General features: G+C 38.6%; 3 protein-coding genes across 7 annotated transcripts; 1 reads left to right on the top strand and 2 right to left on the bottom strand.

Moving 5' to 3' along the window:
* Positions 1–30,929: 30,929 nt before the first annotated feature.
* Positions 30,930–57,580, top strand: LOC107804022 (separase-like). Of its 3 annotated transcripts, none has more exons than XM_075217491.1 (28): positions 30,930–31,730; positions 31,895–32,072; positions 32,148–32,255; positions 34,009–34,170; positions 34,284–34,669; positions 35,009–35,114; positions 35,282–35,407; positions 36,881–37,174; positions 37,294–37,404; positions 37,538–37,759; positions 37,865–37,990; positions 38,692–38,823; positions 39,637–39,999; positions 40,090–40,179; positions 40,559–40,786; positions 40,909–41,032; positions 41,135–41,668; positions 41,756–41,890; positions 43,496–43,730; positions 45,436–45,550; positions 48,715–48,909; positions 53,901–53,956; positions 54,043–54,272; positions 54,355–54,589; positions 54,881–55,277; positions 55,649–55,927; positions 56,728–56,815; positions 56,928–57,580. In XM_075217491.1, exons 1-28 carry the CDS (start codon positions 31,060–31,062, stop codon positions 57,443–57,445), a joined length of 6,444 nt encoding a protein of 2,147 aa, XP_075073592.1. In that variant the 5' UTR covers positions 30,930–31,059; the 3' UTR covers positions 57,446–57,580. The 3 variants fall into 3 exon arrangements, with proteins under 3 accessions (XP_075073592.1, XP_075073591.1, XP_016483314.2); XM_075217490.1 differs by having other exon boundaries at positions 54,352–54,589; XM_016627828.2 differs by lacking the exons at positions 30,930–31,730; positions 31,895–32,072; positions 32,148–32,255 and having other exon boundaries at positions 34,033–34,170; positions 34,267–34,669; positions 54,352–54,589.
* A 737-nt stretch (positions 57,581–58,317) lies between these two features.
* Positions 58,318–62,476, bottom strand: LOC107804024 (uncharacterized). 3 transcript variants are annotated; one of them, XM_016627831.2, is made up of 2 exons: positions 62,260–62,476; positions 58,318–59,690 (listed from the first exon to the last, which is right to left on the bottom strand). In XM_016627831.2, the coding sequence occupies exon 2, from the start codon at positions 59,673–59,675 to the stop codon at positions 58,584–58,586; it is 1,092 nt and encodes a 363-aa protein (XP_016483317.1). In that variant the 5' UTR covers positions 59,676–59,690; positions 62,260–62,476; the 3' UTR covers positions 58,318–58,583. The 3 variants fall into 3 exon arrangements, with proteins under 3 accessions (XP_016483317.1, XP_016483319.1, XP_016483318.1); XM_016627833.2 differs by having other exon boundaries at positions 62,133–62,264; XM_016627832.2 differs by lacking the exon at positions 62,260–62,476 and adding an exon at positions 61,835–62,087.
* A 2,974-nt stretch (positions 62,477–65,450) lies between these two features.
* On the bottom strand, positions 65,451–70,759 carry LOC107804023 (histone-binding protein MSI1). The gene is made up of 6 exons (XM_016627830.2): positions 70,253–70,759; positions 68,858–69,184; positions 68,247–68,399; positions 67,146–67,270; positions 66,866–66,961; positions 65,451–65,922 (listed from the first exon to the last, which is right to left on the bottom strand). Exons 1-6 carry the CDS (start codon positions 70,595–70,597, stop codon positions 65,694–65,696), a joined length of 1,275 nt encoding a protein of 424 aa, XP_016483316.1. The 5' UTR covers positions 70,598–70,759; the 3' UTR covers positions 65,451–65,693.
* Between the last annotated feature and the right edge of the window lie 1,330 nt (positions 70,760–72,089).

Below are 72,089 nucleotides of genomic sequence, written 5' to 3'. Positions count from 1 at the left end.
CATCCTCTTCTGCTTCTTCGGAGATGGCAACGCGTAAGTTGGCCTCAAGATTTTGATTAGCTTCATCTTGTATAACCATCCACAATGGTTCATGCCTCTTCAGTATCTTTGTATTACTTGGTTCCTGTCTGTTTGTCACTGAAAAATTCAACTTCAGTCCGGTCATTTTTTAGTATGATGAGTATGCACTTTTGTGTGGTTTTGGACTGCCCAAAGCATCCAGCAACTTTCTGTCCTCCAACGAAATAGCAGGTATATCAGTTACCATTACTTTGGCTCCAGTCATGTTTGCATTATACTGTTGCTGCCCAGTCGTGTTTGTATTGGACTGCTTCTGCCCAGTCTTGTTTGCATTGGACTGCTGCTGCCCAGGATTAGTATTAACATCAGCTATAGTTGGTGTATGTTGTTGATGCTGCCTAGTCGTGTATGTTGCTGATGTTGTAGTTGAGTATGATCGATCAGCAGAAGAATTCAATGCAACAGTATCAAATTGAACTCCTGGTTGCATAGCTGATTGAATAGCTGCTCTGTCAGCATATATTTCTATTGCTAGGCCTGCATCAGAAGTAACCTTATGCTCCTGTTGTTTCTCAGATTGTCCTTGTGCATCAGAAGTTTGGTCGACCCCTGCACCATCTTATGCAATATTCACAGCAAACTCAAGGGGAGTTGCTTGTGTAACTGCTTTAGCATTGTGAGATGTACCAACTAGTGTAGCTGGTAGTTCTGCATTATTTCGAATTGCAGTACTTAATGTACTAGCAGCCATCATCTGCTGATCGTCAGATTTCCCATTTGCATTCAACGCGACAGTTTTTGCTAGACCATCCTGTTCCTTACCCAGTTGTGCAGATGTATCAGCTCGATTACACCTTGAGTTAGAACCTGTAGCACCTTTGACATTTGCACCTTTAGAAACACCATCAGTAGTTGTAGGTTTGACAAATCGTGCACCAATTTCTAATGAAACAGTACCAATTTTTGACTTAGCAGGAGCATCCCTTTTGACCATATTTTCCTTTTTTCCATCAAACACTGATGCAATTCGACCAAACTCCTCACCATCCTGCACATCAATAATCCCAGTGGCCTCAACTGAACCTCCAACACCAGCTCGACCACTTGTAACATCCGGTGGAACAGTAGCTTCCAAATTTGACACCACCATAGCTGACTATTTTCCAGTTACTACATTACCACCTAGAACTGGTAAAATCTGCTCAACATCAGCTGAGCCTCGATTACCATCTTCCACACCATTCACTACATTACCAATTTCTGCAACATCTTCAGCTCAATCATCAATTGTGTTCTTTTGTAAAACAACCAGTTGAAGCTTTAGACAAATTCTGCTTATCATAGGCTTCCACAACTGGATTCACCACATTAAAAATCCTTGCTAATGTTGTCTTAGCAGGGACATCACGTGAAGGTTTAGGTGGACCTTTATCAATCATTGAAACTTCACCTACAGTTGTACCATTACCTGGACGATTCACAAGATTTCCTCCATCTGTTTGCGATACCTGCTGCATTGCAGAGTTTTCTTTTGGTGCTTCAACTTCCAGTTGACTACTATTGGAATCCGGTAATTCGTTAACTTTTTGTCCTGCTCTTTTGGCATTCAAATAAGCCCTTGCATCTCCTTGCAGCTTTTCAACTTCAGTTGTCTCAACAACAGGCAGCTCTTGCAAACCCATGTTTTTTGTCCCAACTCCATCGCCTTCCTTATCCTTTTCAGTCATCAAACGACATGTTCTTTCCTCATGCCCCTGATGCTTACAAAAAGTGCAAAATTTGGGGAGATTATCATACACTACCTCTTGATAATGCTCGACAAATTTTCCAATCGACTTATCAACAATGTGCAACTTTACTCGCTTAGGGTGCTTGTCTAACAGATCTAACAAAATCTTTACCCTAGCAGCACTTGGCCTTGTTCGATCTTGTGTTGCCTTATCCACTGCAAGAGGTTTTCCTACAGCTGAAGCGATTGACAGTAATGACTTCTTTGCGAAAAAATTCGGAGGCAAATCAGGCAACGAAATCCACACCACAGATTTTGATGTTTCCTCCTTGGGATTAAATCCTATCGTCCATGGAAACGTTCTAAAAAAGAATTCGTCACCTTTATCTTTTATGTAACCAACTGACCTCGACAAGAACTGGACATAATCTTCAAACAAATCGAACCTCACCAGAATATGTCGAAATTCAAGCTGTCCAATATTACACATACCTTTAATGTCGTACTGTTTCGGGATGAGTTTACGCAGGTCATGTACATCTGGTTTCCCATATGAGAATTTCATAATAACTGCTTGCCGTAATCCCTCTTCAATGGTAAATTGATTTACCTCCTCCATAGTGAATTCTATAATTGGCTCGCCATGAACAAACTTCACAGGATTCAAATCAATTTTTGTCGAAGTAGCAGCTGTTTTTAAGGTTTGTAAACGAGCAACATATGATTGTGACATAACATGGGTAGGATTTGGATTATTATATTTTTGGTTTGGCTCTCCCACAGCCAAAAGCTGCGGAGAGACGACAGCATCCATGGCTGCTCAAAACGTCACCATATTGACGTGAAGAGTAGAATTCAAGACAAAAATCTGGAAAAAAGTTGTTGCTACAGTAACTCGCGAGATATAATTTAAGATCTGGAAAAATTGGTTACGAATTTGAGGATGAAACCAATTGGGAATTGTGCGCAAAGAGTAGATGTTTCTTTTGACACCAAGATTGTGACAATCCACCGCCGAATGCCGGAGTTATGGCCGGATGAATAGTGACGGAATTACTATTTACCTTCTTCCTAGGGAGGAATTGAATTTAACCTGACTCTCTCGTACGTAGGCAATTGGATAATTATTAGTTCCCATTTATTTGATTTGTTGTGGATCGTATCAAGTTATTATTTCCAGAAAAATAACCTGCCCTATTCCTAACTGATGAATTGTGTTTTAATAGTCCGGTTCGAGCACAAGTTTACTCACTTGACGGGTGTACAAAATCCTATATCGATCCATTAAAAAAAATTAACCTAAAAAGCTAGATAGGTTGAACAATATCTGGTGACTGAATATTAGGATGTAAGATTAATGTTATTTCACTTTACGAATTAGAAGATATTATACTCTCCAACTTGATAGGATTCTCTTAAATAATTTATATTCTATTAAAAAGTAAAGCATAATAGACTGTTAAATTTTATATAAGTAATAAATCTCATAATTAAGATGATACTGATAAGATATCATAACTAAGAATATATTAGTTAAAAGCATCATATTATACTAAAAGTGGGAAACTACAAATGTCTTGAATTACCAAAATAATCATGTAACATTGATGGACTCATTTACCCTTCAAAATCAAACGACTTTTCTGCATTAAAGTACAAATATGTAATTTTAGATAGCGGTTGGATTTTAAAGTCTTGACTTGACATGATCAGAAAATTTACTGTAATTACTTCAACATTAAAACTGTTCTTTGTGACCGTTACTATCTTTTTATATTGAAATTTATAACTTGAGATAATAAAATATTAATGTGATGACCTTTCTTGTTTCTAAATTGAATTCTGCGCTCTGAGGCCTTAAAAATCTCTTTTAGCATCACTTTGATTTATGTGCGCAGTCTGGGCGCGCAGCCAGAAAGTTTATATGTGAAAATCTATGAAAAATGATAAATTTTGACTATAAAACGAATAAATTTGACTTCGATCAACGTTTTGGGTAAACAGACCCGGACCCGTGATTTGACAGTCCCGGAGGGTCCGTAGGAAAATATCGGACTTTGGCGTATGCCCGGAATCGAATTCCGAGGTCCCAAGCCCGAGAAATAAATTTTTAAAGAAAATTGTTTTATGAAATTGTTTAAAGGATTTGGAAACGAATTTTAATTAGAACATGCTGGTATCGAGCCCATATTTTGGTTCCGGCGCCCGGTACAGGTCTTATATGTGATTTAAGATAATTCTGTGAAGTTTGGTAAGAAACGGAATCCGTTTGACGTGATTCGGACCGTAAATGCAAAGTTTGATGTTTTTAGAAGTTTTGAAATATTTCATTGATTTTGAGGTTTAATTCGTTGTTATTGAGGTTATTTTGGCGATTTGATCATACGGATAAGTTCGTAGGATGTTATTGAGTTAGTACGTATGTTTGGTTTTGAGCCCCGAGGGTTCAGGTGTGTTTCAGAACGTTTTTGGAACTCAAAAAGTTGCAGGTTTTTGCTGTTCACTGCCCAGAGATTTTACTCTTCGCGTTCGCGTGGTCCCTCTCGTGAACGCGTAAGGCAAATTTTCTAGGTGCCAGAATTTTTCTTCGCGAACGTGAAGCTTGAGACGCGAACGCGAGGCTGAGGGGGGAATACCCTTCGCAAACGCATCCATGCACTCGCGAACGCGTAAGGTTAAGGCCTGGGGAGGGGTCACCATTTTGCCATCGTGAACGCGACCACCTGCACGCGAACGCGAAGGCTCGAGGAGTTACTTCTCCGCGAACGCAAGCCATCTTCCGCGAACGCGAAGGTCTGTCAGACCTAACTCATCACGAACGTGATGACCAAATCCGCCCAGTTATTTTAAAAGTCTAGAAACAGTAGCCATTACAGGATTTTTACCAAAACTCTTTAACTTCTTCATCTAAACTCCAAATTGGGCGATTTTTGAAAGGGGATTTCACCACCAATTCATAGGTATGTAATCTTAGACTTGTTTTCTTCAATTTTCATTAACACCCATTAGATTTCTAGGCTTAAATCATGTTCTTAAGGGTAGAAAATTAGGGATTTGGGTAGAGTTAGGGCTTTTTGATTATTTGTGATTTGGACCTCGTTTTGGTGTCGAATTTTGGAATTAATTATATATTCGGGCTCGTGGGTGAATGGGTAATCGGGTTTTGGTTCGAACTCGTGTTTTGACCAAGCGGGCCCGGTGTAAATTTTTGGCTTTTTGGAAAAAATGATTAGAAAGCTATAATTAAGCATTGGAATTGGATTGTTTAGCGTTTATTGATGTTATTAAGTCGATTATGTCTAGGTACAACTGATTTGGAGCCGAATTCGAAAGGAAAAGCGGTGTTTGAGGCTTGAGTTGGTCGTGGAAGTTCGAGGTAAGTGTTTGGTCTAACCTTAGCTTGAGGGATTAGGAGTTGTGTCTATTTGCTACGTGTTAATTGTGGAGTACGACGTATAGGCATGGTGACGAGTATCTATACGTCGGTGTCAAGCATGCCCGTGGGTCTTGTATTATAAATTGTTATGACTCTGTTGTGGTTTATTGTGCCTCACATGTTATTATCATTATTGTTCCCTTGCCAGGATGTTTGCCTGATATTATTAATCCCTTGCCGGGATATTATTGAGATATTATTGTTCCCTTGCTGGGATATTGTTGAGATACTATTGTTCCCTTGTCGGGATAGTGTTGAGATATCATTGTTCTCTTGCCAGGATGTTTGTTTGATATTACTGTTCCCTTGCCGGAATTCTTTGTGATTATTGTTGGCTTGTAAATAGGAGCGGGTGGTACGCCTACCACAAGATATAATTAAATGAGAGCGGGTGGTACGCCTACCACAAGATAAATGGAATGGGAGCGGGTAGTACGCCTACCACGAGATACATGAAATGGGAGCAGATGGCACGCCTGCCACGAGATAAATGAAAAGGGAGCGGGTGGTACGCCTACCATAAGATAAATGGAATGGGAACGGGTGGTACGCCTACCACGAGATACAGGAAATGGGATCGGGTTGCACGCCTGCAACAAGATGTGAAAATAAAGTGAAATCTGCCTTTGCTTTCCTTATTCTTATTAGTGGTTGGATTTTGATTCCTTTATAATCCTCTTGATATTCTGTTTTACCTGCTATTCCCCAAAGCATGTTTCCCCCTCCCATCTATACTTGTCTATTTCTGTATTTCTTTCCCGCTGTATATATTTGAACTGCACAGGTTTATCTGGAGTCTAGTCCTAGCCTCGTCACTACCTCACCAGGGTTAGGACAGGCATTTACCAGCACATGGGGTCGGTTATGCTGATGCTACACTCTGCACGTTGTGCAAATACCGGAGCAGCCTTGGGATAGTAGCACTTAGGGAGCCAGCCTTCAGTCCATCCAGAGATCTCGAGGTAGTCATGCAGGCGTCCGCGGGCCCGACGTTCTCTTCTATCCAATTATATGTTCTGTTTTCACTTGTTTTCGAGACAGACTGTATTTCCTTTTTCAAACATTTGTATATAGTACTCATAGACAATCCGTGAATATTGTGACACCAGATTTCGGGTAGAGGAGTATATTGGCATTGTAGTATGGATTTTGATCATTTGTAGCTGCTTAAGTCTTCCGCTTATTCTGTTATCTTTAATCTTTAAATTGTTGATTACTTGTTAATTCAATTTGATAAAAGGAATCAAATGAAAGAGTTAAAATTTCTATATTTCGTGCCTTCCCTAGCTTCTACGAGTAGGCGCCATCACGACTTCCGAGGGTTGGAAATCCAGGTCGTGACAAGTTGGTATCAGAGCTCTAGGTTACATAGGTCTCACAATTCACTGACAAGATTAGTAGAGTCTGAGGGATCGATACAGAGACGTCTGTATTTATCCCCGGAGGCTACAGAGCTAGGAAAAACTTCACATTTCTTCTTTCTTGTCGTACGGTTTGGTTTCTCAATGCTAATTGAATTTCTACTGTTCTTTCGCAGATGGCGAGAACACGCGCTTCCTCATCCACCGACCAGCAGCCCGAGCTCCCAGCAGCAGCTCCCACGAGGGGTAGGGGGCAAGGCTGAGGGCGAGGTCGGGGTAGAGCTCAGCCCAAAGCAGCAGCACCACCAGCGGAGCCTCAGGTTGACTTTGATGATGAGGTTCCGGCCCCAACAGTTCTGGTGGGCCCAGCTCAGGTCCCAGAGGGGTTTATTGCTACCCCAATTCTTTAGAATGCTCTGGTCCGTCTAGTGGGCCTTATGGAGAGTGTCATTCGGGCAGGCTTGCTTCCTGTAGCACCAACCGTCTCTCAGGCTGGAGGAGGAGCCCAGACTCCTACTACTCGCACTCCGAAGCAGGTATCTCCCTAGATTCAAACTCCAACTGTTTAGCCCATTGAAGCAGTTCAGCCGGGTGTGGTAGCTCAGACCGATGATGGAGCAGCTATGTCTGCCGATGCTTTGTGAAGGCTGGATAGGTTCACCAAGCTCGTTACTACCAATTTTAGCGGTGCATCTACTGAGGATCCCCAGGATTATCTAGACAGCTGTTATGAGGTTCTCAGGAATATGGGGATAGTTGAGACCAATAGGGTCGATTTTGCCACTTTTCGCTTGTCTGGATCCGCTAAAACTTGGTGGAGGGATTTTTATTTGGCTAGACCAGTCGGATCGCCAGCTTTGACTTGGGGGCAATTTACACATCTATTTATGTAGAAGTTTCTCCCCATCACTCAGAGAGAGGCCTATTGGAGGCAGCTTGAGCGTCTCTAGCAGGGTTCTAGGACTGTTACCCCGTATGAGACCAGATTCATTGACTTGGCTCGTCATGCTCTTGTCATACTTCCCACCGAGAGAGAGGGGGGAGGAGGTTTATTGATAGTCTTATTTAGCCGATTCGTCTTCAGATGGCTAGGGAGACTGGTAGTGAGATATCTTTCCAGGAGGTGGCCAATATGGCCAGGAGAGTGGAGATGGTTTTGTCACAAGGAGGTGGTCATGGGTTAGACAAAAGGCCCCGTCATTCAGGCAGATTCAATGGTACCTCGTCTGGAGGTAGGGATTCATATGGTAGAGGCCATCCTCCTAGGCCTTTTCAATTGGCACTTCAGGTTTCTCACGGTGTTTCAGGTGGCTATGGTCCTCAGATGCAGTATTCTTATCAGCAGTCCTACAGTGCACCACCAGCTCCTATCAGTGCACGCCCCGCTTTAGAGTTTCCAGGGTCGTCAGCCCCAACAGCCGAGGGCTTGTTTTACTTGTGGCGACATGAGGCACATTGCTAGGTATTGCCCTCAAACTTCGAGCAGTTCTCTACATTAGGGTTCCCGTGCTATGGTTCAGGCACCAGGTGTTCTACAGGTTGCTCAGCCAGCTAGAGGTGGGGTAGAGGTGCTAGAGGTGGAGGTAGAGGTGCTAGAAGTGGAGCTCAGACCGTTAGAGGTGGAGGCCAACCAGCAATAGGCCATCCCAGATATGTAGTTCAGGGTGGTGGGCCCCAGCCCCAATATTATGCTCTCCCAGCCAGGACCGAGGTTGAGGCTTCAGATGCAGTTATTACAGGTACGGTTCTGGTTTGTGATAGAGATGCTTTAGTGTTATTCAATCCAGGGTCTACGTACTCATATGTGTCATCCTATTTTGCACAGTATCTGGTTATGCCTAGTGATTCCTTGAGTGATCCTATTTATGTGTCTACATCGGTGGGTGATTCTATTATGGTAGATCGAGTCCATCGTTCATGTATAGTTATGATTGGGGGTCTTGAGACTCGTGTAGATTTGTTGCTTCTGGACATGGTTGATTTCGATAGTATATTGGGGATGGACTGGTTATCACCTTACCACGCTATCTTGGACTGTCATGCCAAGACTGTGACCTTAGCTTTACCGGATTTGCCTCGTTTAGAGTGGAGAGGGACTCCTGGTCATTCTACCCGTAGTGTTATCTCTTATGTGAAGGCTCGGCGCATGGTCGAGAAAGTGTGTTTGGGCTATTTGGCATATGTTCGTGATTCTAGCGCTGAGGTTCCTTCTATTGATTCTTTGCTCATTGTTCGTGAGTTTCCTGAGGTATTCCCTTCAGACCTGGTGGGTATGCCGCCCGATAGGGATATTGATTTTTGCATTGATTTGGCTCCAGGCACTCAGCCCATTTCCATCCCGCTGTATCGTATGGCCCCACCTGAGTTGAAAAAGTTGAAGGAGCAGTTGCAAGACTTGCTTGAGAAGGGTTTCATTAGGCCGAGTGTTTCGCCTTAGGGTGCGACGGTGTTGTTTGTTAAGAAGAAGGACGGATCAATGAGAATGTGTATTGATTACCGGCAATTGAACAAGGTTACAATCAAGAATAAGTATCTATTCCCGAGGATTGATGATTTGTTTGATCAACTTCAGGGTGCCAAGGTATTTTCGAAGATCAACTTGAGATCTGGCTACCATCAGTTGAGGATTAGGGCATCCGATGTCCCTAAGATAGCTTTCTACACTAGGTATGGGCACTATGAGTTCTTGGTGATGACATTCGGGTTGACAAATGCCCCAGCAGCTTTTATGGATTTGATGAACCGAGTATTCCGGCCTTACTTGGATTCATTCATGATAGTCTTCATTGATGATATTTTGATATATTGTCGCAGCCGGGAGGAGCACGAGCAGCATCTTAGAGTGGTTCTTCAGATCTTGAGGGATAGTCAATTATTGCTAAGTTCTCGAAGTGTGAGTTCTAGTTGAGTTCAGTTGCATTCCTGGGTTATATTGTATCAACAGAGGGTATTCAGGTTGATCCGAAGAAGATTGAGACAATCAAGAACTGGCCTAGACCAGCATCAGCTATAGAGATTCAGAGTTTCTTGGGATTGGCAGGCTACTATCGTCGGTTCGTGGAGGGACTCTCATTTATCACATCCTCGATGACCAAGTTGACCCAGAAGGGTGCCTAGTTCATATGGTCGGATGAGTGTGAGGCGAGCTTTTAGAAGCTCAAGACAGCTCTGACTACGGCATCGGTGTTGGTTTTGCACACAGGTTCAGGGCCTTATACAGTTTATTGTGATGCATCTCGTATTGGAATTGGTGCAGTATTGATGCAGGATGACAAGGTCATTGCCTATGCTTCACGGTAGTTGAAGATTCACGAGAAGAACTATCCAGTTCATGATTATAGTTGGCAGCCATTGTTCACGTATTGAAGGTTTGGAGGCATTATCTATATGGCGTGGCATGTGAGGTGTTCACGGATCACAAGAGTCTTCAGTATCTGTTCAAGCAAAAGGAGTTGAATTTGAGGCAGAGGAGGTGGTTGGAGTTGTTGAAAGATTATGATATCACTATCTTATATCATCCGGGAAAGGCCAATGTGGTGGCCGATGCTTTGAGTAGGAAGTCAGCCAGTATGGGCATTCTTGCTTATATTTCGGTCGGTGAGAGACCGCTTGCTTTGGATGTCCAGGCTTTGGAAATCAGTACATGAGGTTGGATGTTTCTGAGCCCAGTCGTGTGTTAGCTTGCACAGTCGCTCGTTCTTCATTATTTGAGCGTATCCGAGATCGGCAGTATGATGATCCCCATTTGTGTGTCCTTAGAGACACGGTGCAGCGCAAAGGTGGAAAGCAGGTTACCTTAGATGATGATGGAGTTTTTAGATTGTAGGGTCGAGTTTGTGTGCCTAATATGGATGGGCTCTAAGAGTTGATTTTAGAGGAGGCCCATAGCTCCTAGTACTCTATTCATCTGGGCACCGCGAAGATGTATCATATATACGGTAGCATTATTGGTGGCAAAAAATGAAGAAGGATATCGTTGCATATGTGGCTCGGTGTTTGAATTGTTAGCAGGTTAAGTATGAGCATCAGCGGCCCGGTGGGTTATTTCAGAGGATTGAGCTTCCCGAGTGAAAGTGGGAGCGGGTCACTATGGATTTCATTGTTGGACTCCCACAGACTCGGAGGAAGTTCGACGCAGTGTGGGTCATTGTTGATAGGCTGACTAAGTCAGCACATTTCATTCCTGTGGCAGTCTCCTATTCATCCGAGAGGTTAGCTAAGAACTACATCCGGGAGATTGTTTGCCTTCATGGTGTGCCCGTGTCTATCATTTCGGATTGAGGTACGTAGTTTACCTCACGCTTCTAGAGAGCAGTTCAACGAGAGTTGGTCACTTGGGTTGAGTTGAGCACAGTGTTTTATCCTTAGACGGACGGGCAGTCTGAGCGGACTATTCAGATTTTGGAAGATATGCTCCGAGCTTGTGTCATTGACTTTAGAGGCTCGTGGGATCAATTTCTGCCTTTAGCAGAGTTTTCCTACAACAATAGCTACCAGTCGAGTATTCAGATGGCTCCTTATGAGGCTTTGTATGGTAGGCAGTGTCGGTCTCCGGTTGGATGGTTTGAGCCGGGAGAGGCTCGGTTGTTGGGTACGGATCTGGTTCAGGAGGCCTTGGACAAGGTCAGGATTATTCATGATAGGCTTCATACAAATCAGTCCAGGCAAAATAGTTATGCCGACTGCAAGGTTCGAGATTTGGCTTTCATGATCGGTGAGCGGGTATTGCTTCGCGTGTCGCCTATAAAGGGCGTGATGAGATTTGGGAAGAAGGGCAATCTTTGCTCTAGGTTCATTGGCCCGTTTGAGATTCTTGATCGAGTGGGAGAGGTTGTTTATAGACTTGCATTGCCGCCGAGCTTATTAGCCATGCGTCCAGTGTTTCATGTATACATGCTTTGGAAGTATCACGGCGATCCATCCTACGTATTAGATTTTAGCACTGTCCACTTGGACAAGGACTTGTCTTATGAGGAGGAGCCGGTAGCTATCCTAGACCGGTAGGTTCGTCGGTTGAGATCGAACAGTTTTCCTTCTGTTCGTGTTCAGTGGAGAGGTCAGCCTACTTAGGCATCGACCTGGGAGTCCGAGTCTGACATACGAAGCCGTTATCCCCATCTTTTCCTTGGCTCAGGTACTTCCTTCTTATGTCCGTTCGAGGATGAACGGTTGTTTTAGAGGTGGAGAATGTGATAACCCAAAAGGTCATCACTTGTTTCTAAATTGAATTCTACACTCTGAGGCCTTAAAAACCTCTTTTAGCATCACCTCGATTTACGTGCGCAGTCCGGGCGCATAGCTAGGAAGCTTATATGTGAAAATCTGTGAAAAATGATAAATTTTGACTATAAAATGAATAAATTTGACTTCGATCAACGTTTTTGGGTAAACGGACCCGGACACGTGATTTGATGGTCCCAAAGGGTCCATAGGAAAATATGGGATATGGGCGTATACTCGGAATCGAATTCCGAGGTCCCAAGCCCGAGAAATAAATTTTTAAATAAAATTGTTTTCTAAAATTGTTTAAAGGATTTGGAAACGAATTTTGATTAGAACATGTTGGTATCGGGCCTGTATTTTGGTTCCGGCACCCGGTATAGGTCTTATATGTGGTTTAAGATAATTTTGTGAAGTTTGGTAAGAAACAAAATCCGTTTGTCGTGATTCGGACCGTAAATGCAAAGTTTGATGTTTTAAGAAGTTTTGAAATATTTCATTGGTTTTGAGGTTTAATTCGTTGTTATTGAAGTTATTTTGGCGATTTGATCGCACGGATAAGTTTATAGGATATTATTGAGTTAGTACGTATGTTTGGTTTTGAGCTCGAGGGTTCGGGTGTGTTTCGGAACGTTTTTGGAACTCAAAAAGTTGCAGGTTTTTGCTGTTCAGTGCCCAGGGATTTTACTCTTCACGTTCGCGTGGTCCCTCTCGCGAACGCGTAAAGCAAACTTCACATGTGCCAGATTTCTTCTTCGCGAATGCGAAGCTTGAGACGCGAACGCGAGGCTGAGGGGGGAATATCCTTCGCGAACGCGTCCATGCACTTGCGAACGTGTAAGGTTAGGCAGGGGTCACCATTTTGTGCATCGCGAACGTGACCACCTGGACGCGAACGCGAAGGCTCGAGGAGTTACTTCTCCGCGAACGCGAGCCATCTTCCTTGAACGCGAAGGTATGTCAGACCTAACTCATCGCGAACGCGATGACCAAATCCGACCAGTTATTTTAAAAGTCAGAAACAGTAGCCATTACGGGATTTTTACCAAAACTCATAACTTCTTCATCTAAACTCCAAATTGGGCGATTTATGAAAGGGGATTTCACCACCAATTCATAGGTATGTAATCTTAGATTCATTTTCTTCAATTTCCATTAACACCCATTAGATTTCTAGGCTTAAATCATGTTCTTAGGGGTAGAAAATTAGGGATTTGGGTAAAGTTATGGCTTTTTGATTATTTGTGTTTTGGACCTCGTTTTGGGGTCGAATTTTGGAACTAATTATATATTCGGGCTCATAGGTGAATGTGTGATCGGGTTTTGGTTCGAACCTCGTGCTTTGACCCAGCAGGCCCGGGGTTAATTTTTGGCTTTTTGGGAAGAATGATTAGAAAACTGTAATTAAGCATTGGAATTGGATTGTTTAGCGTTTATTGATATTATTAAGTCGATTATGTCTAGATACAATTGATTTGGAGCAGAATTCGTAAGGAAAAGTGGTGTTTGAGGCTTGAGTTGGCCGTGGAAGTTCAAGGTAAGTGTTTGGTCTAACCTTAGTTTGAGGAATTAGGAGTTGTGTCTATTTGCTACGTATTAATTGTGGAGTACGACGTATAGGCATGGTGACGAGTATCTATACATCGGTGTCAAGCATGCCCATGGGTCTTGTATTATAAATTGTTATGACTCTATTGTGGTTTATTGTGCCTCACATGTTATTATCATCATTGTTCCCTTGCCAGAATGTTTGTCTGGTATTATTAATCCCTTGCCAGGATATTGTTGAGATATTATTGTTCCCTTGCGGGGGTATTGTTGAGAAACTATTGTTCCCTTGCCGGGATAGTATTGAGATATCATTGTTCCCTTGCGGGGATGTTTGTTTGATATTACTGTTCCCTTGCCAGAATTCCTTGTGATTATTGTTGGCTTGTAAATGGGAGCGGGTGGTACGCCTACCACAAGATATAATGAAATGAGAGCGGGTGGTATGCCTACCACAAGATATAATGAAATGGGAGCGGGGTGGCATGCCTGTCACAAGATAAATGAAATGGGAGCGGATGACACGCCTGCCACGAGATAAATGAAATGGGAGCGGGTGGTACGCCTACCACAAGATAAATGGAATGGGAGCGGGTGGTACGCCTACCACGAGACACAGGAAATGGGATCGGGTGGTACGCCTACCACGAGACACAGGAAATGGGATCGGGTTGTACGCCTGCAACAAGATGTGAAAATAAAGTGAAATCTGCCTTTGCTTTCCTTATTCTTGTTAGTGGTTGGATTTTGATTCCTTTATAATCCTCTTGATATTCTGTTTTACCTGCTATTCCCCAAAACATGTTGTCACACCTCCTTTTTACACACCCGAAGGTAGTACAAGGAAGTTTTTCCACTTTAAGTGACATTATTCGAAATGGGATTAATTATTCATTTTTATTCAGAGTCGCCACTTGGGATGGTTTTTTTTGGTGTCCCAAGTCATCGGTTTATTTTAAAAATCCCAAATCGAGGAAAATTCGACTTTCCTTTTGAAGTCTGCGAAGCAGAAATTCTGAGTAAGGAATTCTGTTAATCCGAGGGAAAGTGTTAGGCACCCCCGGATTCTGTGGTTCTAGCACGGTTGCTTAAACTATTACAATTGGCCTATTATATGATTTTAATAGCCTATGGTATAATTTTAAATTATTAGCCGCTTTTTAATTATTTTTTAGGAAGATTCAACGTTATTTAAAATACGTCTTTGAACCACGCCACATGAAATGCACCCGCGGTCCACGACACATTTTATTTAACGTTGTTGAGATTTGGATTTGGGTTACATGAAATGCACACCTGAGTTTAAGGAAGTTAAATTATTTTAACGCGCTTAAAACAACTACGAACTTTCAAGTTTGCGAGGGTCATGGAAAATTCAACTAAATGGCGCACCTCGATTTCTAAAGGATTAAAATTAATTAAGTGAGGGCCATGAATTTAGGGGTTTTATTTGGCATGGCACGCCTCAAATTATTTCAAAAGGTTTTATTATTCGAAATTGTTATATTCGGGTCACACGAAATGCACCCCCGAATTGGATTCGTATCATGACCATGTTACGGAAACCGTACCCATAACCACGATGATTTATTATAAAACGTACCTGAAGCAAGCTACGGATGTTTGAACTATTTTCTAAACTATTTTGAGATTATTGTAAAAGGTGTAAGAGTTATGGAATTATTGTGGAGGAAATATATCACTTAGCTTATTGCAGTTGACATGATTATCTACCTTACAAGCAATTAACATACCAGAATTAAGGGAATCGTGGAGTTGGACCAACTCTTTTACCTAAATCCCACATGCCCTCTTCCCCAAAAATTAAAATCAAACCTACGACTCATTAAAACGAGCAAATAATAGTCCAATAGCAAAACTCAACTCTTTTAGCATCACTTTATAAAGCAAAAATCCCATTGGGCCATTTCAATTATCTTCTATAACAGTCCAGTTGCCTTGAAATTAATATATTTATAGTACCACTTTAAACATGAATAATAGAATCCAAAGCAATACTAGAAAATAACGTGCATTCTTCCCCTAGTTAAACATAAGTAAGCATCTAAATACACTAATAATATTCAAAAGTAAAATAATACCATTCAAAAGCCATATATCGTTCCTAAAATGTATCCTTCAGTTACCACAACTAACCTTTACATTTCACCTACCAAACAAGAGAGAAGATTCAAAATCATAAACATTTAAACCATTTCCTAAAAAAATATGCAGAATGTTCAATAACTTGAAATCTAAAGATGCCAATATTTCTAACCAAAGATCAAATCGATACATACAAAATTATGAATACAACCACAATTTATTCAAGCACAACTCAAGCTAATATAAAACAAGATATGAAATATAATTTTAAAAAAAACTTCAGATTTATGAGTTCAAAAATGGACCTTAGTTAAGTGAGAGTGACTCCTAATGCTCAGAACAACCATGGACGAGATCTCAGTCGAAACTCCGTCGACCTCAACTCAACCCAGAAACTTTAGCTATTTCCTAAGTAGTGCTTTGGAGGTGAGGAGCTGGGTTTCGGTGGCCATTTTTTAAGCTATTTTCATGGAAGGTAGATGGTGGAGTCATGGGAGGTTTTCACTGGTTTTCATGGAAGATAGACGATGGAGTTATGGGAGGAGAAGCTCGTTGGTGTCACAGTCACCGGATTCAGGCAGAAGCACGCCGAAGCTCTTGCAACTACTGCACAGCTTTTCCTTTTACTCTGTTTCCTAAAGTCGATTCCCCCTCCCGTTTTTCTTCTGTTTTCCCGTTCAGCTTCCCCTTTTTCAGATCTTTTTTCTTTTTGCTCGTTTCTCTTTTTTTTTTTATGCCCCTAATCCCTGTTATTTTCTTCCCTCAAGTAGCTCTATGTGCTAGATATATATAGCATGTGTGTGTGCTGTGAACTTGGAGAGCAAGAAATGAGTCTTAAGAGTATTTTTCCCTTTTTGTCCCTTATGGGCTATACATGAAAATTGCATAAGGATGAGTGAATTTGGAATATCCTCTCTCTGAAGTGTGTGTCGTGTAGTGTATGAGGACAAGAGTGGTGAGCTATTTTTTTTTTTGGAAAAGATTGTGAAAATGGATTATTTTTTTTTTGGTAAAAAAGAAAACGGAAATGTGCATGTCAATCCAAAACGTAAGAATGAATTCGAGAACAAGAAAATACGTGCACCTGTGAAGTTAGTTACAATATGGATGGAGAAGAGTCTTTGGATACGTGTCTCAATTTTCATTGGTTCTTTCTTTGTATTTTTTTTTAAAAGATAATCCAAAAATTAAAAATACTACACTAATATTTTAAACTAGAAAAACAAAATAAGAAACTACTAAAAAAAGAAAGGTATAAAATTACTACTCTTATTAGAAGAAATATATATATATATATTTCTTTTGTGAATTTTCTTTTCTTTTGCAAATAAAATACAATTATTATCTAAAATGTGACTCTCTTAGTGTAATTTTAATTTTATCAAATAAATCTACTAAAAGTGAAATAAAGGCTAAAATATCAAGATTAAACTTAATTACTATTTAAATACTAAAAGTGAGTGGAAAAACTAAATATGGTCAAAAATTAGGTGCTCACACATGTTTCCCCCTCCCATCTATACTTGTCTATTTCTGTATTTCTTTCCCGCTGTATATGTTTGAACTGCACAGGTTTATCTAGAGTCTGATCCTAGCCTCGTCACTACCTCGTCGGGGTTAGGCCAGGCACTTACCATCACATGGGGTCGGTTGTGCTAATGCTATACTCTGCACTCTGTGCAGATACCGGAGCAACCTTGGGACAGTAGCACTTGGGGAGCCAGCCTTCAATCCATCCAGAGATCCCGAGGTAGTCATGTAGGTGTCCGCGGGCCCGACGTTCTCTTCTATCCAATTATATGTTCTGTTTTCACTTGTTTCCGAGACAGACTGTATTTCCTTTTTCAGACATTTGTATTAGTACTCATAGACAGTTCGTGAATATTGTGAAACCAGTTTCCGGGTAGAGGATTATATTGGCATTGTATTACTGATTTTGATCATTTGTAGTTGCTTAAGTCTTTCGCTTATTCTATTACCGTTAATTTTTAAATTGTTGATTACTTGTTAATTCAAGTTGATAAAAGGATTAAAATAAAAGAGTTAGAATTTCTATATTTCGTGGCTTGCCTAGCTTCTATGAGTAGGCGCCATCACAATTCTCGAAGGTGGGAAATCCGGATAGTGACAATTAATGTGGCAATTAATAATAATCATACTATACTAAAAGTGGGAAGCCACAAATATCAAGGTTGAATTACCAAAATAACCATGTAACAATGAGGGACCCATTTATCCTTCAAAATCAAATAACTTTTCTGCATTAAAGTACAAATATGCAATTTTAGATAGCGGTTGAATTTTAAAGTCTTGACTTGACATGATGAGAAAATTTACGGTGGTTACTTCAACATTAAAAGCATATACAATGTATAAACTGTTCTTTGTGAACGTTACTATCTTTTTATATTGCAATTTGTAACTATTACGATCCGGATTTTCCACTCTTGAGAGTCGTGATGACGCTTATTAGTAAAAGCTAGGCAAGTCAATTATTCCAATTATTTAACCCTTTCCATTTTTAGTCCTTCAACAGTTGTGAATTAACATTATATAAACAACGAAAATAAAGCGAAATAATGAAATGTAACAATTTAATAATAATGCCGATACCAATCCATAAACATAAGCTACCCAGAACTGGTGTTACAATCTCACAGACTGTCTAGAAATACTACAAATAGGGTCTGAACAAAATAGATACATGTCTGTCTTTGAAATAATAAAGAACATAAGAAAAACTAGATAGGAAAGGGACGCCTGCAATACTACCTCGGGGCCTGATGGACTGAAGGCAGCAACCTCACTGGCCCAAAAGCTGCAACATCGGGATCTGCACACTGTTCAGAGTGTAGTATCAACACAACCGACCCCATGTGCTGGTAAGTACCTAGCCTAACCTCGGCGAAGTAGTGACAAGGCTAGGGCAAGACTACCAAATAAACATGTGCAGTTAAATCATATACAGCGGAAAAATAAAGGCAGAAATTTACAGTTGAAGTTAGGAGGGGGATAACATGTTGCGGGGAATATCATATAACAATAGAAAACCAATAGAAGAATGTAAAGAAAGCCATAATTCGATTATCAGCAAGAATCAAGAACTCAATAACACGTGCACGACATCACCCTTCGTGCTTTTACTCTCATCCTCACCATAAAAATCAATAAAATCAGCAGGGCATCACCCTTCGTGCTTTTACCTCACATAATCATGGCACGGAATTATCCTTCGTGCATTATCACTCATATCATGGCACGACATGGTACATCGTACGGCACGGCATCACCCTTCGTGCTTTTACCTCACAATATCGGCACGACATCACCTTTCGTGCATTAACACTCTAAAAATCATGCTCGACATCACCCTTCGTGCTTTGCACTCTTCCTCACCCAAGCAACAATCACAAAGCAATTTGGGCAAGGGAATCAATAATATCACAATAAAATCCCGGTAAGGGAACAATAGCACAACAATAATATTCCGGCAAGGGAAACAATATCATGAGTAATAAAATCCCGGTAAGGGAGATAATATCAAAAGCAATAACATTCCGGCAAGGGAGACAATATCATAAATCTCTTCTCTTTTCCACAATTACTTCACAACTCAATTCTCAACTTGAGCCAAAGCTCCACAATGTTCAATTACCAATAATACTTCCACAAGCTTTGTTCAACAATAGAAATCATCATATAAAGCATGAACAATACGAAACGGAGTCACATTGATCATAGTATAAGACTCACGGGCATGCTTGACACCGACGTATAGATACTCGTCACCATGCCTATACGTCGTACTCAACAATTAACACATAGAAATTAAGACATAACTCCTAATCTCTCAAACTAAAGTTAGACCAAACACTTACCTCAAAGCCACCAACACAATCAAGCCTCAACTACCGCTTTACCTCTTGGTTCCACTTTCAATTCGCTTATATCTAGCCACAATTTACTTAATAATATTAGTAAATGCTAAATGAGTCAATTCTAATGCATGAAAATAGGTTTTCCAATGATTTCCCCAAAAAGTCAAAAATTGACACCGGGCACGCTTGGTCCAAACCAGAAATTTGGATCAAAACCCGATTACCCATTCACTCCCGAGCCCGGATATAACTGGTTTTGGAACCCCGACCTCAATTTGAGGTCTAAGTCCCCAAATTTCAATATTGTTAGGTTTCACCCAAAATTCCCAATTCCATCATGAAAACCCTAGATTCTAGGATTAAATCTTGTAAAAGTAGTTAAAAAGTGAAAAAAAAATGAGTTAAAAATCACTTACTAGTGTTTTGGGAAAGAAAGAGTGTTTGAAAAATCGTCTCTTATGTTTTAGGGTTTTAAAAAATTGAAAAATAGCTGAAAAGTCCCGTTTATATATACTCCTCTCAGACCCTCACCGCGGACCGCATAAAAAGAACCGCGGCCGCAGAGCTCCACCACGGAACGCGAAATATCGAGCGCGGTCGCGAAAACATAGCCTTGCTCACCGCTGACCGCATAAATCTCACCATGGTCGGGAAGATCCTATCGCGGTCGCGAAGACCCCACCGTGGACCACGAAGCTTGGTTTCAGAGACCTGCAATTTTCTCTGAACCTGCAACTGTTGTGTTCTAAGTCTAAATGCACTCTGAGGCCTATCCAAAACTCACCCGAGCCCTCGGGGCTCCAAACTAATCATGCACGCAAGTTTAAAAACATCATACGGATTTGCTCGTGCGTTCAAATCATCAAAATAACATCAACAACTATGGATTCAACCACAAATTCATAAAATTATTCAAAAACATTAAAATTTCCATTTTCTGTCAACATTAGGTCCGTTTTATACCAAATCACTTCCGATTTCTTACCAAAATCAACACACTCAACTAATTTATTATTTTGAACTTGTACAGGGCTCCAGAACCAAGATACGGGCCCATACAATCAGGAAATTGCATTAATTCACTTATGAAAGCCTTTGTATTTTCCAGAAAATAATTTCCTTTAAAATTCATTTGTCGGGCTTGGGACCTCGGAATTCGATTTCGGGCATACACCCAACTCTCAAATTTTAGTACGGACCCTACGAGACTGTCGGATCACGGGTCCAGGTACGTTTACCAAAAATGTTGACCAAAGTCAACTTTATTCAATTTTAAAAGCCAATTTCCTTATTTTACTTAGTTTTCCCATAGAAGCTTTACGGAAGCGCGCCCGAACTGCGCATGCAATACGAGGTAAGACAAAAAGAGGTTTTCAAGGCCTCGGGACACGGAATTACTTTCAAAACGAGTGATGACCTTTTGGGTCATCACATTCTCCACCTCTAAAACAATCGTTTGTCCTCGAAAGAACATAGAAAAGAAGTACCTGAGTAGAGAAAAGATGGAGATATCGGCTCCGCATATCGGACTTGAACTCCCGGGTCGCTGCCTCAATAGGCTAACCTCTCCACTGAACACGAACAGAAGGGAAACTCTTCAATCTCAACTAACGAACCTGCCGGTCTAGAATAGCTACCAGCTCTTCCTCATAGGACAAGTCCTTATCAACTGGACAATGCTGAAGTCTAACACGTGGGATAGATCGTCGTGATACTTCCGAAGCATGGACACATGAAACACTGGATGCACGGTTGATAAACTTGGCGGCAACTCAAGTCTGTAAGCCACCTCTCCCACTCTATCAAGAATCTCAAACGGGCCAATGAATCTAGGGCTAAGCTTGACCCTCTGCCCAAATCTCATCACGCCCTTCATAGGCTACACCCGAAGCAACACCTGCTTGCCAACCACGAATTCCACATCACAGACCTTATGATCGGCATAACTCTTTTGCATGAACTGAGCTGTACGAAGCCTATCATGAATGATCCTGACCTAGTCTAAGGCATCCTGTACTAGAATCATACCCAACAATCAAGCCTCTCTCGGTTCAAACTATCTAACCGACACCGCCTACCATATAAAGCCTCATAAGGAGCCATCTGGATGCTCGACTGGTAGTTGTTGTTGTAGGCAAACTCCTCTAAAGGCAAAAACTGATCACACGAGCCTCCAAAGTCAATGACACGCACTTGGAGCATATACTTCAAAATCTGAATAGTACGCTTAGACTGCCCGTCCGTCTGAGGATGAAATGTTGTGCTCAACTCGACCTGTGTGCCCAACTCACGCTGAACTGCCCTCCAAAAATGTGAGGTAAACCGTGTACCTCGGTCTAAAATGATAGACACGAGCACACCATGAAGACGAATAATCTCCCAGATATAGATCTCGGCTAACTTCTCAGAAGAAAAGGAAACTGCCATAGGAATGAAATGTGCTGACTTGGTCAGCCTATCAACAATAACCCACACTGCATCGAACTTCCTCTGAGTCCGTGGGAGTCCAACAACAAAGCCTATAGTGATACACTCCCACTTCCACTCAAGAATCTCAATCTTCTGGAACAAACCACTAGGTCTCTGATGCTCGTACTTTACCTGTTGACAATTCAAATACCGAGCCACATATGCAATAATATCCTTCTTCATCCTCCTCCACCAATAATGTTGTCGCAAATCTTGATACATCTTAGCGGCGCCCAGATGAACAGAGTACCGGGAACTATGGACCTCCTCTAGAATCAACTCTCGAAGTCCATCCACATTAGGCACACAAATACAACCCTGCATCCTCAAAACTCCATCATCTCCAACTATAACCTGCTTGGCACCCCCGTGCCACACTGTGTCTCTAAGGACACACAAATGAGGATCATTATATTGTCGATCTCGGATACGCTCAAATAATGAAGAACGAGCGACTGTGCAAGCTAGCACACAGCTGAGCTCAGAAACATCCAACCTCACGAACTGATTGGCCAAAGCCTGAACATACAAAGCAAGCGATCTCTCACCGACCGGAATATACGCAAGACTGGCCATACTGGCTGACTTTCTACTCAAAGCATCGGCCACCATATTGGCCTTTCCCGGATGATATAAAATGGTGATATCCTAGTCTTTCAACAGCTCCAACCACCTCCTCTGCCTCAAATTTAGCTCCTTCTGCTTGAACAAACACTGGAGACTTTTGTGATCCGTGAACACCTCACATGACACGCCATACAAATAGTGCCTCCAAATTTTCATTGCATGAACAATGGCTGCTAACTCCAAATCATGAACTAGATAATTCTTCTCATGAATCTTCAACTAACGCGAAGCATAGGCAATGACCTTGCCATCTTGCATCAACACCGCACCAAGTCCAATACGAGATGCGTCACAATAAACTGTATATGGACCTGAACCTGTGGGCAAAACCAACACCAGCGCCGTAGTCAAAACTGTCTTGAGCTTCTGAAAGCTCGTCTCACACTCATCCGACCACCTGAGTTGGGCCCCCTTCTGGGTCAACTTGGTCATTGGGGCTGCAATAGATGAAAACCCCTCCACAAACCGATGGTAATCTGTCAAACCCAAGAAACTCCGGATCTTTGTAGCTGATGCGGGTCTAGGCCAATTCTTGACTGCCTTTGTCTTCTTCGCATCTACCTGAATACCCTCTGTTGAAACAACGTGGCCCAAGAATGCAACTGAACTCAACCAGAACTCACACTTCAAAAACTTAGCATACAACTGACTATCTCTCAAAGTCTGAAGAATAACTCTCAGACGTTGTTCATGCTCCTCCCCGTTACGGGAATATATCAAAATATCATCAATGAAGACTATCACAAACGAATCTAAATAAGGCTTGAACACTCGGTTCATCAAATCCATGAAAGCTTCTGGGGCATTTGTCAACCCAAATGACATCATCAAGAACTTATAATGCCCGTACCGAGTGCGGAAAGCTGTCTTAGGGACATCGGATGCCCTAATCCTCAACTAATAGTGACAGATCTCAAGTCAATCTTCGAAAATACCTTGGCATTCTGAAGCTGATCAAACCAATCATCAATCCTCATCAATGGATACTTATTCTTGATTGTAACCTTGTTCAACTTCTGGTAATCTATACAAATCCTCAGCGATTCGTCCTTTTTCTTAACAAACGACACTGGTGCACCCTAAGGCGAGACAATAGGTCTAATAAAGCCTTTATTAAGCAAGTCTTGCAACTACTCCTTCAATTCTTTCAACTCAGGTGGGGCCATACGATACGGCGGGATAGAAATGGGCTGAGTGCCCGGAGCCAAATCAATGCAGAAGTCAATATCCCTATCGGGTGGCATACCCGACAGGTCTGAAGGAAACACCTCAAGAAACCCACGAACAACAGGCACAGAATCCATAGAAAGAACCTCATTACTAGAATCACGAACATATGCCAAATAGGCCAAGTACCCCTTCTCGACCGTACGTCGAGCCTTCATACATGAGATAACCCTACAAGTAGAATGACCAAGAGTCCCTTTCCACTCTAAACGAGGTAAACTCAGCAAGACTAAGGTCATAGTCTTAGCATGACAGTCCAAGATGGCGTGGTAAGGTGATAACCAGTTCATCCCCAATATGACATCAAAATCAACCATATCCATAAGTAACAAATCTACTCTAGTCTCAAGAGCCCCAATCACAACTATACATGAATAATGGACACGATCTACCGTAATAGAATCACCCACCGGTATAGACACATATATAGGAGCACTCAAAGAATCACTAGGCATGACCAGATATAATGTAAAATAAGATAATATATAGGAGTATGTAGATCCTGGATCAAATAGAACTGAAGCATCTTTACTACAAACCAAAACAGTACCTGTGATAACTACATCGGAAGCCTCAGCCTCAGGCCTGGCTAGAAGAGCATAACACTCTAAACTATATCCTTGGGATGGCCTCCTGCTGGCTGGCCTCCACCTCTAGCGGCCTAACCTCCACCTCTAGAACCTCTACCTCAACCTCTAGCTAGCTGAGCGGGTGGTGGAACACTCGGTTCCTGAACCATGGCACGGGAACCCTGATACTGAGAAATGCTCAGTGCTCGAGGGCAAAATCTAGCAATATGCCTCGTGTCACCACAAGTATAACAATCCCTTGACTGCTGGGACTACCGACCTTGAAAAATCTGGATAGCCACTCTAAAAACTCTGGAACGGAGGTGCACTGATAGGAACTGGCAGTGCGTTGTAGGGCAATTGATCGGAATACTGCTTATGAGAACCACAACCACCTAGAGCACCATGAGAAGCCTGAAGTGTTGAATGAAATGGCCTGGAAGAATGACCCCTACCAAAAGAATCCCTGCCTCAAGATGAGGTACCACTGAACCAGCCCGAATGACGAGGCCTCTTGTAAGACCCTTGACCATTCCCTTGTGATAGAACCATCTCAACTCTTCTGGCCACGTTGGCCGCATCCTGAAAAGAAATCTCGCTCCCTGTCTCTTTAGCCATCTGTAATCGAATAAACTGAACGAGTCCCTCAATGAACCTCCTCCTCTCTCTCTCTCTCTCTCTCTCTCTCTCTTAGTGGGAAGTATAAGAAGAGCATGACGGGCCAAGTCAATAAATCTGGTCTCATACTGAGTAACAATCATAGAACCCTGCTAGAGACGCTCAAACTGCCTCCGATAGTTCTCCCTCTGAGTGATAGGAAGAAACTTCTCTAAAAATAACTGAGAGAACTGATCCCAAGTCAATGCTGGTGACCCAGCCGGTCTAGCCAAACAATAATCTCTCCACCAAGTCTTGGCGGATCCAAACAAACGAAAAGCACCAAAGTCGACCCCATTGGTTTCCACTATCCCCATGTTCTGAAGAACCTCATGATAGTTGTCCAAATAATCTTGAGGATCCTCAGAAGATGTACCACCAAAAGTAGTTGTACACTCTTTATAAGGCCCACTAGACGGACCAAAGCATCCTGAAGTACCGAGGTGGCGATGAACCCATCTGGGACCTGAGTTGGTCCTACAAAAACTGTCTGGGCTAGAACCTCATCGTCAAACTCAACCTGAGGCTACGCCGCTGGTGCTGGTGCTCGAGCTCTACGCTGAGCCCTGCTTCTGCCTCGGGCCCTAGCACGGCCTCGACCCCTGCCCCTCGCAGGAGCTGCTATTGGGGGCTCGGGCTGCTGGTCAGATGATGAAGTGGTACGTGTTCTCACCATATGCAAAAGAACAGAGTAAAAGTTCAATTAGCATTGAGAAATCAAGTCACACGGCAGGAAATAATAGATGTGAAGTTTTTCCTAACTTTATAGCCTCTGGGGGATAAATACAGACGTCTCCGTACCAATTCCTCAGACTCTACTAAGCTTGTTCGTGAATTGTGAGACTTAAGCAACCTAGATTCTGATACCAACTTATCACGATCCGGATTTTCCATCCTCGGGAGTCGTGATGGCGCCTACTAGTGAAAGATAGGCAAGCCAATCATTCTAATTATTTAACCCTTTCCATTTTTAATCCTTTAATAGTTGTGAATTAACATTATGTAAACAACGGAAATAATAAAGCGGAAGAATGAAATGTAAAAATTTAATAATAATGTTGATACCAATCCATAAATATAAGCTACCCAGAACTGGTGTCACAATCTCACAGACTGTCTAGGAATACTACAAATATGGTCCGAACAAAATAGATACATGTTTGTCTTTGAAATAATAAAGAACAGAAGAAAAATTAGATAGGAAGGTGTCACGACCCAAACTAGAGGGCCATGACTAGCACCCGGCCTATACTTGCCAAGCACCAACGTACATTTTTTTAACCTTCTTTATTATCTTTTAGGGTTGACGAGATCAATATAAATAGTAGACATGGATCATGGACAACCAACAATTAAAGATGATGGCATGAACATACATAACATGGGATGACCAGACAATCAAGAAACTATATATAAGGTACGAGTTACCATGCTACTATGAAAGACTATACAACAAAAATCAACCGACAAGGCAAATATACATGAGTCGACACCTGTCTATGAGCCTCTAAAGGAACATAAGTGCTGCAACATTGCCGGAACAGGGCCCCGACATACCCATACTGTCTATAACAAAAATGCATACCAAGACCACGTCAAGTCCGAAGAAGGGATCTCGTCAATCACCACTGAACTAGATAGCCTACTATGGTGGGGAAGCTGACTTGCTTGTCTATCAGGACCTGCAGCATGACATGCAGCATCCACAAATAAAAAAACGTCAGTACAAATAAAGTACTGAGTATGTAAGGCAGAGAACCATAAGTACGAATAGTAATGTAAGCAGGGATAGAGAATATAAAACTTGTAACATCTAGGTACCTCTGAGGGCTACTGACATGAAATGTATGATACATATGTATATATACATAAACTTTTAAAACATACGCCTCTATGGGCATCATCATCATCATATCGTACCCGGTCATAATAGGCTCAGTAAAAACGTACATGGCCATCATAAGGCTCAGTAGAATCGTACCTGGCCATGTGGAGCTCGGTAAAACCCAACTGATCATTGGTTGCACAATAGGTGTCGTACCCGACCGACTACAGCACGACTCAGTAGAGTAAAATAGATACATATATATAATCCATGCTCGACTCATGGAATCACGTTCTAAACCTTTTGGAGTGACGTAAGGTCGGTATCCTCTGTACACGTTATTAGGACTAACTCTTCACCATGAACCTTATAAGAATCAGGAAGTACCAACAACATTGATAACATAAGAATAAGAGAAGCAACATCAACATCAATCGTTCCATAAGAGGGGAAACAATGTAAGTACTGCTAGCTTCTAAGAGTAGAGTATCTTTGGAAGCTCGTTCATTACATTATGTACGATCGGAGTCGTGCAAAAGAAGGAAAGAGATAGCCTCACATACCTTGTATTTACTGCCCAACCTCAAGCTATGCAATTTCACGGCTCCTTAGTTTGCAATAAGAGAAATGACACTATCGTTATCGTTTAGGCGTCGTAACTATTATGTATCGAACACAACCTATTTTACGAGGAAACGGAAAACACCTCTACTATATATATGACTTCACACAAGTCAAAACAATCACCAAACAGCCCAAACAACATCAATAATAATTATATTGAGCCTCCCAAAATAGTCCGCACAACCTAATCACTTCATACATAAGACGACCACCGTAGTAGTATCAAATGACCCGAAAATGTTACAACGAACGACCAACAAACCACCCTTCCATTATGTGGTGCTTCTCCACACCCTTTCTCTTCTAAAATCCACAAAAACAGTTGCAAAAGATACAATCCAATAGCAACACAAAACAGCCCCACAAGTTCAGCAACTCAAAATTCATTTTTTAGTTTATTTAAACATGTTTCGACTTGTCTTTTCTTTCAAATTGAGAAACATAACCAAAAGTACATAATTAATCCTCTTATCCAGTAAACCAGCCATGAATTTAACTTAAAAATAAGTTCACCAACAGCCAACCATGATGCAAGGAGAAACAACATACCACTCTTTCGAAACTCGCTAGGTCTAGTTTTTACGATAGAGTTACAACTCGCAAACACATAGATAATGGAAGGAGGAGCATAACCTTACCTTATACTGAATATAACCCACAAAATCTGGTCCTTCTTAATCAAAAATCAGTTCCTCAACTTAGCTACAAGAAGGAGAAAGAGAAACTAGCAAGCTGTGGACTTTTCGGCACTAGAATCACGTCGTAACACTAGAAATACCCTAGGGTTTGTGTGGGATTTTTGGGGAGGAGTTGCAGGGGTTCAATTTGGTTTCGAAGGTCTGAAATATGGGTGAAATAACTGAGTTTATAATCCCTTAAGATTCCCTTCTTGGCTGACTTTGGGGCTTTTAATTTTGTCCTCTCATTTTGGCAAGTAGGTGATGCACCTACTTGTCACCTTACCAATCTGCACAGGCTCGCGAAAATATGAATATCTCTATACTCCGAGATCGTATTGATGAACAGTTTAATGCGTTAGAAACTAGACTCATAGATATTTAATTTGATGGGTAGATCATCCCATAGTTCTTAGTAAATTAGGAGAAAAGCTTAGTAACATTCGACCTAGAGTTTAAGTAAAACTATGAACCTAAGTTGCGACAACTTTTGTCGACTTTTGTTTCATAACTCGTTTGACTTCAAGACTTATGATTCGGATATTATATGATTCAAGTAAAACACAACCTCTTGGGTATATTAAGCACCGCTAGGTTTACCCAAAAATATGAGTTACAACATCCTTGATTCATTTAACTTCTAATACTTGTTAATCACCATGATACACCCTTCTATCACTTAAGACCAATAGGATTAACTTTTTATCATCTCAAAGATAATTCCTTATTGGATTTACGTTGACTAACTATGGCATGAACTAACGCGTGTGGATATGGATTGTAACATAAGGGGATGCCAAGGCCTGCGGACGCCTGCAAGACTACCTCGGGTCGCCTGATGGACTGAAGGCAGCAACCTCACTACGACACAAAAGCTGCAACACCGGGATCTGCACATAATGCAGAGTGTAGTATCAGCACAACCGGCCCCATATGCTTGTAAGTACCTAGCCTAACCTCGGCGAAGTAGTGACGAGTCTAGGGCAAGACTACCAAATAAAATTGTGCAGTTAAATCATATACAACGGAAAAATAAAGGCAGAAATTTACAGTTAAAGATAGGAGGGGGAAAACATGCTGCGGGGAATATCAGGTAACAACAGAAAACCAATAGAAGAATGTAAAGAAAGTCATAATTCGATTATCAGCAAGAATCAAGAACTCAATAACACGTGCACGGCATCACCCTTCGTGTTTTACTCTCATCCTCACCATAAAAATTAATAGAATCGACACGACATCACCCTTCGTGCTTTTACCTCACATAATCATGGCACGGAATTATCCTTCGTGCATTATCACTTATATCATGGCACAATATCGTACATCATGCGGCACGACATCACCCTTCGTGCGTTTACCTCACAATCGTCATGACATCACCCTTCGTGCATTAACACTCTCAAAATCATGCACGACATCACCCTTCGTGCTTTACACTCTTCCTTACCCAAGCAACAATCACAAAGCAATTTGGGCAAGGGAATCAATAATATCACAATAAAATCATGGCAAGGGAACAATAACATAACAACGATATCCTGGCAAGAGAAAAAAATATCATGAGTAATAACATCACGGCAAGGGAGATAATATCAAAAGCAATAGTATCCCGACAAGGGAGACAATATCATAAATCTCTTCTCTTTTCCACAGTTACTTCACAACTCAATTCTCAACTTGAGCCAACGCTCCACAATGTTCAATTACCAATAATACTTCCACAAGCCTTGTTCAACAATAGAAATCATCATATAAAACATGAACAATACGAAACGGAGTCACATTGATCATAGTATAAAACTCACGGGCATGCTTGACACCAACATATAAATACTCGTCACCATGCCTATACGTCGTACTCAACAATTAACACATAGCAATTAAGACACAACTCCTAATCCCTCAAGCTAAGGTTAGACCAAACACTTACCTCAAAACCACGATCACAATCAAGCCTCAACTACCGCTTTACCTCTTGGTTCCATTTTCAATTTGCTTATATCTAGCCACAATTTACTTAATAATATTAGTAAATGCTAAATGAGACAATTCTAATGCATGAAAATAGGTTTTAAAGCAAATAACCAATACACAAAGAGATAATTTATGTCAAGTGATGTTATTTTTTTTATAATTATCCGATTCCTCGCAGTATTAATATATATATTTAGCAAAAGAATTCAACGAAGCAGTGTCGCGTGACACCACTTCGATAATTGTGCATTCGCCCCTGAGTGACATCCGTAACCATCAAATCCTGGATCCGCCTCTGGTTGGCGTGACAGTTAGGTACTTCATTTAGCAAGGTTTGGTCCTTTGTTTGATCCATGACCAGATAGTGTTATATATATATATATATATATATATATATATATTTAATTTTTTTTAAAAAATAATATATTTTTGAGCTTCAATTAATATTTTCTAATGAATATATTTCAAAAACACATGAATAAGGTATTATTGTTTTTTGATATGATTCATTTTATTGGCAACGTCACTACAAACTCATTAGGTCACTCTTTTAAATGTGACATCGTTTAAAAAATATTTTGTGTACGCCCTCGATCATATACATTATTTTGTATCTGATAAGATCAAAATTAATCTCATGACACATTGTATATTTGTATCCATTATAACTAAAAATAAATGTTCAATTTTGCATGTCCAGACATTATCTAATCATCCAGACATTATCTAATCATTTTAGAGTCAATTGTCAAATTAGTCGAATACGTTCATTATTGATGATCTCGTATTTGTCCTTTCAAATTAATAGTCCCTTACGTTTTCCTCGAGGAGCCCCTCCACCCCCCTCCCCTTTGTTTTTTGGGTAAAAAAAACTTTACGTTACCTGTCCTAATTATTTAAGAAACTTCTTTTTTTTTTAAAAAAATTATTTAAGAAACTTCTATATTACTATTCCCGTTCTCCATAGTCCACAGTCACTCCATACAAATGTTTTGAAGAACAAAGAGCGGCACATATTCCCGCTCCCTTGAAATTTCTCTCCACTCAACTCCACTCCCAAAATCGCCCCGCCATCACCGCCGCTGCGCTGCCTTCCACGGCCGCAGTCATGGATTCCTCCACCGCCACTGCGCTCCTCACTGAACTTCAATCTTCCTCCAAATTCACCACCAATACCTACAATAACTTCTCCAATTACCTCCACGAATTCACTACTCTCTCCAAACCAAACAAGTCCTCAAAATCCACTGACGTTACTACTATCATCCGTTCACTTGCCAAACAGTTCCTTTCTTTCCTCAATAAAGCCCTAAGCCTTTTACCCAAACGTTTATCTGAATCGCCCAGAATTCCTGACGAATCTGCCCCTCACTTGTTCGACATTTACAGGTTGTGCCTTAACTGCCTTGAGTGTATCTCTTCGCAGCTGTCGTGTAAACCCTACACCATTCAAGCACAAAGAGTTCGGTACATTCATTGTCTGGAATCATGGGAGAAATACGAGGAAGCTGAATGTGAAGGACTCTCTGTACTTAAGGTTCTTCGCGATAATGCCATTGGTAAAACCAAGGCAGAAACAAAGAAGTCGAAATTAGTGGTGTCAACTCAGCAGCATTTGTTGCCTCAGTTGGCCGAAGAGAATGTGGATCAAGAATTTGCTCTGTTGGTTGTAGAGATTGTTGTTACACTTGTTAAGTGTGCTTCTTTAATTCAGAATAAGGCGGTCAGTGAATATCATGGACTTCTTGATTTGGTTAAAGAAGTTGCGCCATGGTTCAAGTGAGTCACTCTTGCCATTTATGATTGTATCTTATGTTGTTGATTAGTTCGTGAATTATTTGAACCTTATAAAAGATTATTGATAATTTTGAACCGTGCTATATTTTTTACAATGTGAGAGAATGTGTTTAACTGATTGGAGTTAACAACTTTGGATAATTCAGGGTTTTGGATGCAAATGCTCAGGATAAATTGCATCGGGTGCTTGTGACATATTTGAACAGAATAACAATGACTATGTTTGGGGACTTTACAAAATTCAGTGGGGATTTGGTGCGGGAATTTTGTAAAGAAGCCTTGTGTCAAATTAAAAATTCATCCTTAAACGATCAACTGTTCAAGGTGAATCTCTCATGTTCACATTCACCTTTTCTAGAATGTCTTTTCTGTCTAAGCTAACATGTATATGTATCACAGTTTGCAAGGAAGATATGCTCTTCTATCTTCTCACAAGAACTTGAGAAATGCTTTGGGGTTGTTGACACCTTAAAATATGTGCTGGATACCATGGCTGCAGAAATGAAGGTATTATATTGATCCCTTCATATATTATTGATCTTGAACAACGATATTCTGTTGTTTATAGGATCCAGTATTTATTCTTTTCATTTGCTTGATCTGCATTGTCCGATACACGGGGAGAGAATACAGTGGCATATACAAATGAATAATCTAAACTATAAAAAAATGAATAATTTATTAAGACGAGTAAGTGAGCAAGTTTACAATTTTCCATAGGACAAGGTAGGAGGACCTCATGCGTTCAATTGGACAGTTAAAGTACAGCGAACAAATTGCTGGCTCTGATTATATGGTAATTTAAGGCTGGACCAGCAATGAAATTACGAGGCTTCAGATGTTATGTGATCTGGTGAAGCTACTGATGTTGAGGTCAAATAATTCGAACTTAGGGCTGTTCTTGGTGCAAATCTGTGTTCAGTGTTGCGTCTGACCAGTGAGAAGGACATGGAGAGTTCGAAGGAACAAGAAGGAAATAAAATATTTTGACTGCCACCTAGAATCCTACAGGAATCCTCCCAAACCGCAGGGTAAGTTTGCATAAAATTCGACATGCTAAAACCAACAAGCTTCAACAACAAAGATAGAAATTAACTCCTCGTCTTCTGCACTGCTAAATATTTTATCCGATTACAGAACTTCTACACAATTTGCTCCAAATAAAACTAAGGAAATGATAAATAAGTAGGACTTAGTGACCTCATTCACTGAATAATACAAAGTGACTTGTCTATTTTGTATTACTCGCTCCATCTTGAATTGAATATTCTGTTTTGTTTACTTTAAGAAGTTACACTTCATCATCTTTACGTCAAAGTTTTATACATTCTCAAACTTTTAGAATTGCATTAATTATCTTCTGATGTACCTGAACGTGGTCAAATTGACAAAAAAACTGGATTCATCTGGTACAGAGATTTAACATAAATACAGCACGTAAATGTCCTAATTGTAAATTATTGTTGTCTCAACATAATGTATTTTATATTGTTTTGCCAGTGCGTTGCTGTTGCATCACACAATTAATACTACTACTTATTTCTCAACTTGAAGCGTTATAGAAAATCACTTGTTGCCTTGATGTCACCTATGGTAGTTTCATACACATCATACAAGTTTTTTGCTTCTTTCTTGCTAACTTTAAGAAAATGTCTATTTTTTGTTTTATTGCTTTTCTTTTCCTAGGAGTCTTCTTTTTTTGTTTCCTTGGTTAAAATGATGATTCTAAATTTTACATTTCTTTTCTATCCTTGCGACATAAAAGTGTAATGTATGCAATTTCATGACTTTGTTTAAGCTGTGCTTCTTTCTTGATAAACTTCCAGGAAATGTCTATTTTTGTTTCACTACCTTTCTTTTCTTACGAGTTGTACTTTTGTGTTGAAATTTCCTTTTTATCTTTATTTCCTTGGTTAAATGATGATTCTAAATCTTATCTTTCTTTTCACTGATAAATATGCAATTTCATGACTCTATTTAAGACAATGCCCTTACAATTGCTTTATGAGGATTGAAATAATTACTTTATTTATACCTTTCTATTTAGTTAAAAATATTGATGTGTTCAAAGAATGTATTTTCATTGTTATGCTAAAGACAATCTCCCTATTTTTCCTTGAATGGTGCAATGCACTATTAATTCAATGATCTATTTCAAAACTTGTTTTTCTTTGCCTTGTCTTTCACTGTTTCTATTATTTATTTGACGATATGCTTGTCCTTACAAAAATAGTATGATTATGTGAATGTTACCGGGCAGGTCGGAAAGGAGAGCAGAATCATAGAAATTCTGGAGCTTTTTTATTATTGCGCCCATAAATGCCGAAGTGTTAATGCAAATTTCTGTAGTACCCTGTCTGCCCAGTTAGAAGAATTAGCCATTCACGTGAAAAAACATCACATTGAGTTAGCATGTTCTCAGGTAAGCTTTTAGCGGTTTATTTTTGTTATTTATCTCTTCAACGACTCCTATGCATTTATGGAAACCTTTGGTTAAGGAATGTCCTACTTATGACAGAATTGGTTCTTTTGAAGGATAAGCCACCCACTGATTTGATTCTGGGGCTTTATGCTACTGGATTGCTCATTAATGAGTCCAATATTCACTCCATTACCCAGGGAAATTCAAGAGCTCTTTCCTCTGATAGCAAGGACGTGCTGCAAAAACTAAGTAGTTTGCTCAACTTTTTAAAATCGTACTTTGAAATAGACAGCAAAGGAAGCAACACTTCACAAAAGAGAATGCTTTATATTCTGTCTTATTTTGCTGTACTGAAGTTCCTGTGCCAGCCACTTGCCGAGTATGTTATCTCAACAAGGAAAGAAATTCTTAGTGAAACAGAGGCTGTTTCCTGCAATACTTACGTAGAAATTATCCACGATGTGTTCAAGCAATACATTAATGTCTTCCTACACCACAGGTATGTCACTAGTTTATGGCAAATCTTGCTCTCCCGTGAGATTGATTTTAACTTGTTGTAAACTTTTTTATTAACCTTTAAAGAACTGAATTTTTTAGCTCGATTTGGAATTACATATTCAGAAGGCATTGTTAGGTTTCTGAACTCAGTATATAGTGTTTTTTTATGAACAAATGCTATTTCTGTTTTTTATATAAAATTTTAGCTTCTCTGTTTAAATTGATCTAGCTATTTTCTGGTCTTTTTTATCATTAAAATTGTCTTGGTCCTTCTGTTTAATTTAGTTCTTCAATAGTTTATTTTATGTAATCTTTATGTGTTTCACCTTTTTGGATGCAGTGCCGCTGATAGCAAGCAAGATCATTGTGATGATACTAACAAAATCTTACTTCATGTAGCAGTGGCAACTTTCACTCTTTCTCTACGAACAAAACGTGATACCAAGGTTTCTGCTGTTGTTCATGCTACTAAGTTGATTAAGATTGCTATTGATATCATGTACCACCACCATTACTATCCCATGCGACATATGATAATTATTGAATGATAGTAGCAGACTAGCTCCAGTTTAACAATGGATTAAAGCTTTTCTCTTTTTCTTTGTTATTGCAGGAAACTGTTAGATTTATCAAGCATCTCATTCTAAGTGAATGGATTCAAGCCAATGGACTTAAGTATCTCTTCACCTCTTTTTACAACATCACTGTTGTATTATACAGAAATAAGCAATTGATAGAGGTATGAACAGATAGAGAGATTCTCGTGATCCTTTTTATTGTTTTCACTTTCCACATGGTTGATTTATTGTTAATGAAGAAGATGCAGCTTATTCAAATTCTTGATGTTTTATAAATTTGAATCAATTACCATTTGAAGGGACACTCAGACCATTGAGTATGCTAGTATTTTGGGTGGGTGAGAAAAGAGAACAATGTTGTGAAGAGCGTGAAGCGAGGAAAAGCGACAAGCCCCTTTTTGCGAGAAGCGAAGCTCTCGCTTTTTTGAAGTGAAGTGGAATTTAAAAATATATATTAAAATAAATAATGCATAGACAATGAAGAAGAAGAAGAAGAGGAGAATGACAATAAGTATGCCAAAAAATGGCAGTATAACTGAAATGAAAAATGGGCAGCATTTTGCTGCAATTTATCACTGTTTCAGTGAAAGAAAATGAAGAAAAAGAAGAAGAACTGAAGGGGAAAAAATTTTTTGCCAGCCTTTTGCTACTATTTGGACACTGAAACATTGAAAGAAAAAGGAGGAGGAGGAGGAGGAGGAAGAAGAATAAGAAGAAGAAGAAATCACATGCCTTGGACCAAACTTGATGATCTTAAAGTTAAAAAAAGAGAGCCGTTTTAATTAATTAATGTTGGCAGCCCAGTAATAAAGAGAAGTGCTCGCTTCTGTTGCTTTGTTCGCTTCCTCGCTTCTCGCTTTTTCAGGGGAAGCGATCGCTTTTGTGTACTTGATACGCTTCAGATGAGAGAAGCGCCAGATGCCTCGCTTCGGATTGCTTCTCGTTTTAAGTGAGGAAGCGGTCACTTTTAACAACACTGGAAGAGAGAGGCCAGTGTTATGGCATAAGAAACTTTGATCTATCCCTTATATGTGCTTAAGAAGTACCGGTTGTATTCAGAACATAAACAAAATAGTTGCATATGGGGAAAGCATGGGTTTTGTTCTAAAAGATGTTTAAGTTAGAGGAGTGAACTTCACACTATCTGTTATGATTTTGATGCTTTAAGTTCACTAGGAAACTGCATAAATCAAATGATGTCTGGTCCATGGGCTAACTTAATTGCAAAAACACTTTTTGGAAATTATGAAGGGATGAAAGTAGAAAACATGTGTCGGAAAACAGAGAAATAGGAAACCAGATAGCTTATTCTTGTCTGTTAATCTACCTTGGAGAAGGAGAGAAAACATGGAATAATTTCTAATTGGTGAGAAGTTTGATACTAAGAAACAACGCAAGATATTGTTGCCTATTGATTGGGAAGAGTTGGATGAAACTACTGCCCAGATAACAACAACAACAAACACAGCTTAATCCCATACGTGGGGTTTGGGGAGGGTAGTGTGTACGCAACCTTACCCCTACCCTATAAAGGCAGAGAGGCCGTTTCCGATAGACAACTGTTACTGAATAAAAAAAATCACGTTCTCGTGTTTTCCTATTCGATTTTTGCTATATTGTTTCTTCCTTTGCAGGCTGCTAAAGCTCTGAAACTATGCTGCAAAGCATCTTGGAATCATGTGATACGTCTTTGTGAATTGTTTAAGCATGAATCAGATAAATTTCAAAATGATCTGTCAGAAGATGCTCTGATTGGTTTCATAGATGAGGCTTGCGGGAAAACTGCTTTTCTTTTGGAGGTGCTTAATCATAGTAGTGATCGTAAGGTCCAAAAAGTCCTCATTGATAGCCTTAAAAGCTGGTCTGCTGCAGAGCATTTGTTCAAAAAACTGCCAAGTCCCATATCTATAGTGAAGCAGTTTGTGAAGGTAAAATCCACAGTTTGGTTGTTTGCCTCTCTTATCTTTAATTTAATGCAATCATGAATTATATGTTGGCCTTGCTGGCATCTTCTTAATGAATTTCTTTGACGTGGATCTGCTTTCAGATGGAATTGAAGGTTAACAATGTGGATATTGAGGATGGTACCACTATGTTGTATTCTTTGTTGTCACCTTTTGTAGAATCAAAACAGGCTCTTGGAATCATATTGGAGCAGGTCTAACACACTCACTCTTCCTGGCTGAGCTTGTTAATACTTGAAATTCCTTTCTGCGGTTATATTTTATTTTGATGTGCTTTGTTTGCTTAACAGTAGATGCTGCTAACAACTGATACTTATACTTCATCAGGAGCTTCTGGCATATAGAGAATTGAATGCACGAAATCCAAGATTATGTCAGGAAATGTGCCTGAAAATAATAGGTCTTCTTTTACAAAAAGTGTATGTCTCCAAGGACAGCTATTTACAGAGATGTAGAGTCCTTATTGTTAAGGGAGAGGTGTTAAGAGCCAATGGATTCGAAAACCTGAAAGATTGCATTCAGTGTCTATCAGAAGGAATAGCTATAGTGGTAAGCCATTGTTTATGTCTGCCTCTTCATTTATTGAGTTACAGTAATCAGAGCTTGATTGCCTAAGTGGATGTTAATAATTATGTCAGGTTATACCTTTTGCAGGAAAGTTCTTTAAAGCAGAAAAACTGTGTAGCAAATTTAGCCTGCACGAATTCAGCTTCTCATCTGGCGGCCTATGCGTATTGTGCACGTGCACTATGTACCAGTGAGATTGAACCTAACTCAAAGGTGCTACAGCGTAAAAGGCTAGTCTCCTGCATTGATAATTATGGTTTCTTTGGGGGCAAACAGTTGAGCTAATTATGTTTCATTTGGAAGGAAAAGGAGGGAGTTCTTTTATTTAAAAATAAATTTAATTTGTGTTAGTATATCCCATATTGGTCGAGGGAATATAGGCTATTGTCTCCTTATATGGTCTTGGGCAATTCACTCCGCATGAACTAGCTTTTGGGTTGAATTAGGCCCAAGGTTTATTTTCTTCCCATGGCATCAGACACAAGACAGATCCATCCTATTCTTGGTTTACATAATGTTGGGCCTATATTTTATATTGTCAATACCATAGATGTAGCCATATGCATGGCGGGGAGGGATTAGAATGTCCCACATTGGGTTGATGGAATGGACTGTTGTCTCCTTATATGGTTTTAGGCAATCCTCATCTTATGAGCTAGTACCTTTTAAGGTTGAGTTAGGATTATCCTTTTTCTTCACAATTTGATTGCTTTAAAGAAGAGAAAAGAAATCTGAAAATTTAATTCTCATGTTCAACTTTATTTCGTCATACCAATGAACAAATCAATGCACTTTTTCTTAGCTTTTTCTATGTTTAGTTACTTTCTTTCTCCCTGACTTGGAAAACCATTCCCGTGTTTACTGAATACTTATCTATTGTTTTATTCCCCCCACTCTCCCTCCTTTTTGAACAGAGACTTTATGAAGATATTCATGCTGCAGCTAGACTCTGGATGAGTAATCACTGCCATGCACCTGATCAGTGTAGGATGTCTGATATTATGTTGAATATGTTGCATCAGATTGTGGACTTGTTATCACTGAAGGTAATCTCTAATCTTGATGTCACTTTGTATTTGCACAAATTTTCAGTTGACAAGTTAGAAGGCCCTTGTAACATGCATTTAAATATGCATCTTAGGTCTAACCGATCATAACTTTTTGTTTTGCCCTTTAAACTTCTCTTTGTTTTGGCCACTCTGACTGGTTCAATCTTTGATGACTCATGTGTCAGTTATGTTAAGTATGTTATACTGCATGGGAGATAAATATATTTTGGATATCTAAGTGTTTTACAATAGCCCTATTTATATACAATGTTTACATGGTACTACACAACTATTTCCCTGATGTGGGACACTATATATTACCAACTATCTAACAATATATTTTTGGCTTAGTTTCATGTAAGGGATCATCCTTCTAGGACCCATAAGGAGCATTTTCCATTTCGAGAAGTTGTTAAGAATCCCTTCGACCCTTCCTACAATGCAATTTTCTTGACGCTAAATGTTTCACTAACATATACCATGGAAATATTTTTTTAGAAATAAATAGTCATTGCTTGGCTTCCTGGAAGCTTCTTTCAGTAGATTTTAATATTAATTTTTTTTTTTTGCAAGAACCTGGAGTTTTCCGAGAGGTACTTATTTATCACTTATTTGAATGCATAAAATTGCTTTTCTCGTTCAACAGTCCCTTTCCTATGAAAAACAATATTGTTGGTTTGAATTGCTGCCTTTCCTATGAAAAAGGTGCACGGGTTTTCATTCTGATATTTGCTGAAGAGTGCTGAATCTTTGGTAATGAGATATGTCAATTTGCATGATCTCTTATCATCTTGTTCTTCCATTTTTCAGGGCTACCTGGAACTTCATCCTGACATATATGAGATGATGATACAAATATTTAGAAAGAACATTCCATTAGAGAAGTCTGTGTCGTTACTATGGAGATATAGAAGACTTAGTCATGCTCTCTGTACTTCACCGGTGAATGATATGTTCATCAAAGCATTGTCAAACCATTGTGGTGAACTTTCCGAGTCCCTCAAATATTGGATGAAGTGCATGGAAGTGTCTCAACCACAATTAATTGGGTTTCAGCAGAGCTTTCTAACCCTTGCTCTTTCTTCTAAAGTATCTCGTAGTCATCAAAGTTTTCTCCACTGTGACATGACAGACGATAAAGTTAAGCTCACTGCTGCAGAGCTAATTCACACTGTAAGCTTACAGGATAGACACAACATGTTGCATTTATTCTGGCTGCTAGTGTGGTTACACCTATTAATGGGAGCTGCTATTTGTTCTTAGGTTCCTTTATCCAGCGGCGCAGCCTTTCTTTCTGCTTATCTTTACTATGACTTGAGTGAGAGACTGATTCTAAATGGGCGACTGGCTGAGGTAAAATAATGGCTATAACATTTTGCATGATTATAGGGGCTACAACTTAAAATTTTCTTCATCATATGTTTGAATCAATTTCATTTGTTCATGGAATGTTAAAAACTTTTGCTAGTGGAAAGTAGATCCAGTATGCGTGGCCCCGCTTGGGGTTTTACCTTTGGCTTTTATTCTTGGGTTAACATTCCCCATCAGACCACATGGATCCATGCTCCAAAAGACTATTTGCCATCTATTACGTGAAAATTTGACCATAAAGTGGGGTGGTCGGGTGTTTTTGTGGTTTTGGTTTCTAAACGTCAGATTATTCTCTAAATTTCAGCATGGCACTGATTGCTAATTGTTGAGATGCTCTTTAATGTTAATTCAATGCCTGTAGGCTCTTGCTTATGCAAAAGAGGCCCATTGTTTACGAAGTAAACTTCTTCAAGAAAACTTCTTCTATCAGATAGAGGAGCAGAGTGAGGTATATGGTCTCACAGCCTTCCAGATATATGATCCTGTGGCTGCAAAGGCTTGGTTTCCTGAAAATGTCTCCTTTGACTTTGATGGTTCTATACTTACTCCTTGGACTATCCTCCAATGTTATCTGGAAAGCATATTACAGGTCTATCATTATTGTTATAATTGTTGTCATTATTTACATTCACAAAAATAGTTGCTCTTTAATTTGAATTGGATGTGTTGGGAGAATCTAATTGACCATGATAGCATAAACCAATGCAACAGGTTGGAACTGTTCATGAGATGCTTGGAAATGGAACTGAGGCTAAGACACTTCTAGTATGGGGGGAAAACATCTCATCTAATCAGAGTTTGCCCCTCTTCATAATTTCATTCTGTTGCATGTTAGGTAACTTTTTTTCCCAATTTATTTACCTTTCCTCGTATATCACAATGGATGTTTGCCATGGTTTCTGGATTTTTAACTTATTGTCTTCTTAATGTTTATCAGGAAAACTTTACATTAAACAACATCTCTGGGAATTGGCAGAAAAGGAACTAAATACTGCTAAGCAAACATTGGCTGAAAACTATGATGCCATCTCTTGCCTAAAATGCAGAATTATTCTGGAGGTTTCAATTGATCTGCTAATAGGAGATCTATGGAGACTCCACCATTGTGATGCTGTAAATTCCTCTACTGTGGAATTTTTATATAGTGTTAAAGAGAAGTATAGATCTGCCTTTGAGAAGCTGAATAACTTCGGCTGGGAAGATTCTGTTGGTTGGCCCCTGGGAGCAAGTTCCCAGCACACCAAGCACCAGGCTACTTCATTTGCAAACGGTGCAAAAGATCCTTCAGGCTTGAAGGAGTTACCATCCCAGATGGGGAAGCTGGACGATGCAGTTGAAGGGAGAAGGACTAGGAAGACCAAAAAAGAGTCTGAACATAATTTAAGGATGACACGGTCCAGATCTTATGCTATGAAAAAATGTGAAAGTTCTGTGGATGATAAACATTCAAGTGGTGCTGAAAACATGAGCGGTAAGCGTCTTACTAATATGTTTCTTTTCAGATAAGACTTAAGATAGAAACTGCTATTCACTGCTGATGTTGGTCATACATTCACAGGTATGTGCTTCAAATTGAAGTGTTGGCACCATCTTCCTCTTGAAGTTCTCCAATCTGGATCTTTGAGTAATTTCATATACTTGAAATGGGAGCTTGTGCGCAGACAACTTTCACTGAGACTTCTAACTACTATGGGTATTGTGAAGTTCATTCTGGATGCCACTCTGTGTATCTTTCTTGTGAACAGTCACCTTCTTTAGCTGGCTCTGGACTGGTTTCCCTTTATGCAACATATTATACATTCTCAGAATTCATGAATATATTACTAGGAACAATTCACAGTTTCTCTCTGAATGTTAATAGATAATAAGTTGACACATCATTGATGTTGAGGCGTAGGAGTAACCTGAAGATCCCAGGCTTGGAGCAGGTGACAAAATGAGAGTCCACCTGCTTCATTCTTGGTAGGAGGTTTACTCCTGCGCTTTTGCACTGTTGCAGGCTGCATCATGGAATAGTGGTGTCATCAAGGAGTGACACGAAGCAATAGGTCATCCCTTCTCGTGGGTAGAGCAGAATGCTTGAAAGAATCATGTGCTTTGTGAGATGAAGCTCAGAGCAATCTGAGCAAGAAGGGTCTGATTCTTTGAATTAACATTTAAATATGAGAAAAATAAAAAAAAAGGTACAAAATTAGAGCCTTTGCCATCTGAGTGCTAGGAATTTGTTAGTTTTCTTGTGTACTCTCTGTCGAGTTTTTATTCTCCTATTCTTTATTTATAGCTCATGTTTGGGAAAATTGAAAATGACACTTGCAATCAAAGATAAGTATGAGTACAATTCCTGAAGCAATTAACTAAGTCAAAATTACACATTGATTCTTTTCAATAGTTGATTAATTGCAAGCAGAAAATCAATTTTGCTATTGGATATCTTTTCTTGGCTTGTGGAAATTGCACTTTGATAATATTTACCCTTAGTGGTTGAGATTGATGTTGTATAATGGATGTTGAAATTAGTGAAGCTAAATGCAATTTGGATTTTATTAGTACTAGATTTCTACTTGTTTGATATTCTTTATTTTGCTGTAAATTGTGCTCTTTACTTTGAAAAGGCGCAGACCCTGATTCTCACTTAAAGCCTCAGGAGGCTTGTCCTTTTTGCGCTTTCCACTTTTAAAAGACCTCTGGTGGAATTTTTTCAGCCTTTGATCACTTAACGCTTGTGCGGATTTTATCAAAACTGTGGGCCTGTTTCAGGAGCTATCATTTATTTCTAGAATGTCTGACCGAGTGTTTAAAATTCAACAGGAGATTATGTTTGTTGTAAAAATATAGCACCTACATGTGCAACTGGTCATTCATTGTTATATACATAATTGTCGTCCATCTGTAGTATTGATAATGTTAACCTTAAGTTGGGTCATCTTTATACTATGAGAGAAATAATTGAATAATATTTGAAAATATTTTCTTCATATGTTCGGACAAAACCCATTCCATTTGTCCATATTCTTCGCATTGTTTGTGTGCATGCTTGAACTATTCTGTGTTGCTCTTCCATTCTTCAAACTTCATCGAATTATTGAACTATGTGGTCCATTTGTGGGTCTATTCTTTCAAGACACAGTTGACATTTCCATGGATAAATGTTTGTGCCCATTTAGATTTGAATGCATGAATTGCAGCTGAAAGTGCTTGATGCATGAACTAATAATCATACATGTGTGAGTGTTCTTCTTTTTCGCACTCATTAAGTTTTCAACTTCTTTTTTTGGCCTTACCTCTTATCTTATGGCAGGAAAATGCATAGGTCTTTCTGGTGATATCCATGGAGCACAAAAGCTTTTTTTGCAAAGTGTGTCACTGTTCAGTGCAGATTCATCCTGTCCCAAGTACTCTTCTCTGCCACTTATGTCCTTGGTTGACCAGATGGGACAGGATATTTGGGCGGTTCAATTGGCTGTTGATCATTCACTTATGCTTTACCACATATGTTGTTCCATTTTGAATAGCTATTCTTGCAAGGCAACCAGGTATGCATGCAGAAATATATGCAAGTTGTCATGTATTTTCATATCCGGAACCTCGAACAAAAGATCGTTCTTGATATCAGCTTGACTAAGAGTTTTGAAATCCACACTATTAGTGTAAATGTGGTAGAGATTTTTATTCCTTGGGTCTGACAATCTTCAGCAGCTGAAAGATTGTTAATTAGATTCTTCTTGCAAATGATTTAACTAAGGTCTGTCATTGTTATAAAAATTAGCACTTCTAATCTTTTGTTAAAGGGCATCCAACAAATAGTGATTTTCCAAGTAACTGCTGAACTCTAATGAATTGTTGTGTAGAGATTTATGGTTTTATGAATTCCGGAAGACATGCTTATTATGCGGTTTTGGTGTTTCTAAAGGAAAGGAAGGGGGTTGTGGTGTAATGTTTGTAATTATGTAAGCTTTAGGAAAATTTAGTTTTAGAAAATCCCTAATTTGCATGAAACAACTATTATTTAGTATCAAAAAGAAATAGACCTGAATAGAGCTGAGTGGAATCTAAAAATTCATGTAGCTGACTCCAACAAATTTGGGATTGAGGCTAGTCGGCTTATTGACTGAATTGTTTTCCCACTACTTGGTGCATTTGGTTGGAGAGAACCTGTGAAATTTCCAAGTACAATCATTTCTTCTGCACTGATTATGGGATAGATTGGAGCTTCTAGCATCATATTTGTGAATTGCAGTAGGGCCGTTTTTCTGAATAGCCACAACAACTGTGCGTCAATTGCATACTAGTTGTGTCGGTTATTTGAATCTTCGATATCCACTCCAATTTGTTTGGGTGCACTTCATAACTATTTTTTTTTTTGGTAAGGTAAATTGTATTAATCAAAAGGGAGAGAACTCCCGTATACAGGAAGTATACCAAAGAGTAAGAATTTACATTAGAAGTGCACTTCATAACTATTATCAATAATTTTTCGTTTAAGATAATTTCTGCTCGTAGCTTCCTTCAGAAAATGGTGTTGGACTATTTATTTGGTGTTTCTTTCTGTATCTCCTGTAATTCTGTGCGTCTGCCTCTTTTTAGAGTGAGAATTCTCGTTATAAAAGCAAAAAAGTGCAAATCTTCTATTAAGGCACTATTTTAGTTTTCTCCCCTCAATGATTCATGTCACTAGATCTGCTGTAAATAGCATGAGTTGTAGCTTCTAGTTACTGGTTCTCAATATTTGGAGTAACCTGCTTTCTTTTGGTGTGTTGGCATCTTTAGTTGCTCAGTAATCCTTATTTATCTGCTCTAGTCTTATGTGCGGTTTGAAATATGACTCCAAAGGTTGTTTATATTTCCTTGGTATCCAGATTGAATACCCATCTTCTCATTTTGAAGTTGAACCATCTCATATAATCACCAAATAGGAAAATTTTGCGGGTTCCACTGTTACTTCTCTCAAAACTATCATTTTCTTAAATATCTTGTAAAGTTTCTAGAAGTAATTTTTTGAAAATTATAACTCTTATAACAATTTTCCTATGTCAAATAAGTACATTTGATCTGAGATAGTGGTTTGCTGCATATATTATAGATATATCTAATGAGAATATTTTTCAACATTCACCAACATAAGTACATAAGTTTTGTAGCCGTGTATTTCTCTTGCTGTGTGCGTTAGCATTCACATGGTGAATCAGTTCATAATATTATTTTACTGTTGTCCAGTCTGATTTTTTCCCTCTTATGCAGGAAAACTAGCTGTAAAGAATGCCATGTTTTTTCATGCATCAAGTTATCAAAAGTTATTTCTTGGCTGAAGCTGGCCTTTATTCTCAGTCGTGAGATTCCTTTGCTTTCTCAGAAGGTTAGAATTTGTTCAGTTGATTCTGTGCTAGAAATTCCAGTCTTATAGCCTGTGTGGTCAAGCTGGAAAAATCGGCATATTTCGAAAAATGCTTTTTTCAAAAGTGCTTTTCAAAAAAGTACTTTTGGATAGACGCAATTTGTGTTTGGCTGAAAAGTGCTTTTGAGCAATAATTTGTGTTTGGCCAAGCTTTTCAAAAAATGCTTTAAGTATCAAATTACGAATAAGGACATGAAGTGATTTACTTAATACTAGTTAATATTACATAAGTAAATTAATTGTTAGATAGTTATGTGTAAATAATCCTAGTTCCATATGTAGTAGGAGTAGAATATGTCCCTAGTCCCATATGTAGGAGTAAAATATATATTATATATAAGGCTCATTGTATCATTGGTAAAAAATAGGCTTTTCTCTCGTGCATTCTCACATGGTATCAGAGCTTCACTGAGAAAATTATCGTTGTGCATCATTCCAACGACATCCGGGAAGAAAGATCTCGTCGCCGTGCAATTTTATGGTAACTTCGTCTTGTTCCCAGGGTTCATCACTCTACAATGGTACTGTGCATATATAAGTACCACCTTCAAATCCGAAACCCTTGTGCGACTAAATCCCAGAAATCCTTGTCCCATCGGAACAGAAAACTCAGTCACCATGCGTCTATCCGGTTGACGACTCAAGATTGATTTGCGTTATCTCCTCATCGGTAAGTGTTGTGTGAAAACCAACACTACTATCTTTTCCGAAAAAGTTAAGCGACAAAACCACAATCAATCCCTTCTCAAAAAAAAAAAACCCACAGTCAATCGCTACGACAGTAAGTCCTTCACGCGCCTCCACCCAGGCAGAACTAGGGTTCCGGTGAGCGCGTATGACATACGCGCCGATGCATGGAGCACTTTCTGGCCAAAATTTTTAAAAAGTTCTTTAGGATAGTTTTTTGTGGGGTGATTCCAAGTTCACAATTACATTTTTCTACAGATTCCGAGAACTTTGGAATTTTCTACCGAGCTACAGTAACTTTTCCGGCGCGTGTGAACCATTCCGGCCACTTTTTGAAAAAAACTTCTTCAGGACAACTTACTCATCCTATGATTCCGAGCCTACCTATATAAATTACAACAAATTTTGACAACTTTATTTTTTCGGCCTGAGCAGTGCATTTTTTTCGGCCTGAGCAGTAATTTCCAGAAAAGTTTTTGTTTTTTGGTGGTGTTTTAGAACCTATTTTATAGTGTGGAATTCGTCTTAGTCTCACTATTTTCAAATTTCTCCGGCGACTTGTCGGTTAACTTCTGTTATCAGCAACCACATGGTTTTGTTGCTCAGGGAAGTCTAGTGGCCTTGTATGTCGCTTGCGCAGGTCACTTTATGGTCTAAAGCAGTCTCGTTGAGCTTGGTTTGGTAAGTTCAACACAATTATCCAGGAGTTTGGCATGATTCATAGTAAAGTCGAATGATCAACTTGCATATATTCTCACAAAGTCCCTCACTGGTGCTCGTATTAGTTACATATATAATAATCTCGGCACATATGATTTGTATGCACTGGCTTGAGGGGGGTGTTAGATAATTATATGTAAATAGTCCTAGTTTCATATGTAGCAGGAGTAGAATATGTACTAGTCCTATATGTAGTAGGAGTAAAAAATATATTATATATAGGGCCCATTGTATCATTGTTAAAAAATAGATTTTTTTCCGGTGCATTCTCACATACATATACTCAAAAATCTATTATTAAAGACAATAATTAAGTTTTTCCATTTTATTTAAGTAAAATATGAAAGTAAAATGAAAAATGAAAAAGTACTTTAATTCTTTCAATATGATTTATATATATCAAAAAATCATTCAACAAATATAAAAGCATTCGGTCACTATATATTAGAAACCTATCCTAAAAATAAGAATGATACTTATATATTAATATCCTAAGTACTAGGTTTAAAATAGGTTAGGTTATTTTGGTATATACTATATTTTGCTAAGTGTATTTTGGTAAGAAGAAAAGTCAAAATTGCTCCTAAATCCCCCCCCCCCCACACACACACACACACAACAAAAAAATGAAATTGGCCAAACACCTCAAATGTAGAAGAAAAAAAGGATACTTTTTGGGGAAAAACACTTTTGGCGTTCGGCGAAGCTTGGCCAAACATGCTATTAATCAAGTGTATGCTTCAAAAATCTTGTATGTTGTTTTCTACCTTTTGAGAGACTTGCGTTCTTAGTTACCAGTTTGCTCCCTTTTACTCACTAGGAATTATTTCTTTAGATATATACATTTCCCTATACAAAATGTCCCTAAGTGCTTCATTTTTTTGATAAAAGTAATAATATTTTATTAATGAAGGGCATAAATACCCGTATACAGGAAGTATACCAAAATAGTTGAGAAGCCTCACAAAAGAATATGGCTCTAAAAGACATCCAACCTTCTATGCATGGGTGCACCAAAACACAATAAGGCTACCCCTCAGATGTACAAAATGCTTCTCTGTTCCATCAAAAGCTCTCCTATTTCTCTCTCTCTCCAAATGGTCCCACATAAGTACAAGTGTAGCGACATCCCAAGCCTGCGTCTTCTTCTCCTTCTAATGAAAGTTCAGCTAAGCATTGCTTCTTTGACCGTGCATGTCACCAAACCAACCCAATACTTCCACCACAAGCTAGATGCAACCTGACAATGTAAGAGGTGATATACATCTTCGCCAGAAGTCCCTAAGCACTTCATATTACATGCTTGCAAACAAATTATTAGGTGCATGAGTAATACATGGTAATTTTATCTGCTCTGAGAGAACAATTGCTTACTAGTACTGAAGGTTAATGTCATAAAGTCAATGTATAAAAAGACTGTTGCAAATACTGTGTTTTACTAAGTAAGCTTAAATCTTTCATTTATTCTCTAGGTCTTGCATGTGTTGGTCTGTGGGTTGACTTGGTTAGTTGGCAGCTAAAGTAATCTTTTGGTGTTCCTATGGATCTGTACTGCAACGATTTCATGTGTACTGGAATGATTCATCATATGCTTATTCTTTGGGTGCATGTTGATATGATAAATAATCATATGATAGTTCACTGTTCGTTTCTACAATTTGTAACTTCTGAAGCAGTGTGATTCCCAGTAAATTGACTCTTATAAGCAATTCAAACAGATTTCCAGGTTGCTTGCGGCAGTTTATGTACTTTCTACTTCTGATAAGTCTTTTAGTATACCACCTAGCAAAGCAATCTCTGAAAGCCAATGGGCATCGTTCTTCCATCAAGCTTCAATTGGTACTTGTCTCAATCAACACTTCTTTTCTTGCCCATTGAAGAAGCAAAAAGCTGAACATGTTGTGGATTATGAGGTATGTGTTCTTAGATTAGTTTGCATCAACAACTGCTCTACAAGAAGTTGTTTCTTTGTTGTGTTTGTTGTAAGGTTTTCACTAGTACGTTGTTATGAGTCTCAATTCAAATATTGTTATCTTTCAATTCAAATCCAAAATCATTTTGTTAATATTGATTCAAAGTTTTTTTTATCTTCCGATTCAAATTCCAAAATTTTAATCTCAATTTAAATGTTTTCATCTTTCAATTTAAATTCAAATTAGTCTTCTTATCTCTTTTTCTAGTACTTATTTCTTTCAATTCAAATTCGAAATCAAAATATTTTAGATCTCTATTCAAATATTTTTATTACAATGCTTATTAACTTTGTCCTAAAAGTGCCATGTGGCTCCTTTTTTAACAGACCGCTTGGCATAATGTTAGGGCTTACCACTCTCCTTATATATTTTATATTTACTTACCAAAGTTCGGTGGCGAAGACTCAAATTGACTATCTCCTCCTCAGGAGATGCGACAGAAGGTTGTGCGAGGATTGCAAAGTTATCCCAGGTGAGACCCTTGCAACGCAACATAGGCTCTTGGTGATGGACGTTAGTATTATGATAAGAAGGAAACAGAGGTCAGTACGAGGCCGCCCGAGGATTAGGTGGGGCGCCTTGACTAAGGTTAAAGCCCAGGAGTTGGAAGGAAGGTTGTCGGCAATGGGAGCTAGGAGAAGTAGTGGGGACGCAAACACTATGTGGTCGACAACGGCGGACTATATAAGGAAGGCAGCGAGAGAGGTGTTAGGGGTATCTTCAGGCTGCACCGGTGGCCACAAAGGAGACTGGTGGTGGAATGCAATTGTACAAGGTAAAGTGGAAGCGAAGAAGGTGGCTTACCTGCGGTTAGTGGGGAGCACTGGAGAGGAGGAGAAGAGAGCGAACATTGCGAGATATAAGGTAGCTAGGAAGGAGGCAAAGACGACAGCTTTTGCTCGTTTGTATGAGGAACTAGGGAACAAAGGCGGGGAGAAGAAGTTACTCCAACTCGCTAAGGTGAGAGAGAGGACGGCTCGGGATTTGGACCAAGTGAGGTTCATAAAAGATGAGGACGGCAAAGTTTTGTTGGGGGATGACCAGATAAAGAGGAGATGACAGACCTACTTTCATAAACTTCTAAGTGAGGAAGGGGATCAGGATATTGTACTAGATGAATTGAGGAACGCCGAAAGACCCCATGTACTAAGTGATTGTCGGGACATTGAGGTCGATGAGGTCATGGAGGCAATGCGTAAGATGAGAAGGGGCAGAGCTACCGGACCAGATGAAATTCCGGTTGAGCTTTGGAGGTGTGTGGGTAGAGCAGGCTTGGAATGGCTTACTAAGTTGCTTAATGTTATATCCAAGACTAATAGGATGCCCGAAGAGTGGAGGTGGAGTACAATGGTCCCGTTGTATAAGAACAAAGGCGATATCCAGATCTGTAACAACTATAGGGGTATTAAATTACTAAGTCATACCATGAAAGTTTGGGAGAGAGTGGTAGAAATGAGAGTGCGAAGGACGGTGTCTATTTCAGACAATCAGTTCGGGTTCATGCCGGGGCGATCTACCACAGAAGCTATCCACCTTATTAGGAGGATGGTGGAACAATACAGGGATAAGAAGAAGGATCTCCACATGGTGTTTATCGATCTAGAGAAAGCGTACGACAGGGTTCCTAGGGAGGTCTTATGGAGATGCTTAGAGGCTAAAGGGGTCCCGGTTGCCTACATTAGGGCGATTAAGGACATGTATGATGGAGCTAAGACTCGGGTTAGGACAGCAGGAGGCGATTCAGATTATTTTCCGGTTATTACGGGGTTGCACCAAGGGTCTGCATTCAGCCCTTTCCTATTTGCCCTGGTGATGGATGCTATAACGCATCATATTCAGGGGGAGGTGCCATGGTGCATGCTATTTGCTGATGACATAGTCCTAATCGACGAGACACGACGCGGCGTCAGTGAGAGGTTAGAGGTTTGGAGACATACCCTTGAGTCCAAAGGTTTCAGGTTGAGCAGGACGAAGACGGAATACCTTGAGTGCAAATTTGGGGCAGAGCCGACGAAAGCGGGAGTGGAAGTGAGGCTTGATTCTCAAGTCATCCCTAAGAGGGGTAGTTTCAAGTACCTGGGGTCGTTTATTCAGGGGTCCGGGGAGATCGACGAGGATGTCACACACCGTATAGGGGTGGGGTGGATGAAATGGAGGTTAGCGACGGGAGTCCTGCGTGACAAGAAAGTGCCACTGTTACTGAAAGGTAATTTTATAGCGCAGTGGTTAGGCCTGCTATGTTGTATGGGACCGAGTGTTGGCCGGTGAAGATCTCACACATCCAGAGGATGAAAGTTGCAGAGATGAGGATGTTGAGGTGGATGTGCGGGCATACAAGGAAGGATAAGATTAGAAATGAAGATATTCGAGAGAAGGTGGGGGTGGCCCCCATGGAGGACAAGATGCGGGAAGCAAGACTCAGATGGTTCGGGCACATTCAGAGGAGGAACACTGATGCACCGGTGAGAAGGTGTGAACGACTGGCGGTGGTGGGTACGAGGAGAGGTAGAGGGAGACCTAAGAAGTATTGGGGAGAGGTGATCAGGCAGGATATGGCGCGACTTAGGGTTACTGAGGACATGGCCCTAAACAGGGAATTGTGGAGATCGAGCATTAAGGTTGTAGGTTAGGGGAAATTGTGATGTCTTTTTTACAGCGCACTAGAGTGAGACTAGCCAGTTAGGAATTAGTCTTAGAATGCTATTGATCAACTACTGATGATGGGCTTTATCTTCTGTGTATTAATACCTTACATCTTTCTCGTATTTCCTATATCTCCTATATCTCTTATATTGCTGTTACTTTGTTTTTTATGGTATTTATGTTATGTTATGGATTTTATGGTATTTTATGTTGTTTTATTATGAGTATATTGATAGTACTAATATAGTGTCTCTTGTTGCCTCTTCGAGCCGAGGGTCTCCTGGAAACAACCTCTCTGCCCCTCGGGGTAGAGGTAAGGTCTGCGTACATATTACCCTCCCCAGACCCCACTTGTGGGATTACACTGGGTTGTTGTTGTTGTTGTTGTTGTTAGTTGCTCTTATCTAGATATTGCTACTGCATGTATTTTCATTCTGTCTTCTACCCCTCAGCAAGTGATATATAATTGTGTATAAGTGTGTGGGTACTGTATATGTCGGAAAACGAAAATGGTACTGAAACTTTGTAGTAATGGAGAATTTTGAGCTCGTGTGGGAAACAGAACAAATTCACTTGTGAGAAATGGTATGGTAAAAATTGCACGGGGCACCCTATTTGGTCGCCCCCATTTAACCTATACCCAATTTTTTTAACTTGTACCCACTTTTTAAACAACTTCAGTCCCCTTTCTCCTCCTCAAAGTTTTATCTTTTTCAGAAGTAAGGTTCATAAAACTAGGGGGGGGGGATTTCGTCAAAGAAGGGGACAAGTTCTCTGTTTTGGTGTACTCTTAAATGTTACCTTCTCTTGTTTTCTTTACAAGTTATCAATTCCTACTCCTTGAAAGTCTTTCTTTGCATAAATACCTGAATAGTAGACATCAGATGCAATTCATGCATCATTAGATGAACAACCAAGAGCATGGACTACTGGAATATCACTGAGATGGAATTCCCAATAGTGGGAGGACTAGTTGCCCCAACTGGACCAAAACAACATGCCAGCATAAAACTTAAGAAACAGACAGTAGGGAATATAAGCAGAGCTGAGGATGAACAAAAGGAGACGCGAAATGCCCCCTAAAGCTCTAGAGCTAAAGTTCGCCAGTTACAAACAAAAACTAGCTCTAGAGCTGAAGTTCGACATTTACAAAATAAAAACTTCAGCTCTAGAGCTAAGTTTGCCGGTTACAAAACAAAAACTTCACCGGTTACAAAAACAAAAACTGAAGTTCGCCAGTTACATAAACAAAAACTTCGGCAATTACAAACAAAAAACTTCAACAAATAGAGAACAAAACTTCAGCTACTATGCTTAAGTTCAACAATTACAAACAAAAACTTCAGCAAATAGAAAAAAAAACTTCAGCTACTATGCTTAAGTTCAGCAATTACAAACAAAAACTTCAGCACACTTGGTTTAGCACACTTGCTACTTCAGTCCCGTCTACTAGAATGCTGGAGTTTTGCGTGATTGCCTTTGCTACTTCAACCCCGTATGCTGAAGTTACGCGAAAAAGTGGGTACACTTGCAATTTTTTTTGCAAAGCGGGCACAAGTTAAAACGTGACCCAAAAAGCGGGTATAGATGCAAATGCCCCAATGGTATGTGATGAGTTTTGGATTTAGGTGGGTCGAGGTTGGAAAGAGCAGAGGTTGGTGTTTTCTTCCCCTGTTTGTAAAGGGAAGTACAAGAGGTTGAACAGCTTTTTCTTTCCCTCCTAAATTGGATGTGAAGTCCAGTGTATATTTTCTACCCTCCCTTTGTGATCATGTCAGATAAGGAGTACTCGATCCGACGGAAGTAAATCGTTGAACTTTTCTCTTCTTTATCCTTCTTCCCGTGAAACAAAATATTGTGTAAGGGTTGGCTTCATCGGATAGATCCTCTAGAAGGCCTTAAAATATAAACTCTTCTTTGAAGATAGCAGACAGACATTTCTGATAAATCAGATAGAAAGTGAGATTAATTGGAAAGAAAAGCCAATTGAGGAAGCCGATTTTGTTCCAAGGAAAATGTTGAGCAGCAGTGTTCCAGAGTAAATCTAACGATTATGACTCCAAGGAACTACCATGGAGCCCTAAACATATACCTTAGCATTCTGTTTGTACTTTGAAAGACTGCTAGGGTAAAGCCACAGCCTGCGAAGCTTCTACAAAATCTACGCTAAAGCCTAAAAGACAAGACCTACTACTGAATCTAACTTTTTTCCTGCACATAAGCTTATATTTTTTTATTTTTTTGCACCGTGCTGGGTACACTAATATTTTTGGATTTTCTGTTTTCAGGGTTGCTGTTCTTTGACACAACAGCATCTTGGTTCAGAAGAACCTAACATGTTCAGGTATTTCTTTGTCTGAGCATGAATCGAGGAGCTTTGCTTAGAAGATGTGCTCACTTTTGTTCCATCTGCACCCTCTTTTAATGCAGGCTTGCACCTGAATCAGTTGAAGATCTTGAAGATTTTGTTTCGAGATTTTTTGAGAGCCTGCCTACTAGTACAGTTGTCTGTCTTAGCTTGCTTGGACGCTCTGTTTCCAGTTTGTTGACTGAATTGTTGCATTCTCCGCACCCCATTCAATCATGGGTTCTGTTATCCCGCATGAGCTCAACTAGTCAGCCTATCACTGTAATTTTGCCCGCACATTCTATTGTTAAAGGTAATACAGTCCTTTATTCTAAACGAAACAGTAAATTCATGAAAGATATCCTTGGCTTATTCTTCCTTCATGCCATCAGAAGCTTCAGATGACGTTGCCCAATTCACTTCCAGTTTTCCTTTTGAAGTCAAAGATAAGCACTGGCATTGCCCTTGGTTATCCAGCGTGGTTGATGATGTGGCACCAGTCTTTAGAGATATATTAGAGAATAATTACTTGTCCTCGTCTGTGCACCTGTTAGAAGATACTACAGAGAGCAGATCATCATGGTGGAAGTGGAGGAAACAACTTGACCAGCGCCTTGCTAAATTTTTACGGTTAGTCAAATGATTTTTATCTCATTTAATGTTCCATGAAAAAGCTTGTCTCTCTGAATTTGGATCGGATCTTTCAATACTGAATTGCTTGGAATTTTGGCTGTTTGCTAAAGTTCAGTTTAAAGGTTGGTGTTATGATGATGATTTTGTATAATTGTTGATGCCTTCACCTTTGCATCTGAAAGTTAAGAGAGAAGTCACTGAAAGTTATGTCTATCATTCCTATCATAATGCCAATTCACTTTCAAATAAGCACTCAAAGTATTGTATGTTTAACTTTATATGCCTCAGGAATCTAGAGGATTCATGGTTAGGTCCTTGGAGATACCTGCTTTTGGGTGAATTGTCAGAATGTGAGCTCCTGGATTCACTAGTGAAGAAACTTTATGATCATTTTAGATGTAAAACTGGAGCTGATGTTCATAAAAGTCTTCTTAAAGTAATTCTCGGAGCTGCGAAGTACGCTTATGAGAAAGAAAATCACATTTCTCAGATGGTTTTAAATAAAGGATGTCACCTGCATGGAGGGGGTAATGGAAACTCCAAAGTGTTCGATAAGACATCTACCGAAGTTGATAATCTCTTTGATTCAGTATACAAGTCTATACTTGATGAAGCCCAAGAGATGGTAGAGACTGAGTCCATAAGTAGAAGACCAGTTATTCTTGTTTTGGATCTTGAGGTGCAGGTGTGTTTTCTTCTCTTCTTCCTTGTGTCTTGATTCAACTTTGTGCTTCATTATATTTTAAGTTTCTTATGCTAGCCAAAAGCTTTGCAGAAAGGAAATATAAAGTCCTTCTGTGTTTCAAGAACTTGCAACTCTCTGGAAATGATAGATTTGTTATATATTGCTATTTGTTGTTTCATGTAACCCGAGACATTGTGCATTTTTAACCTGAAAAAGCTTTAGTTATCTGGTTCTTACCTAAGTTTATGCAGCTGTGTTGCTAAACCCTAAACCCGAAGTAGGAAAAATTTCCTTGCTAATTGGCAAAAGTCCAGTAACCTTTTTTAAACAGAAGGTGTTTTGGTTAGGAGAATAATGATCACTTTCTGCAGATGCTTCCTTGGGAGAACCTACCACTATTAAGAAACCAGCAGGTTTATCGCATGCCCTCAATTAGCAGCATCAGAGCAACCCTGATCAAGTGTTGCCCATATCAACAACAAGTTCAGATGCTAAAGTGCTACCAAGGATCTCCTATGGAACAAGGGGTTCCATCACATTCCATTCCTTCGATTGATCCACTGGATTCCTATTATCTTTTGAATCCAAGTGGAGATCTTAGCAGCACGCAGATAGAATTTGAAAGCTGGTTCAGAGATCAGGATTTTGAGGTACTTTTCTACTTTACTCCTGAAATTGGAACATTAAAAAGAAACCTTAAGCATCACATTTCACCAATTCTGCATGTGCATGTACTTAAAAAGTTCATCTATATCTATACCCTACAAAAGTTACGTCCATCAAGTATCTTCCTTTATGAATGCTAAAAGGACCCTATTATTTTTAAGGAGTTTCAACTGAAAAATGAGATATAGGTGTTTTCCTTAAATGGGAGGAAAATTAGCAGAAAGATTTTTCTCATGTCTCACTCAAATTAGAGTCTTGACCCAATAAACAGGAAAAGAACTGGGGATCATAGCAATACAAATCTCTAATGTTTAGCTTGAACTAAAGGCTTGATATTAGAGTATCAATACTGTTTTAAAATGATTATTGACTTGAACTATCCTGATTAACCATGGTTTGCGGGTCCTACACTTTGAACCATGAAGATGTGTGTGTGTGTGCATATATATATATATATATTGTATTTTATGTTGTTTTGTTTACTGTGGGAACTATAGTGGTTCTATCATTTTAGACTGTTTCCACTAAAAAATAGTGATAACTATCTGATTATAAGTAAAAATTAGGATAAATAATCTTATGAGTCAATTGTCAACTATCTTAGTCCCCATATTATTTTAGGTCTGTTGTATGCTTCCTTTGTATATATTAAGGTCCATTTAGTATCAAAAGTATTCATTGTAGTTAAAACTATTTACATGTTGTCAACTTACTGCAACCTTCTTTTATGCTTGCGAATATAATCGGTCTACAAATAATTATATTATTTTACTTCGTTGTGCAGGGAAAGTGTGGAACTGCACCAGCAGTAGAAGAATTGGCTGAGGCCTTGAAGAGTCATGATCTTTTTATTTACTTTGGCCATGGAAGTGGTACGTTCAAAATCTTGGAACTGATTCTCAAAATTATCAGGGTGATTAAGTTTTACTTATTATTGCCTATATGCCCTATCAGTAATAATATGTTGCTATGCTGGCATTTCAGGAGCGCAATATATCCCTGAGCATGAGGTAAAGAAACTAGAGAGTTGTGCTGCTACTCTGCTTATGGGGTGCAGTAGTGGGTCACTGCATCTGCATGGAAGCTATGCTCCTCGGGGTGCTGCCCTCGGCTATCTATTAGCAGGTTCTCCGGTTATAATTGCTAATTTATGGGAAGTGACAGACAAGGATATTGACAGATTTGGAAAGAGCATGCTTGATGCTATCCTGAGAGAAAGATCAAATGTTTCTTTTAGATGTGATAAATGTGATACTCTTTCACATAAACTCGAGTCAATGAAAATTAGTGACAGCAAAAGAACTCAAAGGACAAAAAAAGAGAAAGATATAGCACCTGATATGTGTAAAAACAATACATCTACTAACCACTGTAACCACAGACCAAAGATTGGATCATTCATGGGGAAAGCAAGAGAGGCATGCACTCTCCCTTTTTTGATTGGAGCAGCCCCAGTTTGTTATGGTGTCCCCACTGGAATAATCAGCAAAAAGGATTTGTAGTATTGTCACTTTAGTATATGATAATGTCAAAGTCCCATTCTTTATTCTTCGTACTGTCAAGAATCTCCATCATATTAAATATCGTGGTCTCTTGTTGATCTAACCAAAGATAAAAGATTTGCAGTATCGTTGTGATGAAGAGTATCAATATCACTGAGAAATCTTTCAAATAGTATGAGAAGATATACGTGTATAGAAATTTATTGTGGGGATCCACACAACATCAGTGTGGGACATCGAATTTGCCTCTTGAATTTAATGATTCAGACTGCCGTGATGAGCTTTTACGTTACTAAGTTGTACAAATGTATTATTCAACTTGATTTAATTTTTATGTCATATTAATCTCCAACTTCCTGATTAAAAAAAGTGAAATGTTATTTTTATTTTTAGGTGTAATGGTATTTGAAAATTAGAGTTGTATTTGGATGTGAATATAATTTTGGGTTGTTTTTGAATTTTTGTGAGTGATTTGAGTTGAAAATTTTGAAAAATAATTTTTGGGAGTTTTTCAAATTTTTGAAAAATTACGAAATTATCTTTAAATGAAAATCGAAAATTTTATGGCTAAACACTGATTTAAAAAAAAAGGAAAAAAATTCAGAAAGAAGGAAATTATTTAATGGCCAGACGGGCCCTAAAATATTTATGTGGAACCCACATTCGACAATTTCAATACAGTTCTCTATTTTGTTTTACAATATTTTATGAAATTAATCAGCCTTGCATGTCAATTTAATAAATGCTGAAGAGCTATAAGGTCTTTTCTTAGCATACAATTACCAATCCCTAAGGATGAATCAACTTCACTGGACGGCTAGATAATGAATTACGTATATACAAGTTTAAGTAGTAAAAGGTGAACAACAAAATTAAAATGTACATCAGAAATTGCATTCATACAAGAATTGACATATAAATGTCCAGGCAGAGTAAGGAAATTACAGACTACAAATTACAGAGAAACTGATCTTTCTTTAAGTGCCAGCCAATAATTCTGAGCGATGTCCTACAATCTACAATGTATCAAACATCAATCAGAGGCAGATGTGCATGAGAATGTTAGAGCACAGTTAAATCCTAAACTAAGCCCTAAATTATTTCTTTTTCACAATTTTGAAACATACACAAAATACATCTATCTCCGACCCGCATTGGCCTCTCTACGTCTTCGTCTCCTCCCAGAACGCCCCAAAAGGACCCTACCTTCACGACGAAGACGCCCAACTAGCGATATGCCACTATCATCATTATCATCCCCGCTATTGTCACTGTCTGCATCAGAGTACTCAAAACCACCGCTCGGGAGGTTTCGCTCAATTCTACCAGCACCTCTATCCAAAGTGTCACTTATTTCTCTGTCATGCCGCCTCATAACCCGATTTGACGCAATGTTCCCTGCAGAACCAAAAGCCTGCAAAAACAGAAACATATTCATCAAATTGCGATCGATTCCCACTCCAAAACCTTCATTCCCATTCATCGCATTCACATCAAAACCCTCTTCATCCTCCGAATCAAAACCATAATGACTTCCTTCTATCACGTAATCACCAAATACCACAGCCCCTGGCATTGAAGAAGTTATAGTGCTGATAACATCATCCCTCTCTCGTTCCCGCTCAAGCCTTCTCCATTTTTGTTCAAGAAGAGGATCTACCTCACGTGGCCTGGCAGAGGGGTGCTCTGCCTTAACATGTTTTCGCATCTCCTTGTAGCTTCCAACAAATGAGCAATCATCCTGCATGCAGCTACGTGTCTTCATATTCAGATATTCTCTTGCAGGTTCAACCACAGTCCATCCCTTCACTTGGCCTCTACATAGCGGGCATGCAACTTCAATGACCTCGCTTTTCTCAGAAGGCAAAGTAGAAAACACGCCCGCAGTTGGAGTATCAGTAGGACCCTGCATAGATTGATTGTCATCTGGCAGTGTTTCTTTAGTGTAGGCTTTCTTGTACTGATCGAGGCAGTTTGAATAGCGTAAGCTAGTTCCGCACATGTAGGGGCGGCAACCTTTGTCATGAGAGGAACACAGGAGCAGCACAGCATTATGGGGATATTCCATGCATACGGAACAAGTTGCATCTTCCCAGTCTTTCTTCTCAAAGATTTTAGAACATTTCTTTTGGTGCACATGTTCACAATGATCTGCAGATGGCAAAGGGTATGGTGTGGCCCTGCATCGTCGAGAACCAATCCTACGTCGTCCTGTGGTCCCTTTAGCCATTTTTCCTAGACAAATCTGCAGGAACAGAAGTTCAATATTTAGCAAGATAGCACTACATTAAAAAAGAGCATAGTCATATCCTCAGAATATTTTATGAGTGTTCAAGTAAAGTATGCTTCCTAACTTTTTTACCATATCTTGTTTAAATAATATCTCCTTCCTATTTTATGGTTCAAACATGATAAAAGAACAGAGACCTAGAGCAAGAATTTCACTACATGGCAGGTTTCAACAAATCATAAATTTCAGGGACCTTGAGTAAGTGCTCTAGCTATCCATAGGGCATAGGTTGCTAAGAACAGGGAAAGCAGATCGAACACAAAACTTAGAAGAGCCATGTGTTTGCTTGTTTTTCTGGTCTGTCTATGTATGCGAAATGGAAGCATGAAGCTCAATCAAGGAAAGAACAATAGGGCAGACCTTTTGCAAGAGGAACAGAGATTATACCGAGTAGCATAGAGCCATCATTAAATACAGAGTGACATGCAAATAGAGAAATAGTGCATGCATGTGATAATCAATAAACATCAGATCAGCCAATGAATTCCCTCAATCTCAAACTAGATGGGGTCAACTATATGAATTATCAATTCTGCCCTACCAAGCTGAATATTCAGAGTATAGTCAAATTTTACACAATAATTTGATAAATCAAACCAAAACTTTTGTAAATCAAATCTGGTCAAAAAGCAAATTACGTTTATCTTTTGGAATTCTGAGTCCAATTTGACTGGGTAATTGCCCGTAATATGTTGTTAAGTTAAAATACACAAGTATTCATATAAAGCAAAACCTAGACCCACAATATGAGTTTTAAATAAAACAATAATAATAATTGCACTCTCGAACAAAAATAGACAATTCAGTTGAGTAGATAAAAAATGACAAAAACACAATAACATCTCAAACAGCAAACAAAAAGCTATACTTCAAACAATAGGAATAGCAAATGCATTTAGTTGGATATGATCACAGAAGACAAATCAGCTCGGAATCCCCTCAAAATAGTAGAGAGAGGGATTTGAAAACAAATCAGCTTGGAATAAAAGGCCAGCTCAGAAAAAATCGGGTAACATCATCCATATATTCGCTGTAAGAGACGGCAAAAACCGCCCTCTGCTTACTGAGAAAATCAAGGAAATATACAGATTGATTCCAAAAAGATCAAAGATCACAGAAGACGTGCAAGAACTTTCATTCCCACCAAGAAGACAACTACAGACTCCTGTCTCGACATGCACAGAAAGATAATTAAATGAGATCTCTGAAGTTGCCTGAAAAGTATCAGGTGCTAGCGGCTAAATCACAATTCTGATACTAGACATCTGTTGACCTTATATTCTACTGAAGGAATGGATTCGAAAATTTGGAATATGTATCTTGCCCTAGACTTTATACCTAAATACTCTTAAAATTTCTTTCAATCTGTCTTTCCTTGCAGGAACAAGGAGGAGGGAGAGTCAAAGAATCTAATGGTACACTATCACCCAAAAGAAGGAAAAGCCAAGGCATCATGATTCAGGGAAGGAACTCACTAGTCAACTTCCTTGAAGAACGAAAATATGTGAAAATATAAGTGTGAGTATGTGTGTGCGCGCGAAACAACAACAAAAATCTGCATTACAAAATCTAAAATAAAAAATCTGATCAGCAATTTAAAAAGTTAAATGAAAGACACCTAAACATTCAACCTATTACTGCAATTCACTAAATCATCGCCCTTGAGAAAAGAGAAATTATTTCAATAACCTCTCAAATGTCTAATATATGATTGGAACTACTAAAGCTACAGATCCCATCATAACTTAGCCACCCCCCACCCCAAACCCCCGCGGAGATTCTAGCTCAAAGCTCAAGTACCACCATCAACTCCCGAAACAACAACAAATGACACACTGATTAAACAATCTATCAGTTTTGAATTACAACAATGGCGATCTGACTATCACAAAATTGGGGAATTCAGAGACTATCAAGACCATAGCAATCCAAACACTTGATCACATTGACATACCACAATAACAAGTCACTAAAAGCAACTGTGCACTAACATAAAAATCAATTTTTGCAATTTCTTAGACAGAATTGCCTTAGTCAATTGTAATTCAGACCGTCAAGCTAAATTGATTAGAAAAGAAAATGAAAAGACTCACACCCACCTTAAGTTTGGAGCGAATCTGGATCCAAAAAATGATAATTGTAAGCAACAAAAAAGGTACACGATAGCTATATATATATATACCTCCAAAGAATTCAACTTCCACGTATCTATCTACTACAGACGCAAGAGGGGAAGTTCAGAAAATGCATCCAATACACGAAACAACGTGCAAAATCACGCGAGAAGACAGTTAATAAAACGAATTAATTAATACTCCAATAATTCAAAAACTCATTACAGCGAAAATTCATTTAAATAAAACAATAAAAACAAAGCCAAGCACATGACGCCTTGACCTTTTATAACCTCCTCATCAATCTCAGATTCACCATTAATTTAATCGAATTATCAAATCCTTCAATTGTCCCATTATCCACAATATCCCACAAAAAAAAAAAGTAATTAAAATTGAAGGATTCTTACCGGAAAAAATCAATTGATTAGTATGAATTGGTAAAAATATGAGGGGAGAAAAAAAAGAGAGAGCTAGGGTTTTTCTGGTAAAAAAGGAGAGATCTGAGAGGGAATTAAATTAGAGCGCGGGCATTTGTACAAAATGGAAAATAAATATAAAAAAAAGTTTATGGGTTTTTGGATTGGATGAGAGAGAAAATAAAAATGAGAGAGAATAAATGGGATTCGTGGAGTCATTTCAACGCTACTCTTTTTCTCTTCTCTTCTCGAACACAGTTAGTTGGAGGATAGAGCAAAGTTTAGGTGGCGGTCTTACGCGCGGGCTGAATGATTGGTACTCACGCTCCCATAATTCTAACTCCATGTGTTTTGGCCAACAAACTAGCGTAACTTATTAAAAGCATCACTATTTTTTGCATCAAATTTAAATTTAGTGTAAAATTTAGTATTTTTTTGCTCCAATGGAATACCAAATCTTACATCATTATAGTGCATGAATAGTGTTGCACAAAATTTAGTGCAACACCATTCAGGCATTCATCAACACCAAATTTGATTTATTATTATTTTATTCATCTTTTTATTTTTTTGGACTTTTAATTTATCATATATTGTGTATATAATTATTTTTATATTAAGATCTTTATAATTTTAATTTTATATCCTATTTTTTTATATATTAATTTTTTATATATTATATTTATATAAAATTATAAGTTAATTTTATTATTATTACAATTGTATAAAAAGAAATATAACCATTATTTAAAAATAAAAATACAAATGTAAGATATCTAATGTTGCTAAAATTAAAAAGTGAAAACTAAAATTTAAAAAAGAAAATTAACAATACATAAAATAAAAATACATTATAATTAAAGTACATCAAAGGAGAATACATTAAAACTGAAATTACATTAAAAAACATAAAATATAAGTTTAGTAATCCTCTATGTCATTTCAGGTGCACCAAAATTACCAAAAAATCAAGAGAACGGGGTAGAAGATTGTTGTGCTTGTGGTTGTTGAAATTAAGGATAAAGATGTGCATTCCGCACTTCGTAATGCATTAATCGAGCATTTATGGGAGAATAGAGGCGAAAATTGAATATTTATGTGGTACTTAAATTAAATTTGACTATGATGTAATATTTATTTAATTATCTTTAATCAATAATTTCACTTTTAGTTGATTTATCCTTTAAAATAATTTTGTAATAAATAATTATATAAGTGGTGAATGTGAATTATATATGATGAATATGAAAAAAAGAAAAAAAATAGAATATTAATGGTCTAGGCAAATTGAATTCACAGGAACCCGTAATAATTATATTATATTCGCCCCTAGATGTTTGGCATTTTTATTTGGAGATTGTAACAAACAAATAAATAAAGTGGAGCTAACTTATTGATTAAATATTCAAATGCAACTATTACAAACTAGGATCTTTGTCTAGAACAAGGAAACAATGCTGATTACTAACTGCCTGCCCATGTTCCCTGCTATTTGTAACCACATGTAATCATTCTTGTGCTGAGTCACCCTTCCAAATGAAATCAAAATTAGTTCCAGGCCCAATATTCTCTGCAATCCTAGGCCCACACACTTCTTCAGCTGATTCTAGGCCCAATTCTTGAACTGGATTCATAACAGACTTTGAAATCACTACATGTGTTAACAATATTTATACACAAACACATGTAATTCAACATAAATATTTTTTCTTATTTATTTGTAAATCTATTTTAATTTCATTTAAAACTTGTTAATTTTTTATCTTTGCAAGTTAAAACTAATTTCATTCACGAGGAGCAAATTATTTATTCATAAATTATAGATCTGAGTTTTTTGTTTGTCACTAAAGGGTGAATCCCACGCGCGATGAGTGGTTGAGGATTGGTGTTTGAATATTTTGAGTCTCTAAGACGTGGAGTGTTGTTTCATTAACATAGGGAGGCGTGACGACAACCACAATGCCACGTCGTCTTTTAAGTTTTCGAAGGTACTACAGGAATAAGATATGGTACAAGGCATATTCCTATTTTATGTTTTCTCACATTTTTCGAACAAACTTCAGATCATAGTAGCCATTTTAAATAAATAATACTCCTAGTACTAATATATTTTTCAGTAACCTAGTACTAAAGGAAAAAGTTAATTTTAAAAGAAACTTGTCCTTGTCCATTTCCAGAAAATAAAAACTTTTCTAACTTCTAATCAAATCCGTGTAATACATATTCAGTTCACAGATAAATCTACTTAGAATTGTAAAAGACTATATTATTGGTGTATGATAAAATCTGAATTTCCATTTTCAAAAATTTCCCAAAAAAAAAAATGAAAAAGATTTGAAACCAATAAGTTCAATCCATTTTCACAAATTCCATCGTTTGTTTTTTCCTTCTTCCTTGCTATCCATTCTGTTTTTTTCCTTCCTATAAACTTCATAATAATTCGAATAATACTAGTATTAAAATTCTCATAATGGAAGATAAATTATGATTATTAATCTTTTACATAGTTAAAAGGAGAAGAAAAACACAAAATCGTCCCACCAAACTAGTATATTTCTCTCTCCTCGCGAGGCCCCTCGGTGCAATAGCCTTTTTATCCTACCTTAAGAATAGGGCGATTGTTTCATCGTCGAACAGAATACATTCAATTTTGTTTACCTGCTTTTCTTCTCCCAACTTAGGCGCAATATGCCAAACTTTAGCCTCAAATCTATGTTAGTTATTAAGTTATAATAGAGTCCCCTAATTCAACAAAATTTTGGTATATTCCTTTGCTTTTCTATTATCAACTAGGGCGTTATTATAATTAAAAGCGATTGATTGTCTTTTCTGAGAGAGGTGTAGAAACTTTATAAAACATATAAGAAAAAATATTCCAATTTTACAAGATGATAATACAAAAGGCCATTATTTGGATAAAAGGCTGTGCCTAGTTCCATCTCTTTAGGGGTTAATCTAGCCACTGTCTCACGTGAAACTTTGCAGGTTTACAGAGGGATTGGATCACCACCCAATTTAAGCATACAATATGTGTCACATGCCATGTTACTACTCTGTCACAATTTTCCTCTTTTTTACAAGAATACATCTCACATGAACCTCGCTTTCATCCTTAAAAGCAATCACAGCCAACTACGGAGGGAAAAAAAAGTATACAAAGAATGAAAAGGGGGCCAATAAGGAAGGAGCGGGCTCAATCTTTTTTTGCCTAAATACATAGATGAAATGTTTAAGGGAAAAACAGTTGTTAAAGCAACAGCCATAAATACCACAGCTAGAGAGAAGCTCAGTTCAAAAAGGAAAAAAGAAATAAAATGCGAAAAAATACCCAACAGAAGACCAGGTGGAAGGCAAATTGAGAAAGCACATTTCTGGACTCCTAATTGATGTTACATACTAAACCCCCTTGGGGCTATATTAGTATCCTAGGGAGCTTTGGTGGCGTCGTCTCCTGGTAGATCATCTTCATCGTGGTAGATGTTTTCCGCCATCTGCCAGATTTGTAGTATATTGTCCTCAGCAACACTAGCAACGACCCAATCTTCACATGGGTTCCATGAGAAGTCAGAAATTTTACTTGTATGGCCACCATGAATAAAGAGCAACTCCGGTGGCCCATCTTCTGCATCTTCTGGTGTTTGTTCTTCATCAATCCTGGAACAAAATCAAAAAGTGAATTTCAGGTTTACTGCTGCCTGTAGGTCTCAAGGGAAACATTAATAGTGATTCCAGCGAATCCTCCAAAAATACCATGTAAACACCATAAAATCAAAAATAGAAAAAGCAAAGGCATTTAAGCCTAGACTGCTAGACGTTAATGTATCACTGAGCAGATTTTTTTTTTGACACAGGAAATTATCATATGGTTAAAACCAGATTCTTTGTAATTCTGGTTAAAGTACAAGATCTCAAATCCTCGACGCAATGATATCTATAATGTCAACGTCTAATTCTTAGACAACATTTTTTGTTACATAGCAAAAACAATAGAAGGGACACTAAGTAATTCAGTAAATAAATGTAAATGCATTTTTTTAAGAATGAAAATAAATGTAAATGTTTTGAAACTGAATTTTGAAATCCCAGATACTGAGACTGGGATCAGAAACTCAGATTCGGACCACACGATACTACAATTGTACATCTGGAGCATCATGTGCACAAATCAACATGGAACTTTAACTCCACACATGCCAGTACTCAGTGGAGCATATGATGTTGTCATTTTCACATGTTAGGACAACTCGGTATTGACTCAAACACACAAAAGAATGAGCCTACATCAGACAACGAATTAGCATAACTTTTTAAGCTCATTTCTGTACTAGGTGGTTTTCTGAAGGAGTTCAGGGGCTTGGTGCTAGGTTGGAGAAGAGGGAAGGAATGGGGTAAGATAGATCCTAACTTTAGGGAACTATTGCAGGCAAGACAAGGGAGGTGCTAACATACAGATAGAATCACAAAAAACATCAAAGAGCTACACAGAACACATAAGCCCATTTTTAAAGACCTGTGACTAATAAAAATACTGACTTGACAGACAGAACATTCATTCTGACATTACAATAATACTAGTAGCGATAGTTGAAAGAGCAACCTGCTTAGATCCCAAACCATGAGTCTCCTACCAAGGCAACAAGAAGCTAAGATGGTTTCATTCTTCGGATTCCATCCAACCTGGAAAACCTCCTCCCTGTAGAAAAGTTACAAGCAAAGCAAAGATGACTAACTTTAAAACCGTTAGTATGAGCTTCTTTTGAAGATAGACTAAAAATGAAACTAAGACACATAAATCGGGACATAGAGAGTACTATTTGTCATGACTGATGAGGGTACCAACATTTTCCTCAGAAGTATATGTAAGGAACATATCTTACTTGTGACAGTCCAAGGTATGCAGTGCAGTAGAAATCTTGCGTAGATCAAATAATTTAACTGTCTTATCCGTAGATCCTGTTGCTACAACCCATTCATTAAAGGGGTTGAAAGCTAAGCAGTTAACCTGATCAAAAGACAAAGGAGGTCAACCATGCAGAATTATGTACTCAAACATGCTTTTTTACCAACACCAAAATCTACTTTACTGCAGTAAGACATTGTTTTTTGCCTAATAAGCAATGTACAGTAAAGTTCATCCTTCGCACACTATAAGTAATCAGAAAAGCACCACAATGGACCCTCATAAGATAATTGTATATCTAAAGAGGCAGCATAGAGTAGTATTTTAAATTCAATACCTTCTCCTTGAAGCCCCACCCCCACCCTTTTTCTTTCTTTCTTTTGTGTGTGCGTTGGGTTGTTGTGGGGGGTGGGGGAGGGGACCATCTCCTTGAGCCATTTAAAGTAAAAGTTCACAAACAGAATAGGGAAGCAACCAAAATACGACATGTTAGTTCAAAGAATATGTAAACTATAGCATGCACCTAAAGCCAACCTAACAGAGTGGAAAAAGCATATCACAGGCTTCATCTAATGGATGTGTTACTAAATCAACTGATTCTGTAGCGTGCTAGGTGGGGATGGATATATACAGCTAATGTAGCAACAGGAAGAGGCACCACATTGTATATATGCAACAAAAAGCAATCCATACATGAAAATCAAATTTACAAACAGCACTACCACTTGTTTGCATATTCCGATAAAATCCACAATTATAAAAATAGGAGTATGGGTAAAAATGGTAAATCCAAAGTCTAGTTTTAAGAAAAAATGCCATTCCATGGAAGAACCAAAAGACTGCTGACTATGTTAATAAGAAATATCCAAATAATTCCTCCAAAACTATGTTGCTCGGATCCTCCAAAAATGCTGCCGAGTGTGTCGGATCCTCCAAAAGTTGTACATTTTTTGAGGATCCGACAACGGAGCAGCAGCACTTTTTGGAGGATGCGAGCAACATAGCTACAAAAGGCCTAAGGAAAGCGTTGTCAACTGCATAAATATGGAAAAGTCCAGCTAAGAAGTCTAAGTCGCACCTCACTTTGATGTGCGACTACAGATTGTATAGGCTTGGTCACCGATGGAGTCCGCAGATCCCATATGTGCAGATACTGATCATCCCCAACAGAGCCAAATAAATACTCGTGCCTCAGATGCCATGCTACATCCTCTACGACACCTTCATGAATCTATACATTTCAAATATTAGAATAAATCAAGAAAGGCTGACAAAAACATAATGAGAAAATAATCCGAGAGACAAGACTTCCAGGATCGGTTGACTGAAACATCAGGAAGCAAAAAGCAGAGATGATGTGACTGCCGACTCTAAATATCATTTGAGGTAAAAGTTGGGACACTATTGGAAGTTTCAGTTTGCCTTTTGTAACATGATATTAATTACAAAGAGCTATGTGATCTGTGAAGAGAACTCATGCTATTCTACTTCAGTTTCCCTTCTTTTACTTCCAAGGTGCATGAGGATGTTTGCCGGAAGGATAGTATGCAAGATCATCTCCATATATCAATTATAGTTACTTTCACGAGACAAAACTACAAGCAGTGAGCAGAGAAACAAAGTGACAACAATATGCAGTGTACCAAGGCAATAAGCTATGCAGATTAGTCAAGAAAGCATAAAACATACCTTAAATATCTGCATAGCATCTAGAGCCTTATTTTTGGGAGTGGCATTGATGTCCCATAAACATATCTGAGCGTCATCTGAACCACTCAATAAATGACCCTGCTTAAATTGACTCCACGACAAACCATAGCCCTCTGTGCTGTGGCCTCTTAATCTCAAATCTGGATTGCATGCACCATCTAGAGGAGGCTTAGATGGATGTTTACTATAGTCAAAAACATAAACTTCAGCACTAATTGTCTTAGTCGCGATGATGAATGAGTTTTGGGGCATATATCGAGCCCGATTAACCTCTCCGTCATGATTTATCTGTTGGATTATTTGTACCTGAAAGAGAAATATTTGTCATTATAAATATCAGTCAATGTTAAAAGAGATACACCAAGTTCACTCTGATGTTGATGGGGAAATAATAGCACAGCAAAAAAATGTGAAAATGGGGCCTCCAAACGATCTGAATTGGCACCAATAGACCATTTTAAAAGACTTCTCGGACAACTAGAGTTTAGGGATCCATGTCCCAATAGAGAATTCATTATCAAATTTCTACTGAATCCACATGCCAACAATAACTTCTTATAACAGTAACATCAATCTACACGAATAGGACATAGGCATAAATGGTATTCACATAAGAAGCTTTTCAAAGTTCCTCAGCTGGCTATTCAAAACTTCATTAATTCTCTCCCAAAACAATGTGGTTTGTCATTAGAATCTTTGTATTCAGTAGTGTGGAGCTACATAATCAACAGTTCTAGAATTCTAACCAAAGCAGCAAGCATTAGCTAATTGTTACTAGCCATTTCACCTAAGCTACCAGCAAAACGTTACTGAGTTGGGCTTCAAGCACCACTATTCATAATATAGCCTCAAGTAGCCTCCTTAAAAGAAGAAATATTTCAACAATATCAGGACTCAGGAAGAAGCAGAGGAACGATGAAAACTCAAACTACAACAGCACATCGAACTTCAACAAGAATGTGTCAGTCAAACACTTCACTCTTCCAAAAGAGATTAGCATGTTAGGTGCCACACTAAATCAGAAAATACTGTGCTTTGGGTGCTAATTGTGCTCCGCACCTTTTTTCTCTTTTGGTGAATTTTTAAATATACTACAACAACAACAACAACTTTAAGTGAATTTTTAAATATACTTTAAGTGAAAACCAAGAGTTAAACTAGTCAACTTTCAATTCACTACACCTTAGTAAATAAGCTGAAAAGGAGACAACTTCACATAACCTCAGAGCTAGCATAATTCAATAAATCGCACAAAATTAAGACCTTTACACCTGAATTAAGAAAATATATATATAACGACAAAGCAGCTAGAAACTCCCAGAACACTGAAAAGGGAAATCCACATAACAGTCAAAAATTAGAAAAGATTTAAACCTTGCCATTGGCGCAACCAAATCCGCCAAATTCAGACCGATCATCATCATAATGTCTGGCATCATTCTCAGCATCCTCGAGAGGGAGCTGAACCTGAGCAAGCATGAGATAGTTGGGCTCATTTTCGGATGTGTGGGTCCCCAAAATCATCTTCTGAACGGAATAATCTTTTCCCGGCGGCTCTTCCCGGTCCGGTAACCATTCGACGGTAAGTGAAGGCCATTCGAGCGCGTGGGTAATAACCAGATCGTAAAGAAAAGGTGTGTTCTTCTTCCAAATCTTGTACTCTTCGTTTATCAGCCTCTCCTCAATTTCACCTCTCATCTCATCCTCGTCTTTCCCCATTACACGGATTTCAGCACTGCCCTTTGGATTTTATTTTATTTTCCTTCTGGCTCTTTGAGTGTGTGCGGTTGCGTGGGGTTTTTGTGGAGTTTGGGGATTTTTACGAGGGTTTGTAGAGATTTGGAGGGAACGGTATTTTTCAGTGGGGTTCTCTTTTTTTGCGGGATTGTGGATTTTCTCAAGGCTTTTATATTTACGACGAGCTTGGGCCTTGACCCGAACCAGGGGTATCAAATTTGAGGCAAGTGCACATATAGGCAATTGAGTCATTCAAAAATAGCCACTTTTCATGTAAAGATAAATCTGAATGAAAACACTGTTCAAAATCTGGAAAATACTCCAGTATAATATATCGGAGTTCCAGTATATTATACTAGACTTCCAGCATAATATACTGAAAGTTTATACATAGGTACTCCAATCTCCAGTATATTACAATGGATCTTTTCGCGTGTTGGAGTTCCAGCATAGTATACTGGAAGTTCATACACAAGTGCATCGATTTCCAGTATATTATGCTGGAACTTTCCGTGTTGCAGCAAAATAGTGGCTATTTTTCAATGACTTTGCAAATGTTGTCATAATATACTGGAGTTCCAACATAATATACTAGAGTTCCAATATAATATATCGGTTCAGCATAATATGCTGGAAGTTTATATACAGGTACTCCAATCTCCAGTATATTACGTTGGAACTTTTCGCGTGTTGGGTTCCAGCATAATATACTAGAAGTTCATACACAGGGCACTGATCTCCAATATAATATGCTGGAACTTTTTGTGTTGCAGCAAAATAACTAGCTAGCCCATGCTATTTTTACATTTGAGGTTTATGCAGAAGAATATAGAATTTTCAAGTTTAGCCGCTTCAAAATCTAAAGTTGAGTTTGCCAAATGTCTGAAATTGACATATTGATTGGAAAGCCTGAAGGTCAATTGGGTTTGTGGTTTACAATTTGGTTTTGGTTCTATGACCCTATTTTTTTTTTTTTTTTACACGTGAGAAATTTATTTTTATATATAAGAAATATGTCTTTTACACATAAGAGATCTAAAAAGATTATTTTCGTAATTTTAAAATTGTAAAGGAGTATGATTTACAAATAGCATGAAGGTTTGGTAGTTCAACATTTAAACATGTTTGAAGTTAGGGACTACGAAGTCTAACTTCAAATATTTGAGCCAATGGTTATATGAAGATCTTAGCTATTCAGGTTCTTTAAGGTTATTTTGAGAAATTATATCTAAGTTCTTGTTTGAGCTTCTATAATTATATTTTCTGTTAAGCAAAATGCTTGATATTCATTCATCTTCGTATTCTCGTATTTTATACCTCCTCAACATTATCTATTATAAGCATTTGATATGGCTATAATTCCTTATTCATAATTAATACAATAGTTGGTAATTTACTTATTTCATAATAGAATTTGATTATCATTAGGTTGAATGGTAGATTGCAGCATGATTGAATTAAGCACATGAAGTTG

The sequence above is a fragment of the Nicotiana tabacum genome, chromosome 7 (genome assembly GCF_000715075.1).
Source record: "Nicotiana tabacum cultivar K326 chromosome 7, ASM71507v2, whole genome shotgun sequence".
Classification (NCBI taxonomy): domain Eukaryota; kingdom Viridiplantae; phylum Streptophyta; class Magnoliopsida; order Solanales; family Solanaceae; genus Nicotiana; species Nicotiana tabacum.
This window is presented reverse-complemented; position numbering and strand designations above follow the sequence as displayed.

Excerpts from the sequence above, each read along its gene's own strand:
- LOC107804024 (XM_016627831.2), bottom strand. The coding sequence starts at position 59,675 with ATGGCTAAAGGGACCACAGGACGACGTAGGATTGGTTCTCGACGATGC.
- LOC107804022 (XM_075217490.1), top strand. The coding sequence starts at position 31,060 with ATGGATTCCTCCACCGCCACTGCGCTCCTCACTGAACTTCAATCTTCC. Across the intron at positions 55,278-55,648 it reads TTTTGGATCTTGAGGTGCAG|ATGCTTCCTTGGGAGAACCT; the intron begins GTGTGTTTTCTT and ends CACTTTCTGCAG. Across the intron at positions 56,816-56,927 it reads TTACTTTGGCCATGGAAGTG|GAGCGCAATATATCCCTGAG; the intron begins GTACGTTCAAAA and ends CTGGCATTTCAG.
- LOC107804023 (XM_016627830.2), bottom strand. The coding sequence starts at position 70,597 with ATGGGGAAAGACGAGGATGAGATGAGAGGTGAAATTGAGGAGAGGCTG. Across the intron at positions 67,271-68,246 it reads TAGTCGCACATCAAAGTGAG|GTTAACTGCTTAGCTTTCAA; the intron begins GTGCGACTTAGA and ends TCTTTTGATCAG. Across the intron at positions 66,962-67,145 it reads CATACCTTGGACTGTCACAA|GGAGGAGGTTTTCCAGGTTG; the intron begins GTAAGATATGTT and ends ACTTTTCTACAG.